The sequence below is a fragment of the Calidris pugnax genome, unplaced genomic scaffold (assembly GCF_001431845.1).
Source record: "Calidris pugnax isolate Ruff unplaced genomic scaffold, ASM143184v1 scaffold435, whole genome shotgun sequence".
Classification (NCBI taxonomy): Eukaryota; Metazoa; Chordata; class Aves; order Charadriiformes; family Scolopacidae; genus Calidris; species Calidris pugnax.
The window spans coordinates 1,412,194-1,483,866 of record NW_015091240.1 but is presented as its reverse complement, the minus strand read 5'-3'; the positions used below and the strand labels follow the sequence as shown (position 1 = coordinate 1,483,866).

The 71,673-nt window shown below is 40.2% G+C and overlaps 2 protein-coding genes across 7 annotated transcripts in view; both read right to left on the bottom strand.

The window, feature by feature from the left end:
• Positions 1–15,711: 15,711 nt before the first annotated feature.
• On the bottom strand, positions 15,712–43,953 carry NAP1L4 (nucleosome assembly protein 1-like 4). 5 transcript variants are annotated; one of them, XR_001413952.1, is made up of 17 exons: positions 43,859–43,952; positions 42,035–42,076; positions 39,854–39,885; positions 38,540–38,601; positions 37,645–37,744; positions 36,570–36,711; positions 36,378–36,464; positions 34,637–34,762; positions 33,765–33,836; positions 30,101–30,240; positions 27,930–28,075; positions 26,435–26,457; positions 25,722–25,841; positions 25,402–25,431; positions 24,108–24,185; positions 22,905–22,942; positions 15,712–16,988 (listed from the first exon to the last, which is right to left on the bottom strand). XR_001413952.1 is itself a non-coding variant. In XM_014959989.1 (17 exons), the coding sequence occupies exons 3-16, from the start codon at positions 39,865–39,867 to the stop codon at positions 22,937–22,939; spliced, it is 1,125 nt and encodes a 374-aa protein (XP_014815475.1). In that variant the 5' UTR covers positions 39,868–39,885; positions 42,035–42,076; positions 43,859–43,953; the 3' UTR covers positions 15,712–16,988; positions 22,905–22,936. The 5 variants fall into 5 exon arrangements, 3 of the variants coding, with proteins under 3 accessions (XP_014815475.1, XP_014815474.1, XP_014815476.1); XM_014959989.1 differs by having other exon boundaries at positions 24,108–24,164; positions 43,859–43,953; XM_014959988.1 differs by lacking the exon at positions 22,905–22,942 and having other exon boundaries at positions 24,108–24,164; positions 43,859–43,953.
• Positions 43,954–51,134: 7,181 nt separating this feature from the next.
• CARS (cysteinyl-tRNA synthetase) overlaps positions 51,135–71,673 on the bottom strand; it is a 33,904-nt gene continuing 13,365 nt past the window's right edge. For both annotated transcript variants that reach the window (XM_014960049.1, XM_014960048.1), the window contains 15 exons: positions 71,509–71,597; positions 70,225–70,346; positions 68,752–68,864; positions 68,066–68,194; positions 67,716–67,845; positions 67,299–67,402; positions 65,942–66,039; positions 64,262–64,451; positions 63,160–63,228; positions 60,307–60,388; positions 55,783–55,863; positions 55,354–55,421; positions 53,953–54,012; positions 52,595–52,678; positions 51,135–51,476 (listed from right to left, as the gene is read on the bottom strand). In XM_014960049.1, coding sequence (XP_014815535.1) covers positions 51,342–51,476; positions 52,595–52,678; positions 53,953–54,012; positions 55,354–55,421; positions 55,783–55,863; positions 60,307–60,388; positions 63,160–63,228; positions 64,262–64,451; positions 65,942–66,039; positions 67,299–67,402; positions 67,716–67,845; positions 68,066–68,194; positions 68,752–68,864; positions 70,225–70,346; positions 71,509–71,597 — 1,554 coding nt within the window. In that variant the 3' untranslated portion in view covers positions 51,135–51,341. The remainder of the gene's footprint in view (positions 51,477–52,594; positions 52,679–53,952; positions 54,013–55,353; positions 55,422–55,782; positions 55,864–60,306; positions 60,389–63,159; positions 63,229–64,261; positions 64,452–65,941; positions 66,040–67,298; positions 67,403–67,715; positions 67,846–68,065; positions 68,195–68,751; positions 68,865–70,224; positions 70,347–71,508; positions 71,598–71,673) is intronic.

Sequence of the window (71,673 nt, the reverse complement as noted above, 5' to 3'; positions counted from 1 at the left end):
TTTTTTATGAGTGTGGGGTGGGGTGGCCACACTCAGCCTTGATTGATGGGCTGAGGGTACCAGCTTTTGCAGGCTGGGTCACTGGCTCTGCCACGGCACATGTCCCTTAAGTGAGTACCTCCTCTGGAGAATGGATTTGATCATCATTTTGGAGTCTGAGGCATCATGTACCCTGCGGCTGGCAACATCAGGTTGCCTTAGCTACGTGAGTCACGGTAACACAGCACAGCAGCCACACAGGCACTGCCAGGAGGAGCCCACGGTCTGAGGTCACAGCTGAGGAAAAATGAAAAAAAAAAGGGGTTGGTGATTTACCTCCTCTGCAGGTCTCCCCACATGCCCGTAGGTGGGACCTACTAGCTTTCCTGCAGGATTTAGCAAGGCATTCAGCTTGCTGAGGTCTCCAGCTGGCCCCAACATCACATCTCCCTCCCAAGAGATGTGGGAGCTCACACTGCAGCTGTCAGTCATTGCAGGGCACCAGCATTCCCACTGCTATCATGTTTTTATGCCTGTTATTGCTCTGTAATACCAGAGATGTGCATCTCCTCTCCAAGGGATCTGTCCCTGGAGAAGGACCCATACTTTCCCTGGAGTTATGGCAGCGTGTCATCAGCAGAGGAAAGTGGAGGCCATATAACTTCTTTTATTATGATGGTTTAAACATGACATCTGTAGGGGAAAAAGCTGGTTTACAGGATTGACATTGTAACCCTGCCAGCTGAAGTCCATTAGTAACAGAGGAACATATGCTCTTGCATTGTAAATTGTTGCCCTCCAAGTTTATATTAGGGCGTAGCTGTATCCTCAGGCACGTCTAGCTAGAGCTCAGTGTAGTGACCATCAGGTCTCCTAGGAAACCTGTACTCAAAAAAACCCTAAATAGCAGTAATCAAAGGGTGTGGGTTGCTACTGCAGAAAGGTTGTGAGGAGCAGTGATTTTTTTCATGCTTTTCACTTTCCCCCCCCATTTCTTCACATTTTCACTCCTTAAAATGTTTTTGGGTTTTGTTGTTTGTGTTTTTTTTTTTTAATTAAACTATTCTAGAATAACTCTGGGAAGTTTTTGTTATTGTCCTTGTTATTCTCCAAATATTTTCCTTCAGTAATGTCTTGGGAGAAACTGGTGCTGTTGGATCCCCCTAAAGCCCACTGGTCAGGTGGTGGCTGCTGGTTCCTCTGCGGGCAGGACCTCCTGGATGCACATGGAGCCCATCAGGGGCAGCTGCCCAAGACAGAGACACCCTGTGAGGGGGATCAATCTCACTTTGGGGGTGTTCAGCTCTTTCCATGAGCACAGAGGGAGCTCAGGCACTCCACTCTAAGATGGCAGAGTTCAGGTGAAGAAGCTCTTCTCTTAGGGGCAGCTCACTGAGAAAGGTCTTGTCCAGAGAGATGCAGGCCACCAAGGTTGTTTGTTTAATGATTACAGCAAATTAAATGCAGCAAGGCTGGAGCTTTTTGGGTTAATTTAAACAAGGGCAGCAGCGGAAGCATCTTTGCTCAATCAGTGAGAATTTTTTTCGTACTGTACGCAAGCCATGTATTAATCAGCAATATCACGTAGCCTGCTTGCTCAATTTACTAATATTTATCTGACTAAGATTCCTTTTTTCCTAAGCAGCTTGAAATGTCTCATCCCACTGACTCAGTGTTTTACCATTACATGTTGTAAACTGCTACATACAGTCCCAAAGCAGGCGTGAGGGGCTGGAAAATAGGGATGTCATTTCCAGTAAGCCGGTCCTTGGTTGTGCTCTGAAGGAGATAACCAAATAAGGGTGGGTATGTGCCAACTCAAACTTGCTTAGGAGGACTTCAGGCATTTAGGTTACACACTGGGATTCAAAATTGGGGGTGGGGGTGCTGTTTTGCTGTGTTTCTCCCCAGCAGCCTGGGCATGACTATGTGTGTAGTGTGTTCCCCACCGTTGGCCACTGTGTAGGTATTTAGTTCAGTTATTAAAAAAAAAAAAAAAAAGGAAAAAAGAGGCTTTGTGTTATCTGGTCTCTTGAGCTGCTGGTCATGCAGTTCCCTGCTCTGGTCCCCCAACTACTACACATAACTTTGAGCCTCTCTGCCCAATTTCAAGCCCATGTGGCAGAATTTCAAAAAGTGGAAAGTTGCTGCAAGCTCCATGTGTAGCTGGGCATGGCCTGGCTCCCCACTCAGAGGCACCTGGTGCATCCTCACATGGATAAGGAGGGTGTTGACCCAACAGGGTGGGTCTGGTCCAGGACTGCTGTCTAAATGGTAGGGTACCATTTAGGTACCATACAGGCAGACCTGGGTACAGCCTGTTCTCAAGATCATCTTCACAAAGCAGCTTGGTGAGCAGCACAGGGGGATGCATGAATACCCTGAGAGTTATGTCAGCAGGGAGAGGAGAGCCCCACAGCATGGCTGCCATGGGACCCATGCTGACTCAGTGCTTCCCCTTCAATAAAGACTTCTGCCGAGAGCATGGGAAGACCAGCATCTTGCCAAGCGCTGCCCTGAACTATGTGGTTATTTACTGGCCCCTTTGAACACCATCAACATTTTTCCGTGTCTAATGAGCTCAGGAGACGGTTTAGGCTACAGCTCATGATTTTAAAATGATGGGACATTCCTCTTCCAAAGTGTTCAATTTCCCAAGCCAAGTCTGTTGGAGTAAGTATTTGGGTATCTCTGTTTTGCAGCAGCAGTAACACATGTCTGAAACCTCAGTCCTGGCTGACGCTGATGTGCTCTTTGCATATGAAGTCTCCGGTGACTACGGCTCATGCCATTCAGCCTGACTTTGCCTGCCTGTTACCAGCCAGCCCTTTATTACCCCGGTTCACTGCAGCGATAACATTTACCGGAGATTACAAAGGGCCCAGCCTTGTAGTAACCTGCTGACACCACAGGCCGAACTGAAGGTCACCGCTCGGGATAACCTGCCCTTTCAAAATCTGCAGAGATCAGTAAAGTGGCTTTTCCCTGGCTTTTCCCCATTTTTATTTATGTGTGGAGATTCCAGCATGTCCAGCGCTGACAAGCACAGGGGAGCGGGATGTCCCGTGTCACATCCAGCGTGTGGCCAGGCTGCGCTGCCTGGCGTCGGCGTGGCACCTGTCCCAGCCTCCTGTCCCAGCTGTCCCCAGGGAGGATGACTGAGCTTCCCGCCTGGCGCATCCTCCTGGCCACACTTCCTGCTTTCCGCTTTTTTTTTTTGGAACTACTAGTGTGTAAACTTTAAGAGTAAACACTGAAAGGCATGGCAGGACCGCCCGACCGCAACATCAGCAAATGAGGCAGTTGGGGTCCAGGGGGAGGTCACGGTACTGTCCAGATTTGGGATGTTTCCTGTCTCCAGGCAGCCTGGAAAGCCCTCACAAACAAAACCCTCCAGCGCATCATTCCCATAAGTGGCCAGGACTGGGCTGTGGGGAGGGGCTGGAGGGAGAAGAACATCCTTTGCCCCCTGGGCAGCCGGTGTGTGCAGCAGGACAGGTGGTAGCCTTAATGTCGTGGTTCATATCATCCTTTGGCTGCCACGTTCTCTTTCTGAAGCCTGGGCACTGCACTGTGGTAGATGTGTGTCTTCTCCTGAGGCTTTCTGCATCCTTGCCAATGTTCCTGCTGCCGTGACATTTACCTCCTACCCTTACTCTGCTGCTTCCCCTAAACTCACACCCATGGCCAGCTCTCTGCCAGCGCTGCCAGCGGGAGCTGAGGATTCCACATTGTCCTGCTAGCAGTGCCCAGGAAGACTGGAGAGAAATGGGTGTCTGATACAGTGGATTAAAAAACCAAAAATATTCTCCCTGCCTCAGCTTCTGGTGATTCAATGAAATCCAAAAAAACATGGGAGAGAAAAAAAAAAATTCTAAATATATGGGATAAAAAGAAGGGGAATCAGCAATGTGTATTTTTCCAGTTTTGATTGACTTTCCCAAATCTAACCTGTCACGGAATTATTTCCCCACTCCAGCTACCAAAGAAGAGGGTACGGGATGTGTTCAACAGCCCTGCACTGTAGAATTTGGTGTGTATAAACTCTGGGTGCCACCCAATTTGTACCTGTCCTTTGCCTTTTGGGTCACATGGCAGGGGACAGCAGCAACTCACTCTCTCTGCAGTACCCAAGTTAATATTTGCTAGTGTAAAAGCCAAACTTTCTTTTTTTCCTGCCGGTTACTCAGACTGTCTCGTGTTTGAACACCCAGCCCCACCTTGGCAAATATTTGCAGTAAGCAGCTCAGGGTATGTCCCAGCCATGGGTCCTGGGGCCAAGCCCATCTGTCCCGTTGGAACCCAGGCTGGGCTGAGGGCTGGGGCAAGCAGCGAGCATCAGGGATGCTGTTATTCTCCTCCTGATGGTCCCCGAGCTGCTTGGCTGAAGGAGGAGGTGAGAATCAGAAATCCTAAGTCATAAAAAGCTGAGGATTTGATTTTTTTCCACTCTGTTAAAGAAAGCGTGGTTTGGTGGCAGCGACAAACGGGTTTGCAGAAACATCTGTGTGTTTTGTGCAGAGAGAAAAACCTGGCAATTTTAGAGGTGGGCACAAGCCAGTGGCCCGGTGGCCCGGTGGCCCAGGGACAGCCTTTGCCAGCACTGCTGAAGGCACCAGCGACTGCAGCCTTTATGAGTGGAAAAAAAGATGAAGTGAGAAAGTTTGTGATAAAGCAGGGAGGCAGTTAAGGGGAGGAAATGAGGGTGCTTGGCACATAACCTTGGCCAGGCTCTCCTCTGCAGGGACAAGGCAAAAATAAATCTCCCTGGAGCCAGGGCAGCCAGCACCCAGGTTGAAGTTGCTGCATGATGAGCTTGGGGGGGAGCAGCCATGGCCCATCCAGGGGATCAGAGGGGGCAGAGATGTATTACCTGGCTAAAGGCCTCCCACTGCTTTCCTGAGGGTGGCTTTGTGCCCCCTTCCTGGGATTTTCCTCAGGAGCCTGGTGCCCACACTTTCCCCTTCGCAGACCCTCCATCGGCTTGGTGCGGCTCCCTGTGGTGCAGCTGTGGGGGAAAAAGTTATTTTCATTGAGCTGAAAACACAGGAACCCTCTTAATGTTACGCAATAGCTTCAAACACAGAAACCCCCTTACTGGGGTGTAATTGCTGAGCGCTCGCTGGGCCAAACGTCATAAAAGCTTAGTTATTAACCCCAAATTACCGGTGTCCTTTAGAAGAGGGGTCCCTTCTGCGAGCAAAGACAGGTAGCACTGATGGCATTTACCACCCCAACTTTTCTGAAGTTTTGTAGCCAGAGGAATCGCTACAGCAGGGATAAAAAGACTTCAATTCCTTGTTTTCTCAACTATTGGACATTTAAAGTATTGAGTCCTGCTAGCTGGCTAGCTTTTGGAACTGGAAAATAACTTCCAAACGGAGCAAAACGAGTTAAATGCCTTGGCAGGCAGCCGGGATGACTAAGTCATTCTTCCAGCCTTACTGGAGCAGGAGTCAAAGTGACGGAGCCGGACACATTTCCCATAATTGGAAATCCTTGGCCAGAACCATGGGATCCAGGGCTACAGCGAAAGCTGTGGTGGGCTGTGAGCGGCCAGTGGGGCCATGGGCAGGGCAGCTCCGGAGGGGAGATGCACATCTGTGAGTGTGAGTGCTTTGCAAAAGAGAAACCAGTGAACGGAAACAGCAAATCATGCATTTGGCCAAAATAGTGGCAAACAAGGCTGGAGTTTCCAACATGGACACTGGCAGCCTGGTTTCCTTGCCAAGCGCTTTCTGAAAGCCTCTTCAGGCTCACCCAGGCACCTCTCCATCTCAGCTGTTCTTACAAGAACCCTGAAGCATGAACCTGTGTGAGAGACAGAAAAGAAATGTTTGATTTCAGGGAGTCCATTTCCTTTCTTTCTTCTCCTCCTCCAGCCGTGGAGGAGGGATGTGGCAGCACCCGCTGTTGGCCCAGCCGTTGCCAGCATCACTCATTCCTTTCCCTTCCAGATGGGACTTATCTGTGGCCACTCCAGCAATGCGTAACAACAGCCAAGCACCCTGCGGGGAGCTCTGCAGGTGCTTCACCACTCACGGCTTATTTAACCGCCCTGTTGGCGCCACTCTACTCACAGTACCACCAAAAACCATCATCATCATCATCAGATGCTGCTGGGAAACAGGCAATGGAAGAAGAAAGCTGGGCAGCCGCCCCTAGCATCCTCTGGGCTGGTCTCCTGGGTGGAGGTCTCCCCAGATTTTTGGCTCTGGCTGCCCTCTGAGCACATTTCTTTGCAGCACACCCAGCCCTCAGCCTGGGCCTCTCCCGTGGCTGATAAGAGAAGGAGCTTGGCCTTTATCTTTGGTGACTCATGGCTGCTCCTACTCCACTTGCACATCAAGGGCTGATTGCCTCCTCCATGGGAAAGCTCCTAAGCCTTGATCAGGGGCAGGAGGAGCACAGCCACACCTGCACCCAGAAATCCCCTTTCATTCAATCACTTACCGTCCTGTGGTGCCTCACTGCTTCTGCTGCTCCTCTCAGGTCATAAAACAAGGCTGTAACGGTGGTGCCATGGGACAGTCAGCTTCACCCCTGCTCACAACCGAATGACAACCATCATTGGCATGATTATTAATTAAAAATAAAAATCCGCTCTTACTTATGCCACAGGCCATCGCCAGGTGACCATGGTCTCAGGTGGCCAAAATCATCACATCTTTCCCAATCCCCCAAAGGCATCTCTGGGTGTCCCAGTACTGTGGGGCAGCTTGTCCCCACGCTGCCCCCAGTTCTGAAATGGGGATCCCCAGACACACCACATATCTGTGTGGCACTGGGGACTTTTTTCCAGCAGAGGGAAGAAAGGTACCCAGGTGGAGGTGTGATGCTAATGAGCATTCCAGCCCCACAGGTGTGAGGTGTTGTGCTGCTACAGAGGAAAAATACCTTCCCAGGCATGACATGTGCCCAGTTAGTCACCACCCTACGCTGCCACCACGATGGGCAGTGGGGCATATTTCCCCCTGGTTTCTTACAGCCTTATCTTCTCCCAAAAGCTGTTTATTTCTGTGCACACACACATTCCATGCGTGCAGAGACCAGCACTATGCACACAGGGTACCAAGGCAGGAGCCTGAGACCCACTTACTTACCCTCAGCTACACCAGCCAGCTGATGGCTGTGCATGGATGCAGATGAGGATGAGGAGGGGGCTGCCCTGAGGGAAGGGTGGCTGTTCAGTGCTGTTGACACACAGGACCCTGCTCCCCAGCCTGAAATGCAGGAGGGTGGGTTTTTTCATTCCCCATGAGCAGTTGCTGCAAGTCATCCTGAAAGAGGCCTGAACCTCACGAGACAGTTGGGAACTGGGCTGGAGACACAGCTGTCCCCTCAGGAGCTGGATTGCATTTCTCTGCGAGATCAAGAGGTTGTGGGTCACTGCAAGAAAGTCCCCTCCACAATGCCAGGCGGTGATGATGATTGCTGCAGGCATCCCAGGCTGAGGAGCTTTTGTGGAGCATCTGCGACCCCGGGGCAAAGGGAGCGGGAAGGCAGGGAGGAGGTTCATGTTGGTGGAGGGCTTGGCGGGGAGCCCTCAGCGGGATCTCAGCCCCGACCTTCAAAGGGAGGAGGCTGCTGGCTCGGTGCTGGTTTGCTGGACCCGGCCCAGCTCTTGCATGTTGCTCCCATCCGGGAGTTTAAAAAAGCAGGTTTCACTTCTCTTTGGTTAAAGGCCACCTCGTTCTTCCATCTGGCGCAGGGCTGGGGCCGGCAGCAGCGGGTGACTCAGCCCGCCCACGCAGCAGCCTGCCGCCCAGCCCCACACATATTTGCCGACAGGTGAATCAATCATTGCACAAAAAGACCTCGGACCTTGACTCCTTTACTCCTTTCCCTTTTTTTTTTTTTTTTTTTCCTTTTTCTCTCCCCACCCCCAGCCCCAGCTTGTCTCTTCCTGCACCCAGTAGAGTATTCAGTTAATACTTTAAATTGCCAACATTTGATTTCCCAATCAATAGCGTTTTTTTTTTTCTCTTTTCTTTTAGAAGTCTAGTGAATATATGAGCACAAAGAATCAGTGTGTGTCCCTTCCCCCTTTTCCTTTTTTTTTTTTTTTTTTCCCTTTTTCCTCCCCCGCCACCTTCCTCTCCCTGAGCCCGTACTCCCACCAGCAGCACTAGCCGGGCAGCAGCCCCGGCTCCCTGCCTGCCCAAGGCCAGTGCCCTGTGGGGCAGCGATGCGTTGGCCACCCAGCTGAGTTGCCCACAGGCCAGTGGTCCTGGGGCCACCTGCCCCTGCCGGCCCCTGCCATTGAGGGCAAGGCCAGCAGCAGCAGCCGGGGCGGAGGCAATGCTGAGGGTGCGGTGCAGCCACAAAGCCGCCGAGTTTTGTCTTAATTATTTTTTTATCTCTGGCAAGAGGAAGTCGTAAAGCGATTACGTCTCATTGAAACACGGGGACGAAGGACATCCCAGTGCACGGGATGGAGTCGAGGCCAAATCTCTGGCCTCCCAGTTGCTAGAGAGAGCAATGAAAAGCAGAGGCATCGTGGGACTAAGCCAGCTGTCGGGCTCCTGCAATTATCGCTGTTTCCCAAGGGAGATTCCTACCACGTGCCTCCCTTTTCCCCTCCCTGGTCACACATTAGGACAGACAGACGAAGCGGTGCCTACAGGAAAAGCGCACACATGGGCTGGGTGGGTCAGTCCCACCTTGGTGCTTGCTCTGTAGGGTCACAGGGAAGGTGTCTCTTGGAGTACAGCTGCCTACTGCTTGGTGCAAATAAAATAAAATACAATGAAATAAAATAATTACTTTCTGAGCTCCTAATTGTGGCTCTGCTTTTGCTTTCAGACACCCATCCCATCTCACCAGCTCTTTCCCCTGCCAACAACCACCCAGTATTTTATCCAGGAGGCATTTCTGGCTGGTGCAGTGTGTGAGGAGGGCTTGGTTTGGCTTTGGAGGGGTTTTGGGTTTGGGGTTTTTTTTTTTTTAAGCCGTTCGCTGTCCCTTTGATGTGCTAGCTCCGACACCAAAAAAGCCAATTGCAGCTTGCCTGGGGGTGCCCGGGCAGGATCCGAGGGTGCCGGCAGCGTGGCCGGGGGGCAGCCAGCTTCACTCTGCTCCCACCAGTCAGAGCCCCCGCACAAAGCTCTGCCAGCCTAGAAGGAGGATGGGGGAGCCCCCCAAACCCTGCTGTACACCATGCCCAGAGATTTTCCGTGGTGCCACCGACACACTCGAAGGGGGCCAGTCTCCCCCTCCCCTGCACCACCCCCCCCTTTAATTAAAAATTGAAATCATGTAATTGCCTCTTCATTAAACCCAATTAAAGCCCAGCTGACAAGGGAGGAGGCGGCGCATTTTGCAACTTGCCGCGGAGATGAGAAAGCACACACCGCAATTACGATGTCTGTTTGCTTTGCCTTCACCCAACGTCTTCATCAGGGCTGGCTTTGAAATCGGACCCTGGGTGAAATGGCGCTGGCAGGTTCCTCGTGCCCAGCAAACCCCAAGTACTGGTTGGGCCGGGTGCTGGGAGAGACCGCCGCACGCTGCGGTGGGAAAGGGAAGCCAGGCTGCCTCCTCTTCCTCCTCCTCCTGCTGCCCTGTGCCCGCAGACAGGGCCAAGTGCAGAGGAGGGATGCACAGGGGGATGAGAGATGGAGAGCGGGTCTGGGGGATGGTGTTCCCCATGCCTGGCCAAGGACCCCCCTGCACCAGGCCCTTGCTGGCCTGGAGCTGGGGTGGCTACTGCAGCTCTGCCTTTTGGTCTCCGTCATTCAGAGATGCTTCAAAGCTGGTGGTGGCTCTTCACCGGGGCCAGGAGAGCCCATAGGAGCGGTCCCGACCCCTCCTTAGCTTTGGGAACTATGCTGACCTCACCCTGCAAGGTGGGTCTGCTCAGTTAGAGGGCTCCTCATTTGCTGTCCTTAGCCACAAGAGTAATGAGTTCACATGGGGTTCAGTCCCAAATGAAACGGTATTTGCAGCCTCCCCTCACCCACTGGGAGAAAGGGACTGAAACCCCTGATCCCTAGAAGGCCCAAGATGAAGCTGGGCGTTGTGGGAGGGAGCGCTCCTTCCCCTCTTCTTCTTGGCCAGGAGATCCTGATGCAAGCCAAGTCATCTCTGTGACCACAGGAGTTTCCAGCCAAAGAAGCTCTACCAAGCCTACAAGCACAGAGCCAAATTCACGTGCAAGGCTGCAGCGTTGCTCCTCGAGATGCCGGCTCAGTGATTTACCCTCTTGCTGCCCAGCTTTGAAACGCCTGAGCAAGCAGCCCTTGCGAATGCTTTGCTGCACACACCACACTTGCCTATGTTTTGACCTGAACCGTGCTTATTAACCTTTTTTTTTTTTTTTTGTTTTTGGTGTAATAACAGTCCAGCGTTCTTTGTAGGCAATCTGTCTTCAAAGATCTTCTTTTTGATCTTTTCATAGGCTAAGCAACAATTCATCCTATATAAATCTCAGATTGAAAGTACATAATTTGTTTTTCCCTGCTTTTTTGAAGCGGTAAGAGATGAAACGGCTTAGGGGAATGTCAGCAGCAGTTATATCTTAATTGGTTTTTCTCTGCATCAAAACGCCTTGAACTATTCGCTTGTGTGCAGGAGCTCTACGTGACCTTTACAGCAAGTGCTTTAACTCCCCTGACAAGTTATATCCCATCGCCGACTTCAGGCGTTCGCTTTGGTAGTGGCTCCGATACTCATTTTGTACCCAACCCTCCCTCTCTTGAGCTCTCTCTGTCCAGACATATCAAAGAGTTTGAAAAGTGCCTTAAGTCAGGAGCGTGAAAAGGAAGAAGAAAGATTAGATAGTTGGGTGAAATAAAAAATAATTTAAAAAAAGAGAAGTTTGTTGTTTTTTTCTCCAAAGTGTGACCTTACCACTGCTGGTCAAGTAGACATTAGTGCTAACACACAGAGATAAGTTCCCACCCTGCAAGGTGGGTCTGCTCAGTTAGAGGGCTCCTCATTTGCTGTCCTTAGCCACAAGAGTAATGAGTTCACATGGGGTTCAGTCCCAAATGAAACGGTATTTGCAGCCTCCCCTCACCCACTGGGAGAAAGGGACTGAAACCCCTGATCCCTAGAAGGCCCAAGATGAAGCTGGGCGTTGTGGGAGGGAGCGCTCCTTCCCCTCTTCTTCTTGGCCAGGAGATCCTGATGCAAGCCAAGTCATCTCTGTGACCACAGGAGTTTCCAGCCAAAGAAGCTCTACCAAGCCTACAAGCACAGAGCCAAATTCACGTGCAAGGCTGCAGCGTTGCTCCTCGAGATGCCGGCTCAGTGATTTACCCTCTTGCTGCCCAGCTTTGAAACGCCTGAGCAAGCAGCCCTTGCGAACGCTTTGCTGCACACACCACACTTGCCTATGTTTTGACCTGAACCGTGCTTATTAACCTTTTTTTTTTTTTTTTCGTTTTTGGTGTAATAACAGTCCAGCGTTCTTTGTAGGCAATCTGTCTTCAAAGATCTTCTTTTTGATCTTTTCATAGGCTAAGCAACAATTCATCCTATATAAATCTCAGATTGAAAGTACATAATTTGTTTTTCCCTGCTTTTTTGAAGCGGTAAGAGATGAAACGGCTTAGGGGAATGTCAGCAGCAGTTATATCTTAATTGGTTTTTCTCTGCATCAAAACGCCTTGAACTATTCGCTTGTGTGCAGGAGCTCTACGTGACCTTTACAGCAAGTGCTTTAACTCCCCTGACAAGTTATATCCCATCGCCGACTTCAGGCGTTCGCTTTGGTAGTGGCTCCGATACTCATTTTGTACCCAACCCTCCCTCTCTTGAGCTCTCTCTGTCCAGACATATCAAAGAGTTTGAAAAGTGCCTTAAGTCAGGAGCGTGAAAAGGAAGAAGAAAGATTAGATAGTTGGGTGAAATAAAAAATAATTTAAAAAAAGAGAAGTTTGTTGTTTTTTTCTCCAAAGTGTGACCTTACCACTGCTGGTCAAGTAGACATTAGTGCTAACACACAGAGATAAGTTCCTCCTTTACCCCTAAAATGTGGGTAAGTGTGGACTCAAGAACTGCCGGGGTGAATTTGCTTTGCGAAAAGGTCAGTTTAACAGCTCACGAGGAATATTTGCACAGTGCAAAGATTTGCATTGGTGATAGACCAAGGGTCCTTCTTTTCCAGCATCATCCTATGCTGTTTGGTTTCTGTCCCAAGCAGGGGCAAATTATTATTTTCTAGATATTTTTTTTTCAATTTTTATTTTTATTTCCCCTTCGGGTCATGTTGCATAATGAGTACATTCCTTTCCCTACCACTTCCCTTCTCTTCAGCCCTTTTCTTAAGCTAGGATGGGTCTGGCGTGGGTTACATTTAAGTGCTGGGGGCAAGCAGGGAGGCAGGGGTGAGTCAGGGAGAGGCCACTGCATCGCTGACAATGGCTCCTTTGGGAAAGGAAAATGCTCTAGGAGGGTTTTTCGATTTTTTTTCAATTTTTTTTTTCATCGTGGGACTGTTAGCAGGAAGGCTGGCAGGGGCCGGGAGGCTGCGCGGAGCTGCCCCGGCGATTGGAGCACACACTTGCCGGGTTGTGTTCACCTGGTTTGGCATCCCCACACGGTGTCCGGATTCCCACGGTAAAACCGGCGGGTAAGGCGGTTTGTGCAGAGAGGAGCGAGCTGCTGGGTGGAGCCTGCCCTGCTGCTTGTGTAATGGCAGGGGGAACAAGCAGAGAGGAAAGCCGGGCTGGAAACAAAAGCTGGCACTTGGCGAACAGCTCAGCCTTCATTCACATGATGCTTCATTAACAGCGCACAAGCTTGGACTTTTTTATTTTATTTTTTTTTTTCCAGTTTTTTGGATCCTTGTCAAACCAGAGTGACTTACGGCGTTCATTGTTTGGGCTTCCCGGCCCTGGCCGGCAAGAGGCTGGAGGTTATTTAGGGCAGCAATATGAGCATATGGAAAAAATAGCTTTGCTTGCTATTAGTGTGATGACTATAAACTGCTTGGGAAAGGCGGATGAAGGTTCTTCCACGTGCAGGTCATGGCTATGGCGACAGAGCTTTTGGCACACTGATTACAGTGAAAAACATGGGCAACAAAGACAAAAAATGCAGGGACTTCAGCTTCAGGGGAGGAGTCCTGACCAGATATTACATTGACACAAAGTCAATGCCTCCCAGACTTGACTTGGGAAATAACAGATATTTATCTGTGGGAAGAGGCAGAGGATAAAGCAGCATGAATGCAGCACTTTATATTTTTTTTATACATTGCCATTTTCAACAGCCTCCTGAGAGGTCAGTTGCAAGAATCCAAAGTAAACGTTTCCAAAAGCCACACATTGGTGTGCATAAAAAGCCACAGGACCAGGCTTTGGGGCACATAAAACGTGCTCCAGGGGTGGGAGAACCAAGTCTCCCACCCAGCTGCACGATCCCCTACTTGTGCTTATGGGCTCAACTAGAAAGGATGTTTCTTTGGTTTTCTGGCTGAGCTGTCTCCAAAAGGGCTCAAGCTAAGATGTTTCAGAAGGTGCAAATTTCAAGCACAAGTTCACAAGGTGATGTGCTACCTCAGTGTAATGTCAAGCAGCCAGAGCATGTCTCACATCTGAAACTCGCCTCCTCAACCGCCTGGCTCGCAAGGAGCGATGCATTTCCTCGTGCCACAACTAGTCTGACCTCTTCTTACGCCCTCCTCCTCCTCCTCCTCCTCTCCTCTGGACTGTGCCATGCTGAGCTGGCTTCCTTGGCGAGACCTCATTTGCTTGAGGAACTGCCGTCAAGGCAGCATTTAACCAAGGATGACTTTATTACGAGTCTCCTTTATTTTAGAACAGGAAAAGCCTGTTTAATAAGGAGAGTGGAAACGCACAGAGACCATTTTAATTTTTCCAGCTACCACAAATCCTAACCAGACAGCAAATCCCAGATAACTGAACTTACTGAAACTGGCCTGAAAGCCTGCAGCTCTTGGTTATCCCAAACACCAAGCTCCCGTGAAGCTACCGTAACGCTGTATAAAAGGTTCTTGAGAAACCACAAACCATCCCTGATTTTCAGCTGGAAGCAGAACATTTGCCATTCGCTTCTGTATCAGATCGGGCAGTGGGGTAGTACCTCCAAGGCTTTCTTCCTAGACAACCGAGGTGCTGAGAAGCTATTAATCACGCCGCAGCCCAAGTAGGTGACACGCCAAATTCATCTCCCTTGAAGCGCTTCAACTTTCAGACCCAGAAATGGAGCTTTTTTTTTTTTTCCTTCTCCAAATGAGAAGCTCCCGCCACGAAGATTGCATCAAACGAGCGTGTTCCCACAGACTGAACTTCACAGTGTCTTTTATCAGGCTGCCGTGATGGTAATCAGGCGTGTACGCGCGCAGACTCACTTTTTTGATATCACCTCACCATTTTTAGAGCTTCCCACCTTAATTTTGCATAGGGCCCCCAATTTAGGCACAGTCTTAAGAAAGCACAAATACTGGGTATTTTTTAAATTTTCTTTTCCAACAGTTAATCGCTCTTATCTCTGTTTTGCACACCCACACTCCCTGTATCCACCAACATCCACGACGATTTGTCTGACAACCAACACATCAGTTCTTCAACTCTTTTCTGCTAAAGGAGCAAGCTGAAAAAGTACCTGCTAGTTACCTTCCCTGTGGACAGAGTCTATAAATAACCACCTGAAAGCAGAGAAAAATCTACTAACTGCTCATCTTTGCCATTATCAGCTAGATCTGCAATGGCAAGAGCACGGCTGGGTTTTGACAAGATCTGTTTCCCATTAGGCTGATGCCGACTGGCCTTAATTCTGCTTTAACGAACCCCAGCTCAGCTTTCCCATTGCTTTGCCGAGGGTGAACATCTCGTTAGGCAGCTTCGTTATCCACCCACCTCATTTGCGCTCCTTGAGTGCTGGCACATATGCTCTTGCATGTTCTGGAATTTCCCGTTTTCTCAAAATTAAAAATTAAAGTTAGCCTTTTGGGATTCATGCACATAAATTACCTCCGTATGCTAATTTGCAGATGTTTATCTCCAGGTAGCAGTGCTCCTCTTTAACCATGTAGTGGAAAGTACTTCTTTAGAACATGAGAACTACCATTTAATTTCGATAGAAAAAGAGTTAAAAAAAAAGCGCTGGTCAAATACCTCTATTTGATGTGTCTAACACCAGTGGCACTGTTATTAGCCTGTCTGCATGTGTGCAAACCCCATCCCTATTCCTCCACTTGTCAGACATGCTCTTACACTGTCCTCCGTGCCTGCCATAGTAGACTACTGGCTACAAACTTTTTTTTTTTAAAACGTGCAAGTCCAGAACCTATCCCTGTTCTTGCTGCCTCCACATTGTCACCTGATCATTTTCTGACTGCAAGGTACTGATACGGGGATATCTTGACATAATGCCCCTCTGAGTGTATGAACCGGTTTACATCCCCTAGTACCTCATTTTGTTCATGACCAAATTGCATAGATCATGTGGCATCTTCAATAATGACACTGCCTCCCAAAAACCCCCAATTCCTAAAAAACATTTCAGACAATGAGAAGGAGAAACTTTTCAGTTGCAAATTGAGGAAGTTTGTTCTAATTTACATCAAAGAACTCTGTAACGCAGTATTTACAAGGGCTCTTTTTCCTTGACTTTTGACCACAAATTAAAGCAGGAGGATGTTCAGACAAGAGCTGCACAGCTGGCATAGCCCCTGTGAAACACCTCACTCTTCACTACCAAGAGTCAAAGGGATATCCATTTAAACCTAGGTAACATTATGGAGCAGACAGGCACCAACGATCATGTTTCACAACTTTAATAGAATATTCTATCTATTCTGTACAAATTGAAAACACCGTATTAAGTTACAAATGTGTCAGGTAAGGCTGGAGCACTCTACATGCCTGGTCACAGTGTTGATACAGCTGCTATTCAACTGCTGCCAGAGGCTGGCAATGGATGTTAGAAGTAGAAACGTGTACCTGAAGTGCCACACAACAACAAAAGGTAGTTTTGAAGACTTCAGAGCTTTAAACAAAACAAATTGTGGAATGGAATAATTTCAGTGTTGCAAGTAAGACATCAAAACTTCAGATTTATTGAATTTTGATAAATTTCCGTGTTCAGAGTGAAAGGTCCTTCCATGCTGGACACTAAGCAGTAAGACTACTGGAAATTTTCTGGTTCTTTGGCTGCAACCCACTCCCATCAACAGCAACAGTTTGGCCTTTGCATTTTGATCTTCATCCAGAAGAGTTGTCATTTTGATGCAAGTTTGTTTCTTCTGTCTAGACTACTACATTGAGACCAATTCCAATTATTTGTGTTACAAGTACCCATATTGTATGCAAAAGAGGAAGATTTTCAAGTATATTAAAAACTATTAAAAAGCACTAATTCTGTCAAAGTACTTACAAACATGAATAAATAAATAGTAAGATGAACAACTAAGTCTCAAATATGACACCCCCTTCAATGAAGTAAAATTACTTCAATTCAATTGGTTTTACTGAGATAATAAATATGACATTTAAAGCTGCTCAAGCACTAGTTCAATTTGTAGGTTGCAAGAAACATTAAAAAAGGGAGGGGAGAACTAGCAAAAAAGTCATATTGCTCTATCTGTTTCAGCTACCATACATGTAATCCATTTACTTTAGCTTCTCAGCACATTGCTATTCCACAATTTTCAATGTTTAACAAGAAAATGGATAATCCTCACTTGGTAGTCTTGACTATTCCCCTATGCATAGGGCAAAAAGGCTCTAAAGGCCTATCAACATACTTAGCTACAGTGTACCAACGGCTGTAGAGTGTGCTTTATTTAAACCTCATATTTCCCAAATGCATTGAAGTTGCCACTGTACATGTTAAGCAATAAAGAAAAGTTAGTGAAAATCATGCATTTTAAAACAAATTAATTTTAAGCATTGTTAATAAGATTGTGCTGCAGCGATGGAATATCCTGAACTGCAGGCCAGGTATCCAAATATTTGTTACAAGTTGTTCAAATATCACTTCCAAGTGGTATTTCCTTATTACTGTTGTTTGCATTCAGCAGGTTGGCTGAAATCTTTCTGTATAAAGGGAAAAAGAAAAAAAAAACACAGTTAAAAATCAAAATGGCATACAAGAAAATACTTAAAGACAGACATTGGCTATGCAGTTTGAATCACCTAGGGATATCGTTAGCATGTACAAAAAAGCTACATGTAAATTCAAGCTAGACCATAAAGTTCTGAACAGCAGTCACCATATTTATTGGGTTCCCTCCCCTCTCCACTCCCACCGCCCCAACTGCTTGGTACCCCATAATATTTTTGATCTATATTTGCATTCTTTACACTCCATCCAGTAGGCCAAGACTCAAACAAACACAAAAGCAAACCACCTTCTCCTTGCCGCAACCAGAGGCTCAATTTGACTTTCAGTGTTCGTATTAAAACAGTTTAACAATAAACTGCCACCTCCTCACCAAGTCTGAGGAGGGGGGAAGGCAGGCTGCTTATTCTGCTGCACGTTTGAGTTTTTCCTTAGAAGCAATGCCCTTTCTGCTAAGGTGATAAAAATGCAATTAATGTGTTGATTTCTTCTAGGTTCTGCATCACCAGCAGGTAACTATTCAACAATTTAGCACTGGGCAAGAAATGCACATGTTAATCTGAATATGTAAAAGTAGAAACACCTTCATTAGGTAGTAAAACAACTTCCCCTTTGGCAAAAGGAAGCATATTTGGGAAGGAGAACAAGTATTCAAACAACTAAGAACTTCAGGTTTTACACTGCACTTCTTGCTTTTTTGTTGTAAAATAGGATTGTTAGAAAGCAGGATAATTTATTATCCTGTTTGCTTCTCCTTCACTGTTTAATACAGTTTATTATAAAAAAAATAGCAGCCAGAGAAACCTGCTGAATTCTAGTAAAGAAACAATACAGGTAATAAAACGTAGCACCTTGAATGGCACTGATGGCAAAATAAAACGTTTCCTTTTAACTATCCTAAAGAAGATGTTGTAAAAGAAGCAAACATGCAAGAGTTCATTATACATCAAGTGACCACAAGCTAAGACAACTTAAGAATTTTGCCCGTGGTGAGGAAGAACAGGTGCAACAAAGATTCCTTATCATAAGTTTTACACTCGATAATCTGCTCTAAACCCAGAATGTTTTCCTCTTCCTCTCCTAAAACACTTTAGGGCTATAGTGGTCACTGTCATTCCCACTGGAAGTCTGGATTGAAGTCTGTTCTGCACAGATTTGCCAAAGACCTGACTACTTCTTGTGGGTTTCCTCCCCCAGCACATCTGGCTAACTTCATCTTTGTACTCCCATCCGCCTGGGGTTTCAAATAACACTGATGTAAATTCATTTTCACTGATCTGGGACAAAATACAGCATGAATCCTCTCTTTAAGAGAGGGATACGTTTACACAGAACACAAAATCTGCATTCTCTCTCTCAAAAAAAGACCAAAACCAACTCTGACTGCCACTAGTAATATATTGCATATTATTCCTTTTCATTTAGAGGCAGGAAAAAACATCAACATTTTTATCAAAAACCTTTCCAAAAGTATCTATTTTTCTTATAACTGCTTTGTATTTGAACATGGCCACAGAGGAATGCACAGCATCACCTTCCCTAGCCCATGCATTATGGGGTAAGAGCCACAATCAAGTAAAAAAAAAAAAAGAGTATTTAGAAAGTACTTAAAAGTCTTTCCATCTCCATCCTTCCTTCCTATTCATATATATTTATATTATATTTATATCAGACACACTTAGGCTGACCACTGCAACCATTTCAGCCATTTTTTTTTTATGATCAATCAAAACCCTTGTTATATTTCCTAGTAAACTTTATTATCTTTTCTTTATCCTTTAGCATTTCTGTGAACACTTGAACCATTATTACATATAAGTCTTTATCCTGTAAACAAGGAAATGAAGTCACAGAGATTGCAACGTTCCTTCTTAAGGACCCTTTAGTCTTTAGAACTGCTCTCAGACAAAAAAAAATACACCTTAAGGGGTTCTCAGATATGAGTCAGTTGTTGGAGAATTCTGAGAAAAATAATGCTAGTTTATGCTACTTTTAGCTTACAATTGAGGGCATATCTTTCTTGAACACATAAAAAAATGTTTAAGCAGGGCCTAAGTAACAAGGCAGTATCTCAGATCCAGATTCCAACATAATCCACTTTTTTTCCACCATTTCAATAGCCCAGCACTGCTCTTGCCGAGCAGGCCAGCTCCATATTTCCTTCAGCTACCTGTCAGCCTCACATAAAGCATCTCAGAGTCTAACCCTGGGATAACAACAGCACAGGCAGATGATCACAATTTTCTTCAAGTTACAGCTACCCCATCAGGCACACGCATGTTGAAATTTATCTTTGGCCTCTAATGGATCCTTTAAGACCAGAGACCAAACCCCCAGCGGCAAGCGTGACTGAGACACTACATCCACACTGCTCTTCCATGATGCCCAGACTGATGGTGACATTTGATAAGCCCACCGCTACCAGTCCTTTTACTGGCCTCAGACAGACCCTGCACTATCTATCTCCCCATTCTAGCAAGATTTCCAGTTATGTTGTATTTCGCTAAATTAAGTTCCCAAGATATCTTAGAAACGGTGGTGAAGTGCACTGGCCAGGCAATAAAGACCAGGGAGACTTCAAATGGCAAAGATAAGGAGGAACTGCACCTTATTTTAAAATAAATTTAGCAGCAAACACAAAAGTTCACTACCAGCGCTGCACAGACAAGAATTCCTCTTGACATAACGAGATTATCTATAGAGTCATGAGGAATGCCTTATGCTCACATGAAAAGTTGTAGGACTTTTATGTCTTTTAAGTATTTAATATTCAGGTATTTTGTGCAAGGAGTTTAACTACTCAGGGCCTTTGATTCCAGTTTAAAACACTGTTCCAATGGAGATATACAAGCTAAATAAGTGAGATTCCCACCTATTTTTCTCCTTTGCTAACAACCATCAAACATAATGCTTTTCTGCCACTGCCTCTTATTTATTGCTTTACTTGCTTAGAATTAAAAAAAAACAAAACAAAACCAAAACCACAACCCTCTTGCTACAATGGACATGAACATTTTTCTTCTGGCATTTGATTACCCAGGGGAGTGATGCAAGAAATCTGAGGTAGTTAGCTTCCGTACAGACTGCTTGCTCAGACATCAGCATTACATCAGCTAAACTGCATCAGCTGCTTATGGACATAGAAGATATATAAATTTTAAGACAGAATTTCACCTAAAATTTTCAGGACCATAGGGCAAAAATGGAGAAGAAAGGCAAGTCTGTAGTAATATTTCTCTTATTACTTTCATATACAGAGCCCATTGCTTCTACCCATCCAATTAATCTGGTGTCGTTACGTCCAAAGTATCCACGCCATCTATCTTAGCAATTTAGTTGGGAGGGGGTCGGTCTCCTCTCCCAAGTCACAGGAGATAGGACATGGGGAAATGGCCTCAAGTTGCACCAGGGGAGGTTTAGATTGGATATTAGGAAACATTTCTTCACCGAAAGGGTTATCCAGCATTGGAACAGGCTGCCCAGGGAAGTGGTTGAGGCACCATCCCTGGTGGTGTTCGAAAGACGGGCAGACATGGTCCTCAGGAATATGATTCAGTAGTTTTTATTTCCTATTTCTTATTTATTTTTTTGTCAGAGTTAGGTTGATGGTTGGACTAGATGATCTTTAAGGTCCCTTCCAACCTAGACAATTCTATGATTCTAATTTAATCCTTTCAAACCAGATCTCTTTCACACAGAGTTACTGCTGAAAGAGACATTGAATTCCTAGTCATCTTTAATGTTTAAACAGATTAGGTAGGACACATTCCTACATGATCCAAGGAGCAATCAAGCCTTTACCTCCTTACTTTTACAAATCACTTTTTGGGAAGCTAGCCATCCGCTAAAGCAGCTGTGCAAGCAGCCCATCAAGATCTCATCTGACTTCCAAAGAGACTTTGCTGCCAACAGCGGGATCAATGAAGGCAGAAGGCACTAAAAGCTTATGTCCTTTCCAGCACAGGAGGAGGAAAGCCTTTCGATATTTCAGATGTCCTACCATAGAACAGTTCAATTAGGGGTCCTAAAGCTAAACCTTATCTTTGTTCATTTCCTAATCTATGTTACTGAATGAGAAAAAGCAAGGATATCAAATATATACATGAGAAGTAAACTCAGAGCTAATTGGAGCTAAGCAAGCAAGCGGTCTGAACTGCCTCCTCCATGTTCCTGACACACTTCAACAGTTCTGAAAATTAATTTGCTGCTAACAGGACCTTCTGCCACTGGTACTTTAAGTATTGACTAAGCACCTTGAAGCACATGCAGTCTCTTCCCACAGCAGCTTTAGCTCATAATTCAAAACAGCATTCTATGTTACCTTGTTAGTTACTTCTCTATTAAAGCTTAGTGTCAGTAAGGTGAAATAAAGGCAGCTGAAGAAACAAGGCATGCAAGCACATAGAAAAACATACTAAAGGAAACAAGCTATGGTAGCTGTTTTCTTCGCAACTTCTGAAGCTACTTCCAATCAGTCTTCCAAACTCAAAACTTATAAATAGTGTAAGTGCTTTGTGCAAGAAATAATGACCTGGTTCTAACTGCAACCCAAACGTACTTAAAACTGACAGAAGTGAGAGGAAGGAAGGAGGAAAAGTTAAAGCAGGAAGTATTGACATTTATATAGAAAGTGTAGTATGACAATAAAGGAGGTAATATGGAAGTGACTGAAAAGGAGAAATTGGATTTGAAAGGAAAACAGACTAAAGAACAATTACTTTCTGTGTATTTGAAAAGGAAAACTATTCTAGATACAAGAAAAGAAGGGGAGAAAACTGAAAGGCAAAGAACAATGGACAGGGAGAAACCGGACCAGGAAGTGGGATGGACAGGAGGAAGAGTGGGAAACAGGATCGTGGTATGCATCTGAAAAGACAAAAACCAGATGCTCAAGGTGGCTTGAAGAACTGAAGCCAGTGGCTGACAATTTTCAATTCCAAGTGAAGACAGCTGTGTAACAGATTGCAGCAGGACAACATACAAGCTGTTGTGAGAAATGGATGGACTACTACTGCAGGTGAATGACTAGTGCAAGTATGCTGAGGCAGGGTGGTTGGCTTCTTACAAGCACATCGGATTGGAAATAAAATAGAAAACACACCAACACGTAGCTTTTTTTTTTTTTGAGTTTAACAGAGGCAAAAAAGAGCATTCTAAGCAGAAAGGGAATGAGTTGGAAAGACTACACCTTCTCCTAAGTAACCAAAGAAAAAAAAGATACAAGCCTAAAATACAGCAGAGAAAAAGTACAGAGCCTGCTACAGACATTGTTCTTTATGAGGTGTGGGATGAAAGATGGAAGATGACTACACAATAGAAAGAAATTTTTTCTTTTAAATCTGTTCAGAATAATGAGAGCTCAAGAAAAAGCCTCTAAAGGTGACTGACTGCCTTTGTCAGGCAAAGTAAGAATAATGTTGGAAAAGTAAGAATAATGTTGGAAAAGACATACTAAATAAGATGATGACTTAAGAGTTCTCAAGAAAAGCAGGAGATATTTAAGAAATACATTGCAAGTACACTAGAAACAGTAAAGAGACACAACATCAAATCAGAAACAAGGAAAAAAAAAAAGTCTGACAAGTCTCAGTATCTTTTATCATGGGTATATAAAATACAGTTTGCTACAAAGGCAAAGCAGAAATTATGCCATGAATGCAGAGAGGTCATTCCGAAACATCTAATTTAATTACATGATTTAAAGGCATTCATCTCTATACACATTTCTTTCTATTTTTTAGTAATAAAACCTATACTCTGACATCACCATTCCCCAATTTCTTTTCCCCAAACAAGGAAAAAACAAAACAGAAAACCCTAGAAAAAACACCACATTGCATGGCTACAAATGGGACTCTCGGAAGTTAGGTATGAATGGAATTCCACCTTACCTAGAAATGTATGAATGATAAACAGACTTAAATTATACCTAAATGGGAAAAAATTGAAAGGAACTGTCAGCATGAATGAAAAGTGAGATGTACAAAATAATACAGGAGGCAACAACTATCCCCTTCCAAGATACCTTAAGCTTTTTCTTTTTCCTACAGAACACCAAGTCCTCTAAAAGGATATTTGATACTTAGGCACAAATATACTTCAACTCAGAACTAACATTTTTTCAACTGTCCCACTTTTTCACATTACAGATACACCACTGCATTTTGATCCTGCAGAACAGAGTCAGAACTGCAAACCTGTTTGATCAATCTTTCTACAAGACAGACTTTCTTTAGTATAGAGTACTTCTCATTAAAGAAAGACAAGCTCCATTTTTGACAGGGTGACAAAAAAGCATTTACTAGTGATATGATGATGTAAATAAAACTCTACCTCACAAGAGTGACATGTTAAACTGCTGTTAAGGCTTTCATCCGAAGATCAAGCAGTTTTACATGCCTTTCACTTCTTCATCTGTGCCTTTATAAAAAATTAAAAGCTGACATTTAAAGAACTAAATGAACACAAGTCTGTCATCGCTGTACCAGCTTCACTAAATGTAAGCATTAACTTTACCATGACTGAAGGACTGAAAAGTACCTATCAGAAGGAGCCCTAACCCTAAAGGCTGCATTTTAAACCAAGTCCCAAAGTTTAAAATTAAAAGTTGAGGACTAACTTTTTTTTTGATTTCTAGCTGAGTACAGATACATAGAGCCTAACCTGCAGCCATCAGGGCAACCAAAAAAGAATAATTCTAAGAAAAAGAAAATAAACAAACAAGCCAGTCGAGACTTGTCAGACTAATTTTAAGTTGAAGTCCAGCCACAAGAATATTTGAAATAAGACCTTTCTAAAGAAAAAAAGTATCATTATTACATAGAGATAACATGAAGGAGCGAAGGCACACAGTTCAGAATTTATTTTTTTCTTGGTGCAGATTGGAAGACAAAACCTGTATTTTTTTCAATTCATGGAAACAGTAATTTTTAAGAGCAATTTGAGTGCTGATGAAGATTAAAACATTGCAGTCAGAAGTTAAGGTGGGTTTTGCTTCTTAACGATTTATTAATCTTTTCACAAACTACTATAGCCTTAGTTACATTGCCCATGACTGTAGTCTGCATTATGACTAAGCACACAAAAATCCTTACCTTAGGATCACTCTCTGCATCTTCCTCTTCTTCTCCCTCCTCTTCCCCCTCCAACTCCTATGACAAAATAGAGATAAACTAACAGAAATTAAAACAGGTTAAAAGTGCAACTTTTTGTAATGGAGAAAAAACAAAAAAGCAAATGATATTACCACTGTATTCGCGAGTGTTTCAGATGTCAACATTAAAACTATTTGGGCTGACTTAAAAGAATGGAGCATCTTCAAGATCTTAAAGCAAAATCTTTAAAAGAAGATCTAAAACATATATTTAAAAGATTTAGCATGGCTTAAGGCCACCTTCATACATAAACTTCTATCTGACGTATTATTTGGAATTTTATTGTTCTGGTAGTAAGTATGTAATTTTGTTCTTTATTTTGACCTCCTTCCAAGAAGTCTCTGCTTATCTGGATTATTGTGGACAGCTTATGCACTCCTGCACAGGATTTTGCAGTACTTTCACACTGTTGTACACATACCTACAGCCAAGTAGTAACATCTGCCACTGAAAACAAATTAAAATACACATATACTTATATCAAAACCCAGCTAAAAAATTAAAATAAGAAAATGTCCGTATTGCAACTTGCAAAGAGAGAAAAGAGAGCGCATGCTGAAGGCTACCAGCTCACTAATGTACTCTGCTACGGTGAACTTGATGACAGTCAGGTATGCACCTTTAAATAATTAGCAAGAACACCACAGTAAAAGCAGTAAAATAAGAATATAATTATTTGTAAGGGATATTAGTTCATTTAAGTGTGGTATTATTTAATGGTTTTGTGCTAATCCTTTCACAGTATGTTTGCATTCATACAAAACTACTGTAAACGGAGCAGAGCTCTTGATATACTAGAAATTCCAGCCTGAATTAAGCTTTTATCCTGAGCAGTTTGCACTCTCCCTTTTTTACTTTACATTTAGCAAGGCCCAGTTTTCAAGCTTACAACAACTAAAAGCTGACATATGAATTCCACTACCGTCAAAGTAACAGATATTTTAAAGTAAGACTGGTATCATGTAGAACTCAAGAAATAAAAGCTCATCTTTAGTTTCTGATTCATGTTAGAAAGCAGCTTTCAAAATACTAGAAAAAAATGGGTAAGTGTTCTTGCAGAAAGAACCTTTGTTAAGAGGAAAAACAGCCTTAAATTTTGTAAGTCTGGAATGCTAAACTTTTGGGAAGTAGTATCATACAAGAGCATCCATGAACAACTATTTTCTGCTCCATATGGGACTATTTTTGGAACGTGGTAGGTAATTATCTATAAAAGATACAGTATGCATCTCACCTCCTCTTCACCTTCTTCTCCTTCTTCAAACTGAAAAACAAACCCAAGGTTTTATTAGCTCTGCTAATATTCACATAAAATCTTCTGAAGTAATAGAAGTAGCATATTCAAACACAGTTACTGAAACTAAGCCCCTTCCAGAAGCAGAGATTTAACAATTCACAGCAAGTTAAATAATTATTTGCTGTTCCTAAGTAACAGGAATCTATTCAAGTTTTTTGTTAGTCTCATGTAACTAATATGACATAGCAGTCTGATCAGAGAAGAATGTTTCTCTCTACACGGTGACTAATAAACAAAATGGCTGATAGCATACATACATTATCATCATCCTCTATAGCTTCCCCGGTGAAATAAAGCACAGCACGAGGCACTATCCTTTCACGGAAGAAGTGTCCGATTTCAAAATCTGCTGCTAAAGTAAATTCTGAATCTTCATCCTGTAAAGGAAGTCAGTTTGATTTTTCTCCTAAAAATGTGATGTGCTACAGAGGAGCGAACAAAGTATTTCAAGTTTACAGGTTTGAGAAACATCACATTGTTATCAACAGTCAAGTCAAGTATACTAAAAGTACATGTAACTTTGCAACAATACAAGTCTAAATCCAGATTTGCAAAACAGATTTATTTTTAAAGTTTCCTACTTCCTACATACAGGCTACTGGCCTACTGAAACACATTATATTAGAAAGGCTCATATAGAATTTGTTAGTTTGACACCTGACATTACAGAATTGTTCAGAATGCTTCAGATTATTTTCTCTACTATAGCATGGCTGGTATCTATTGTCTTTTTGTTTTTTAAAATCAGTGATGTCTTCCCGACAGTGATTGTTATAGATGCAAAATGTCAGTGGATTACTTGAAGTCAACAGTATGTTTTATTTTATCAAGATGAACCTCAGCTTTGGCAAAAGCAAAAATAACAATACAAATACAAAGTACTCAAAGAACCCAAATAGCCACCATAGACACGTTTAGCAAAAAAGATATGGCAAAGAGCAATCAAGCAATTTCAGAAGTGTAAACTTACCAATGACTCTCCATCACCAGATACTGCAAAAAGAAAACATAGTAAATTTAAGAAAAGTTTGCAAAGTCTAGTCCACCTCAATATTGAAGATGACAAAACACAGTATAAAGACCTGCTCATACCATAGAACACTACGGTTATGAAATTTTCAGAAGCAAACTATTAAACCTTTAAAGACAATTCAGATTCACCCTAAATTAAACCCACAGAAATTGCACGTGCAAGAATTTTGTGCTGTAGTAAAAGCATCAAAGCTGCCATTTTGATGTCAAAGATTTTTGCACAGGAAATACTTTTTCTATAAAGATGGGTTCAGAAGGCATGTAGATTGCATTTCTCCCCTCAAAGATCAACACATTTTGTTTCTATATTAATGCTGTAGTTACAGTAACTTTATTTTGCTAGAGTACTATGAACCCATTCCTCTCCCCACACACAGATGCTACCAACTAGATAAACATTTTGTCATGAATTTGCAATTCCCAGTACCATAATCAGTAAGGAACAGGGTGGGGTTTATTTCAGTTTGTTAAAAAGCAAAGCAAAAAAAACAGAACAGCCCCAACACCAAAAAAAACCCCAACCAAAACCAGATTTTCCTCCTCTACTCAGGTGCCATGGTACTGTGATCCTACTTTGAAATTGATAATTTGTCCCAGTCTGTTCAAGATGAAAACGCAAGTATCAACAGCCAGCAGATGTCACGGTCTTATCTTTCTTACACAGCTACCTCCAGAGTATGTCCTTTAAGTGTTTTTAAAAAATGATACAAAACCAACATGAAGCAGACAAATCTCCATCCCTTTCTGAAACTAGCTACTTTAACAACAACAAAATAATAAGAGTTGTGTAACTTGAAGGGTATTTCTGTACCAAACTCCAACTTCAGAAATACTTATCACTTGTTTGCTGTCCCCATGCACATGTGATTTGCAGTGGTGTTTAGAAGGGACAGGTAGTACATACAAGAACTGATGTGCATTTTGTTTAATATGTCTCTGAGACCTGCAAAGTAAACTGCTTCTTCCATTCATGTTTAAAAAAAAAAAGTACAATGGGAGATCTAGCAAGAAGAAATAATGGTTTTGAAGAAACCACAAGAAGCTCCATCACTTAACACGGAGGTTTAAATGAAACCAATACGCTGTAACTTAACCAGCACTGGAAGAGATTTCTTTTGACTGTTAAAAATCTGAAATTGATGCATGGAGCCATCCTGTGGTAAGAAGAGTCAACTTCTTTAGGAGGTTCCTCTACACAAGGCCCTTCCCATACTGTGTGTCCTGTTTACACAGCACACCTAATGGCCAAATTCTACAGAATAATGTCAGGATGAAATGATTCATTGGATGGGCTACAGTTTGCTATCTTCCTCTACTAAGAAGAAAGAACACAATGCAGCAGCATAAACAATGTATAGGTTTAAGCTGTACAAATACATATACATATAAATAAAACACAACATATTTTAAGAATTCTCGATTTCCAAGCTTACCCTTTATTGGGCTGAAGAAGTTGAAAAAAGAATCATTAGGTACTTGTTTAGTAATTGTCCGAACTGTGCCTCGACCCTTGTGTTTCTGTTTTTTCTTGATTGTTTTAACTGTAACATTTTTTCCTTTCTTCCAGTCAATAGTACACCTAGAGGCAACAAGTGGGAAACAGCATTTTAACACAAGACAACAGTGAAAATAAGGAACTGAGCATTACAGCAACAAATATCAAGGCAAAGATGGCTTATTCTCTAAAGCTAGTTTTACTCACCCTGGCAACTTAATCTACTTGACATCTTGTCAAGTAGCCTTACCCTTTTACTAGAGACTATGCAAATGTTGGACATATCAAATATTACCCTAAATGAAAAAGCTAAATAGTTTGTCTTCTCAGAGTAATCGCTGCCCCCCCGCCATATTTTAATACCTCTTTGCCCCAACTATTAAAGTTTTGTAACTGAGGACATAATTAAGCAATTCCAAAAAAAAAAAAATCACAACAGTTGAGAATTTTTCTTCCAACAATCAGACCAGTAGAAAACAATACGTTATGTCCTCTCACTACAGGTCAAGGCAGTATCCAGTTACCCTAAAAATAAATGCACGAAGAGTAGCCAGGGAGAGGCACATTTCAGCTCTCCAAAGAACAGGGCTGAAACTGACTTGGCAGCCAAGTACAGCAAGCTAGAAAGAGATTACTTTTCAGTTCTGTTCTGCTACTGTGCAAACTAACACTTACCTCAATTAAGAGGTCTCTCTCCATCCACCTATAGTTCTACCCAGAACTGCACATGGCAAAGAATGAGTGGTTAACACAGCTAGCTCTCTAATGGAAATCAGTGTCACAGTGACCCTCAAGTGCCTCAAAATACCTTCTCCTATAGATAAATGGTCAAAGTCAACAATTTTATAGTTGTATGAAGTCACAGAAGAATGTTTTCCTGCTCTACTTTAGTACCTATAACCTTCATTAGGAAACATGAACTGAAATCAAAGTTTTGACATACCAGCAATTTTAGAAAGAGATTCCTCCTCTGTAAGACTTAAATAGAAAACATTTTGCTGGAATTAACTAAAGTTTTCTTCAAAATGGACTAGCCTTTTACTTTTGCTCAACATGCAAATAGCCATTTTGCCTCACTGTGGGTGAATATTCAAAGACTAACATGTAGCACTAAAGACTGAAGGTTTTGAGGTTGTCGGGGTACCTTCAGGGTACCTTCAAGAAAGCAAGTATGTGACATTCCCCAAGTGGCAATTAAAAAAACAAAACAAACCAAGCAACAAAAAATCAAAACCAAACTAAAAAAAACCAAAACAACACCCCTCCTACCAAAACACAAAACACCATTCTTGAAGGAGAAGGGAAAAATAAACAAACCCAAACCAAAAAAACCACACACCACACCAAGGAAGCTAAGAAAAATAAGGTACAATAGGGTGCTCTGGTGTGGCACTGAAGATTGGCTACAGAGCAGAGAGTGGGTAAGGATAGATAGAATGATCTTTTACCCAAAGAAGTCTAACATGGTGTCCAAATCACTAGACTTCCAGAACAGGGATGAGAATTCACTGTTCCACAGTCTGTTTCTGAAACATTTTGCCAAAAAAATGTCTGCATTCCAAGTTCACTTGGAAGCACATAGCCACAAATGCCAGAACTAAATAACATGGCCAGTGTGTTCCAGCCTCAAAACAAGATGAAAGAACAGATCATACATACGACCAGTTCCTGCCAAACTCAAAAGTACTGCTGGAATAAAAATTGCTGAGGAGGTGAGCAAGAGTCCAAGAGAGTTTAAGGCTACTTATTAGACTGAGAATGGGAGAGTGGTGTGTGTCTATGAAATGTAACAATTAAAATGCATTTACCTAATTATCTGGAAGTAAAAGGCTTGTTATATCATTAACAATCTATTACATTTGAAAGGTGTAAGATTAAAAATGCATACTACATTAAAACATATCTGTATCTATGTATCTGTTACTTCTGCATGCTGAACCTAAGGTCGTCATCATCATAACCCCTACATTCCTAGTTTTTAAGTCAGCAAAAGCTTTAGTTTATCTTCATTAATCATTGTCACAGTAAGAGAAAACAGCATTTGGATAAAACAGCATTTGGATAATACAGACTACTACTTTAGAACGTTGAGTTTCAAGTTTTCCTTACCCCTCACAATCAACTATTTCAGGTCCTTCAAATGAAAAGGGATCTGTCTTGTCTGGCTCTGACTTCATCTTGTATGTTTTCGTCAGGACTGAATTAGAAAAGTAGTCGTTGGGCCCAAAGTGGAACTCTAATGAGAAAGACTGGAAAAGAGTTTCATTATAGTTCTACGTTACCACTGCTTTTATCTCTGAAATAGTGCATCATTAGAATTACCTTAAATCAAACTCTGAATACAGGAAAATAAGTAAGAATTTGAAGGCAAACATATCTTTCAAAGTACACCAGAAGCAGGAAATGAAGATTTTTCAATTCTGAATGCACAAGAAGCTAGAACAAACTTGGGTAATTTTAACATTCAAATTATAATCAGGTAATCTACTACATTTCATTCACCTTTACATATAGAATTGCTGTCTTAAAAGCAACTATAGAAATAAGTACATTGAAAAAAGTGTTGGTTTAGTTTTCTATGGAAGCCTAGTCATCATCCCTGTTTTAACAGGACACAGCCCAAAGCAGGTGTTTCTGCTTACATTTGGGCTTGCCCTTCCACTGGCAGATGAAAATCGTTTGTAGAAATTCAGTTTCTTACATGGAGACCAGAAGGCTGCAGTTATAGAAAACCATAGCATACACAATATACTGATTTTCAAATCTGAAAAGCTTTCAAAAACCGATTGCACAATGCTATATATGTCCACTGCACACTCACTATCAACTACGAACCATTTAGAAGTAAAACAAAAGTCAAACTGCCTTGGAACAGGGGAAACAGGTTTTCAGCAGCATTGCTTTAGTTATTTGAAGGATGAAAGTCTCCCTAGGCAGATCAGTTCAACAATACAGAATGGCTGAAAGTCAAAATCCCCAACATCACCATATCTACTACACAGCCATAGCATGCATAACAGTTACCTTAAATATTTTATTTACTACCCCAGCAATATGTTGTCAGAACCAGACATAGTACACATGTAAAACAGACTGGTAATTGCCAAAAACACTAGCCTTTCAGACCACAAGTTGCATAGCTCATGGATATACCTCCCCAGGCACTCTTCAGCCTCTGACCAGAAAGTGATCTGTTATTACTCAAGTCTGTTGTGGCCTCCCCTCTTTTTAAACATCCACCATGTGCAGACAGGATAAGTAACTCTGGGGACAGCAGGCTCTTCATCAAAGACATTTATCTCTTATCTCCCAAAAGCCCCGTATTCTTTCCACGCAATCTCTTCTCTATGACCACATGAATCTCCTCATGTGATAGAAATCTGGAAAGATAGCTGTCAAGGAGTGCTGGGGACTGGTGGCAACAGCAGCTTTCCCAATTCACAAGCTCACAGTTTCAGGAAAGGAAGCCACTGGGAACCAGATGTGTATGGAATATCTGTATTGGCTTCACATAACCTATTTCAGCTTTACTTCCTTCCGTTTTAAAGCAATTCAGGGTAGCCAGTACGGTTTAGAGGTTGTCTTAAGTTACAAACTTAGCTTATCCACTACCAGCAACTAATATTCATACCCAAACTGTCACTGGGGTTATAAACAGGTAGCCAGAGGCATCACTTAACATGCAGGATCCCAAGGACTAGGCAGACAAAAGTATCTGCAGAGACTGCATTTCAGTATTTCATTCCATACCTGCTAATTAGGAGACAATAATAAGAGGCTTCAAGTTTCACATGCTACTTGAAGAGTTGCAATAAGCTTTCCAGTAGTCTTTATTTGGATATCTCTGCTTTTGATATCAGCTTACATGTATTTCTAGGTTTCCCCTATAGTATGAGATGTTCTCATGAAGTCCAAAAAAATGCAACTTCCTTATTTTAAGCTACCTACTTAAGTCAGACCCAGATATGTCATCCAGGTCTGAATATTCTAGGTAAGGATACCGGTGTCCAAATAGATGTTATACAAGTACAAATTATATTTATACAAACATATGCAAGTTTATTCACATGATTATAAAGAAACAAAAGCAAATAGCAAGGCAATCTCTTATACTTCATGAAGTTTGTATATACAGGCTATAGCAAACAAAACTTTGTAAGCACCATTTCTGTAGCCAGGTAAATCTACTTTTGGAGGACAGTAACTACATTTAATCACTTTGGGTCAATGGTATATCAGAAAATTATCATCACCTACTTCTTTTAGTGGCAACACCTAATCCCCAGCAGAATTAGTGTATTTACTACACACTGGTTATGTGAGCTTTCACAGTACAAAGCTACCACTGCTGCAACAATTTTCAATAGCCAGAGAATTTCAGACAAGCCAGCCATTGACAACTGGACAACAGGTTCCACTAAAGCAGTTAGGAATGCATCCTTTTGTCTCCAAATACAGAAGGGACATGGCATTTGTCAGCCTTCCATTATTGGATTTCATGTAGCACTGGAATGGAACCTATTCACAGAAATATGCTGTCAAGAGGTTACGAACAGTGCAAGACAATATAAATTCATTAGTGTTTTAAGAGCAGTTATACAACTTAAGGTACTGTAAAACAAAGCTGAATGAGAACACAAACATGCTGTAGGCAAAAACAACTATTCCCAAATCATCCAACTGCCACTGAATAGATAAGCTTCAAAATAAAAAAACAAAACAAACAAAACACCAGCTTCTTAGATGACTTTACTTTGTGTTTAAACAATTCATTTTCTTCACAAAATTCATATCCCACTCCTTCAGCCATAGCAATGTTTAGGAACTTAATTCCCAATCTTTCCTCTGTCCATACTACTTCCCTTGCCTAACATCAGCTCAAGTTTTTTGGTACCAATAGGAGAAAGATGAGGACTGAAAAGTAACAGACTTCGCTTCAGCTGTTTTAACTTTTAAAAAGTATTTTCAGAGAGTCCTTCCATCTTTCTTATGCAAATCTTCAATGAAACATTTCTTGCGTTTTAGACTTTGTCAGAAGACTGCAGCTCAGTAAGACAAAACAAAAAATACCAAATGGAGGGCAAAAGGCACAAGGACAACGCTTAAAAAAAAGGATCCTTCTCCCTGTCTCGCCCTCAAAAGGAGTTCAAGGAGTAAGTATAGCCTGCGTGAATTAAGAAACAGAGCAACTTTTTAATCGATAAAGACAGCATCTGTTTCCGTACACTGAATTTAAACAAGAAAACAATTTCTGAAAGAAGGCAAAGTTGTACTTTAAAAATTGCTCATTAGGCACACTTTTAAAAATATCTGTTCATTTTTCTGTCCTTTTCAATAGGCACAGTATCTATCATCTCAGTTTTTGATTACTATTACGAAGTCACAGCTCTTCTTTTGATGAAATATTTTGATATAGTAAGTAGCACCCGTATTTTTTTTCCACAATTTATTTTCAAGTGAACCAAGAGCAGCCGTGCAATTTTCTTATTAAGAGTAGCTAATTTGGAATCTGAGAGAGAAAAAGAAAGTGAAAACTACAGAGAATTGAAACAGAACAGGAATCTAGAAAGTACAATGATGTCAGACATTCAGGCTAAGGACGAAAGATCACAGGGTCAGGGAAGCTGAAGATAAATCTTTAACAGGCAAAGCATGAAGATATTAGCCTAGAAAGAAAATCTTCACATACATTCCAGCTGAAGAGAATGGAATTAAAGTTTCAAAACGCTGTTCACTTCATTACTACAATCTTTATGAGAAACAAAAAACTCACCATAGGCTGTCCAGGTTCAGAAAACTTAACTTTAATATCCTGCAGATGTTTCAAGATTGGTTCATCATATTCCTAAAAATTAAAAAAAAAAAAAAAAAAAAGAAAAAGAAATTCCTATTCAGCAGACAATATTTAAAGACACAATTTTAATCTAGCTTGCTTGTTTAATCTGTTCTTGAGAGAACCAAAGCTTGGAATTATTCAACAATTTCACCTAAAGTTCAGATTTGGATCCAAAGTAATTGATCGCAGTTCCAAATACCACATGCAAAATTCTCAATTGTTAGGCCTTGCCTTCAATAAATAAAGCTGCTACAATACTAGGCTACACGATCACTAATGAAAATAAAATAACTTCATTCATGTTATTTATCACTGGTGAGATTCATAGAAAGATAGGCTGCAGGAAGGTTGTCTTTAATAGCATTAAAAGCAATTATAAATGAGAGCAAAACTACATAAGCCATTTAACACAAATTCAACCAATCCATGAGTATGCTTGTAATATCCTGTATTACAAGCATGTAATATTAAAAAATCCTTTATGGACTAACAAAACTATAGGGAAACAGCTGTTGTAAGCAGTACATAAGCTTGCTTTTTAGTATCTACAAAGGTTGTTACAAGATCATTTCTTCAACAATCAAACATTTAAGTTTTCTTCAAAACTCAAGCAGTGTTTAGCAGTTTGAGTCAGCTGTTCTATTTGTCTATCACAAGCCTTTCAAGAATCTTCAGGAATAGTATTAAGAATTCTGAAGACTCAAAGATTTGGTCCCACACAAATTCCATAAACTCGCACTATTAATTGGAAAAAGTAGCAATTCCTTTAACACATGTCAAAAGCTAATCTTTTCAGGCAAGAAACTTACTTGTACTAATTCACTTAGCATATCTACATTCCTAAAGATAGTAAACCAGAAGTCTGGAATTCCTTTGACATTTGTCTCTTCACCTTCTGCTTTTTCCTCTATTACCACTACATTTTTCAGGTCTCCCTGTGAAACAAATACAGAAACATTTAAGAAATGAAATCATAACTTTGAAATATATTTCATTAACAGAGGTAGATGTACAAAACATTTGCCATCTGACTGTGGGGAGGCTGGACTAGATGACCTTTGGAGGTCCCCTCCGGCCTGGACAATTCTATGATTCTATGATCTCTGAAGCTGTGTTTAAGGAACATTTAAAATTTACACTTTTTCTCACTAAATGAGATTAAGAGACACAGGATTTATTTATACAACTAAACATATACACATTTAATTCAGATTTACATTCAACTTATTTGGAATTCTTCTGTACAAAACTGACTGGACAGAGAAGTTCCACTGACTTGACAAACAGAAATAATAAAAAACTTATTTCTATCTTTCTACAAACAGAAAAAACATTCCTGGGTTTCAAGTTATCTCCCTGCTGTAGCTTCATGTGCCATTTAAAGTGTTTCATTTTAAAACATCAAATTTAACTTTGCCTTCCGAAATACTGTTTTAGCATCCCAATTTTGCAGAATACTTGGTAGAGTTGGTTTTCGTGGTTATTTTTCATTATTACATTTTCTTCAATTATCAATCTTTTGTGATACAAGATTCCGTATGCAAAACTGATGTCAAATGTTATAAAACCAGAATCACTCCTCCACCCAAAAATACCAGGAAATTTGCAGTCTGAATTAGTTGTATTGCACCTTTCCTTTTACACCACTAGGTAGCAGCAAATACATAGGATCTTCCAACAGCAGCTACTTGGATGATGAATAGCCAAGTATGAAGCTGCAGTTTACTTGCCATCTAGACATGTTTCTGATCTAAAATTGCATGGAGTATGGCCCTGTCAATGCTCTATTTACACTAACCTACACTAACTAGCCTAACAAACCTTTCTTGCCTATCCAAAGAGGATTGCATCACGCTAAATCTCACAAAATTAGTAAAACCGGAACAGTTCACTTTGTATACAGAAGAACAGCATCCAAAGGAAACTGAAGGAAGGTGGGCCATGGAAAAAAATGCAAAGAAAACCTGACAGAATAGGAAATACAGCCTTATAAGTAGGATGCTTCTCCAAGAAAAAGAAGCAAGCCATGAGTATACACCTCCAAAAATGACAACAGGAGAAAAAAAGGCAGCCTACAGATCTTATTATCCCTCCCTAAATCTAGATAGCTCCTACACAATAGGCAAGTAGTAATCCACTACCCAGCACACATTTTATTAGGTAAATTTAATTTTATGACTAGGTATCTAATTTGTATTTATGAAAATGAAAGCTAGTTATGTCCCCCAAAGTAAAGAGGGCAGGCAGACAAACAGCCAGCCTTTTATTATCTTGGGGTATCATGTAGCACTGGAATGGAACCCATTATCAGAAAGATACTGTTAAGAGGTTACGAACAGTGCAAAGGCAAGATACAAACGTGAAAAAAGGCTAAGCTAACTTTAAAAGCTTTCACTGGATGTAACTCACGATAACACAATTCATCACAATAAGACATTAGCGATAAAATATTTATTTCCAGAAGATAACCCTTTCAATGGAAAACACTGTACAGGAATCAGTTCTGAAAGATCCAATTTATCTCTACTTCATTTCCCAGCTTGTACTCACAGCTAGTTTTTCTTCTTCCTCATTTTCACTGTGCCATTCTGACTCTGCATCTGTGGGTTCAGCTTCCCCATTAATAAACTCTCTTCTCTGTGTTCGAAAAAATCAAGAATGTAATTGAAGATGTAAAATTACATACAAGCAAACAGAACTGACTCATCTAGAAGACAAAGATTATATACATAGTCTTCCCACCTTATCAAAAAGGGGCTGATAGAGTGCTGCGTATTTTCTCTCTAAATCATGTACTTCTTCATAGAATTTAGCTTCTATATGGGCACATTTCACCTGGAGCTGTTTCAAGGCATCGATTCTTCTTTTCACTGCTTTTGGTAAGCTAAAAACCAAACAATTCTTTTAAGGTTAAAAGTTAGTTGCCTCAGCATTATTTAACATATCACCATGAAATTAACTTTTTCTTTAAAAACTGCTTTTAGTTATAAGCAGCCTATGTCACACACACACACACTTCATCAAAACCTATTTCAAGAAGTTCAAGGACTCCTCTCTCATCCAAGTTGAGAACAATGGTGTTATCTTCTGTTCTGTTCCATGAGGCCAACACCCCAGGGATCTGAAAGTAATACCTTTGTTTACACCTAAACTTTGAGACTAGAGTTGCATGGATCCATCTATGAAAAATAAAAACTGTGCATTCTATGGGGGGTGGGAGGGGTTTGATTCACTGGTGATACTTGGGAAAATACACACTGCTGATCTGGACTTTAAATCATTAAGCAGATATACACAGTCAGGTAAAAAACTTTTTATAGCATTTATAATTATTTTTAAAAGAAGTCTACCAGATATTCCTACTAAAAAAACAAAAGCACAAATATCTGCTAAAGGCAAATTTTCAAAGTTTACATCTATGCTACAATTAACATAAAACTGAGCTTCAAACTAAGGATTTACAAGTTGTGAACTTTCCACTACGTCCTGGACAGGAATCTTATGGAAATGGTCAGTCAATGCAGCACGCACTTTGACAAAATAAGTGTCACAGAAAGAAACTAAAGGGACAAGGGGACTTGCTTCTAACCAAAGTAATAACAGCCAAGGAAAATACTGAACTGCACAAAATTTTGTTTGCAATTCAGTGTAAACTAAAACTTGGCTCTTCCTTCCAGAAGCAGGCCACTATGAATCAGTTTAAGTCAACCATTTTTCTTACTGAATCACTTGTTCCAGTCTCCTACCTTAATTACACAGGAATAGCATCCTATTATGCTTTCAGTCTTTCAAGAATTTTATTATGCCCTGTACTTACGTTTCAATGTAACTTGAAGGAGTAAGAGCCGTGTTGTCAAGACGTTCCTGTAGAGCTGCCAGGACCTGTGGATTTTGCATTACTTGGTCTGCTAGCTTTTCTATGAAGAGAGAAACCCACTTTTAGAATAAATTTGAATATATTTATAGTGCTTTTGTCATACCGTATGTCTTACAGAAGTCAAAGTAAAAATACTCACTATTTTCCAGACCTCAAATAGCACTGCTATAGTTAACTAATAACTCAAGCAAAATTACTTCAGGATCAGGTTTCAAAAAGACAAAGTGGATAATGACAGAAAACACACCTTTGTCTTTGCAAATACATCAAATCTTTGCTTTTAGAAGCCAGTGTTACAGTGATGGCCTAAGCAAATTTCCTGCCTTCTCTTTTACGTAAGGAAGAGCAAACCATGAGTTTCTCTATCCTCCCTCTAGACTAGCTGCAGGTCATAAGCCACATATAAATTTGGAAGAGAAGAAACACTGAATTAAACTTCCAAGACATAAATTGCATAGTGCACATACAGGACTGGTCATTTTAAGAATTATGCTGATAAAGATTACATGTTGTTAAAAGCTAGTCTATACAGGCCTTACTGCAAGTGTCTAGTGTATTTATTTCATGCAATAGCCAAGCACCATACCCATAACACACACAAAAATATTTTCGCTATTACAGAAATATAGCCTTTATTTTGCTCTTGGCTGAAATAAGCAGGGAAAACAAAAAAATGAACAGTTAGCACAGAAATCATTGCTTTGCTTTCAATAGTGAACAGATCTGTAGTTTTGACTGTAAAGGTTTTGGAACTGTAGATAAAGAAGCTTCAATACACAAGACAATAGACTTATTCCACCTCTGTAACATTACCTACTACTATTTTATTTCTTACCTTTTTTGTCACTTGCATTTTTAGCAGCCTCCACAGAATCTGAAGCAGTATCTTCTGTTTTACTAGAATAATTGGAAATGCAACATATTAAAAAAGGCATCACTTCATAAAATGTTAACATTTAAGAACAAAAGTATTCTGAATTTTCACTGTTTACTACAGAACAACTATGACACTAAAAGACATATATCTTCAAGCCTCTCAAAACTTAGAAATCTGGATATGAAACTAGTTCTCCTAAGATGAACAGGATGCAAAGGAAAGGCAAAAAATCAAAAAAACCCCAAAGCCCCCAAAATCAAAACAAAGCAGAAAAATCCCATGCCAAAAGAAACCAACAGATAAATTAATCTCATTAAGTGAATAGCTGGCCTTTCATCTGTACTAGGTCACACTGGACAGGAAAATGTTACTACTCACAAATGAAATTATAATAAACCCTTTTAGCCTAAGTGATGAAGACAAACATGAGAAAGGATACAGGTAAGAAGAAAGATAAACAAGATTAAAGCTCTTTGTTTCCAATTTCTCTATCAAGTTGCTTTGAGTAATAACAGAAACACTTGTTTCTACTCTAAAAAGAGATGTCCCTGTCCTCTCCATCTCCCTGCCGCAATGCATTCTTCCAGCACACCTCCTATGCTGGAAAAAGAGAGGACCCAGAATGAGTCACAGCCAGCAAGTGTTCCCTCTATTCCCTGCCAGTTTATAGGTTGCAAAATACAGATAGGGTTAATTTCAGCAATACCCAATCTCATATACAAAAGGAAAAAAGATATCACACATGCAAATGGGTATTATTAGTTACAGGACAGACTAGCTTATCCAGCTTACCCTGGTGTACTGCAAGCCTTGAAAGACCGGCATCACGTACATATTTGTAACAGTTTAACACTTATTTGTTCCAAAATTGCTATAAAAACTTGAATAAAACAGTGCCTTTTGCATGCTTTAATCATATAGATCAGAGAAACACCAAAGATCACTGTTCTCTTCAAGTCTTCAAAACATTTAAATATGAACATTGAAAACTGAATCTAGAGAACACAAATCATGTTTACCCAAGAACAAAGTAGAAGTTATTCTGTATCCAATATACTACAATCTCAGCTTCTCCTGTACCAAATAAACATTTTGTCCTTGCTTGTAAGGAAACACAGTCTAGTTAGACAAAATATTACCATTTTATTCTTATCCAAGTTGGGTAATCTATTTTTCATAGGTAAAAAAACATAAACACTTCTCCACAGAAGACCAGACACACAGTCAACTCTAACAACCTTGATTTAATTTCAAGCAAACAGTCCAACATACCTGTTATCTGCCATCTGCGTGCCGGTATCCACCTGCAAGTTGAAATACAGTGTTTAAAAATAATTTAATGGTGATTTGTTTACCTCAGTAGAAGATGAGGATAGAACGGCTCATTGTTTAAAACCTCAATATAAATTAACAGCTGCTGGTTTTGCTAAGAAATTCATCATGCATCATCTTTTGCAGTAAACTGAATAACTCCTGAAATACCCAAACTAGAACTTGCTCATAGTTTCTAAACAGTCTGTTCAGTGCTTTCATTTAACCCTTTTAATATTTTTTTTTTTTGTTAAATATTCCAGATGTTAATCCATTTCTACCAGATAGTAAGTCTTTGGTCTGAAGCAAAGCATCACAGTTTCTTAGACTAGCTCTGCATTCTATTAAAAAGAAAAAAAAAAAAGAGAACTGAGCCAAAGAGGAAGATAAAAATATATTACTTCCTAATTCCTCGACAGTATCACAGTAAATAATGAAGTTTTAATCCCTTCATATACCATATTACTATGTCCAATCTGAAAATAATGAAAATTCCACAACTTCTTGATGGCTTTTTTTCTTGTCACTTGAGCAGAAAAATATGCCTCCTTTATCTGTCTAATCAAGGCTATTTTTGCGAATTGCTGCTTCTGCTGCACTACACTGAATGACAACCTAGAACTGCTGCTAGATAAAGAGAAGCAAAACACTGAAGGCAAGAAAATTATTTACCAAGAGAAAGGTTTTTACAGCAGCTACAAAGGCAGAAATCTCTATATAAAGAATTGCCTTGAATTTACTTATTGCGAGCAAGAAAACAAAGAGAGAAGAAGTCTTGACACTAGCAATGATCAGAATCAAGTTTAGCACAGCTACTGTAGCCCCCAAGATCTAAATTAGCTCTCCTGAGAAACCAGAGGGAGCCAGACTGCCTAACTTATTTTACTGTCACTTTCTTACTGGAGTGAAATATGCAACCCTGTACATCTACTTTAGTAATAGAGGTCAGGTGTTTTTTTCCCCAATTCTAAACAGTTCATCACAAATCCAAGTAATTGCTACATACCATACAGAAACATAGGTGATATTTTCCACTACCAAGCTTTCAAGAATGTTAGACTGCAAATAAAATTTAGAATAAAAAATACTTTCCATCATTCATGAGTGTCAACAGGTCTGATTTCTTAGATTCTATAAAGGCAAAGCAGGCTGGCTTTAGCGCAGCTTCCAGTACACAGCTACCAGAGAACCATGTTAAGTGCTAATGACATCTTGAGCAACAGCCAGAACAGAGGGCCCAGAGATTGCATCCACTCTCCCATTTGAAAAATGCTGATTCCTGCTCTAAGCTAGAAAAGCAGCACTTTAACAGCCATGAAAATAGAGTTGAAAAGCTTTGTTCATTTACAAAACTACTAAGAGTATATTTCAGATTATTCCACAGGAAGTAAAGCTGATTAACCAAAAAAGCACACGAACCCACCCTATAGATTGAGTCCAGGAAAAACAAAGGGGGCTTGTTGTAGACCTGGTCTATTTCAGCAGCCCAGGCATATTTATTTGCAAACACTTATTCTTTCCTTAAACATAACATGAGAAAGCAGCAATGCCAGCAAGGATCCACTACAGCAAAACAGAATTTTACTATCTTACAGCTGAAGAGATAAAGGACCATACACAAATCTGTCCTTCCACAGAGACAGAAGGCAGTAAAAAAAAGATACAATTAAAAAGGTAAGACGTAGCAAAGTGACCCAATATCAGAGTTCAGCCAACAAGTTATATGATCCTAGTCACTATCTGAGGAAGCAATAGTAAGCAACTAAAAATGCAGACTCGCATTACTTAAAAATTAGCCTTGAAGACCCATCTCTTCCAACCTAGGCCCAGTGACAGATTTTTTTCCCCAATGGAAAAAATCCACCCCACACAGAAATTCTTCTGCTCAGTTGTTGTGCTGTACTTCCTGCAGGGAACTACTTCTCAACCCTGCTGAGGGAAGACAAGATTCTCATTCCATCCTCATTTGTGTCTGGAAAACATGGAATAAAGTTCCCATAACTCAAATGATTTTTAAGTAACAGTTGAATTAATCTCCACTGGAACAGACATGAATCGGGCATGTTCTGACAAAAAACATTCACCTAAGTAACAAGAAACAACAACAACAAAAAGGCACCATTCCCTGGTGCAAATACATACTTTTAAGTCTTGTTTCGCTCCTCAAAGTTCTTCCTTTGGTAACTAAAAAGTAAAAATAAGTATATAAATAAATAAGAAGCTTTCTTACAAAACAGCTTGTGATTCCCAGTTGCATTACAGCTATCTTCTAATGACTTAGCTACTGTGGAGACACTAACAGAACAGCTTGGTAAAAGCTACTAAGGACAGGGGAGGGGAGATCAAAGTGATTTTAGAGAGACAGTTACATGTGCACCTAGTTGAAAAACTACAATAGCAAAGCACTGAGCCTTCATATTTATTGCCCTCGTTATTTTCCAAGCAAGTGAGCTCAGTTTACAGACAATCAAGACATGCAAATGCTATTAGAACTCCAAGAAAAGAATAGTGTAAAGTACTGTTATTATCACTACCACAAATAAGAAGCCAAATTAATATCTTATTTCTTCTGGACAGTTGTGTGTTTTCAAATAACTAATGCAGACATGAAGCTTTGGGAAAAGAGGGGATTATATCAACTACTTGTCCTACAAAGTAGGCTGCTACCATTTGTCCAGCACAACTGTCACACATTAGTCACTCAAAACAGCACGAAATCTTGAAGCATGCTAAGACAGTAAAAGTTCATTATAAGGACAAGCAATATCCTGAAGGATGCAACTTTAAAGGAAAAATCTGTATATTTAATGGCAAGACATATTCATAACCACAAATGTACAGAGAATAAACATTCTCTGCTAAAAAAGCCTGTCTTGTTGTACTAGCCTTCTAAGCATAATAGGAATACAAAGGAGGAAACTTCTACCCACAACTGTTAGTGTTTTTCGTAACTACAACAAATCAGAAGAGAAAGTTAAGACCTCCATTTTAGAGTTGCTAGGATGCAACCCTGTGGGAAGATAAAGCACAGTAGTCTGATACTTTTTGTGAGGAAAATTAGAAGCAATAATGAAAAAAAATAGTTAAGAGAAAGAAACTCATCAACCTGTTCCACAAGCCCTGAACATTAGCAGTTCTTCATCTCACCTTGGAAGTTTTCTTGAGGGAACATTAGTTTGCTTAGAGATGGCTTTATAAAAAAATTGCCTAGCGGTTCTAGTTTCACCTTTAATTTACATATTTGCTTCTCCACGTTTTTATTTTAAAACCTCGTAGACAGATTACAGGTTAGAGAAACAGAGTCAGAAAAATCCTACAAACGCTGGTATTATATGCAATAAACAGCTATACCAGCAGCGAAAATTTCAAACAGGCCCTTATTTAGGAGGCAGGGACCTCGAACTGAAAAACTGAACCCCCGAAATCCCACACTGCGCTAAGGGAACCCAAGATCGTGGATGAGGTCAAACGAAAGAATCCCGCCTGACCTAAGCGGCTAAGGGTTTGACTCAACGCAAGCACCGCGGGGCGAGAGAGACGGAGAAACCGCTCACCACGAACAACAGCCCTCCCACCCTCTTCCTCCCCTACTTCCCCCGGGAGGGTGGGGGAAGGGAGGGCTCGCTGCCAGGCTCCCCAGGGCGGGCGAGAGCGGCCATGCCTGTGGCCGGAACCGCTCCGTCCCCGCTCCGCCGGACTAAGAACATCGCAAACTCCCCTCTTTCCCCCGGTCCAAACTTCTCAAACCAGCCTTAAAATGGTGCCTGACCGGGCCGGGCCCGCCCCTCTCCGCCAGGCGGCCCCCGCCACCCAGCTCCACCCCGGAGCGGGCCCTAACGGCCGCCGCCGCACGCACGCCCCAGCCGTGCGCCGCGGTGGATGTTTCGGCCCCTCCGCTAAGCCCCCGCCGTCCACCCGCCGCCCCAAGGCCGGCGGCACCCCGCCGCAGCACCGCCGCGCCCTCACCTGCCCGCGTCCCCTCACGCCTGCAGAGGCAGCAGCGCCAGCCGCCAGGCTCCCGCAGGCTCACTCGGGCTGCGCCGCCGCCAAGAAAACCCCCGTCGATTGGCCGAAGCGCGGGCACCTCCCTCAGCAAAGGCGCCCCCGATTGGCTCTGGCAGCGCCATCGCCGCCGCGCCGCACGCGGGCCATGTTGACTATCCGACGGCGCGGCGCTCGGCCAATCAGAGAGCGAGCGGCCGATCCCGGGGAGGGGGAGGAGGGGGCGCGCGGGGGGATGTGCGCGCGGGGCTGGCGGCGAGCAGGGAGAGCGCGTGATGCGGGGTGTGCGGGCGGGGGGGGGGCTCGTGCCTGCGCCCTTAAAGCGACAGAGGCCGCGAGGCGACGGGGAGGGGGGGGCAATATGGCGGTGGGCGGCGGGCAGGCGGTGTAGGCCGCGATCGCGAAAGGCGCCGGGAAAGGCTCTCAGGAGGCAGGCCCCGACGGAAGGGGCGACCTCCCGGTGTTCACGCTGAGGAGGGCGGGTGTCCTTTTAACCACCCGGCGGCGTCAGCGATTCGCTGGTGGCCGGGGCTCGGGCGGGAGGGCCGGGGGTGCGCTGCCGTTTGGAGGAGGAGGAAGAGGAGGAGGAGACGGCGGGCCGAAGGTGCATCTGGGATGGCGAGGAGCGCCGCATCGGTCCCCCGCGTCTGCCTCGCCTTCGGGGAGTCGTTAAAATAATCCGTGTTGGGAAATGTGAGGCGTCCGGCTGTTAAAACGCGGAGCTGGTGTCCGGTTCCCTCAGCAGCAACGGCAGAGGTGGCAGGGCCCGTCTCCTGCTCGGTCACCTGCCTGCACAGCGAGGCTGACTGTCCCAGCAGATACACAGGTGTTTGGAGGGTTGCATTTTAAATAGCTTAATAATGTGTTCATGCTATTAAGAACCTCTCTGTTCTTGGCCATCTGCATGGGTAAGACCAAATGTTCAAAGTTGAACGGTAAATCAAAGAGCTGAGTGCTTCCTATTTAAAAAAAAAAAAACAAAACCAACCCTTTTTGATGTTTCAGATCGAGCACCTTTTTACAAAGCAGATGTTAGCCTTTCCAGCATTCTATGTATATAATTTCCCTTTCTGTAAAAAAGAGTAACAAATAAACAACAACCGTAACAGCGCTGCTCCTGTTTGTGTGGTGATTTGTAAGCAGCAGATGCTGTGTAGCACGGTGTTAGATAAGAGTTTTAGTGATCTTTCACTCAGTAGGAAAAACCTGTAACCCTTTATTGCATCAGTGGATTCCCTGTTTTCTCCAGGTCTGCAACTTAATCTTCAATTTCAGTAATTAATGACTACGGTTTATCATCACAATAGTTTCACAGGCAAAATTAAAATTTGGAAATGATGAGACCACTATTTTATTCATTAAAACTAATCAATACATCGATGTTGGGTTAATTCAGTTATTGTAGGAATTTAAGTGACAGGAATAACTAAGGAATTGTTACTTAAGTAGGTACCAATACTGTAATTAAAAAATAAGATGAGTTGCATTCCATTCAAACAGCTAGAGAATTGCAGGAATAGAAAATTGCAGTTGCACAAATGAGCAGATTTGATGGGCCAGAGGACATGCTCAGTAGATGGTTGTTCTGTTTCTTTTCTTTGCTTCCAGCTCCCTTTCCCTGCATCTCCAAACCAGTCCTTTTTCTAACGTGAGCTGGTTAACGACATCTTCATACTTCCATGAATTCTTATTTTGGGACAACTTTATTAGCTTAATTCTCATTGTTCCGAAGAAGAGTAATGAACTCTGAAAGGAGGATTTATCTGAAGGTATTCCTACTTCATGCTTTTGTTCTTGCTGCTGGTTCACACCCGTCAAGTATTTTAAGTTTTTTCTGTCAATCTCCATTTTGTTAAAAGCCATTTCTCCTTTTCACCCAGAAGATGTTTGGAGTACAAACTCCAAACTGTGATTCCTACAAAGATGGATGTAGGAGGTTTTGCTAGATTACGTGATGTAGCTGCACCTTCCTGCTGTTGCAGGAATACACTGCAGCCCTGTTCAGGCTACTTGTTGCGTTACTGCATCTCCTGTGGCATGTGTAGAGTTTGTCCCTCGGCACTAGTCATTATCTTGTTAACGCAGTTCTCATAAATGCTGCAATCCCTGAATTAAATTTAAATTAGGATGGTCTTGCAAAAATAGATTTTGTGTCTTCTGGACCAATTATTAAAGCCTTGAAACAGGCCAGAGTGCTAGAAGTATCTGGCTCTCTTTATCCACTGATATGTATCAAAAGTAAACATATATTTAAAATACTTTACATCCTTGGATTATTACTGCCCCTCTCCAAAGGCATTAATCTCCCATGACAAATGAGGGATTTTTGCTGATTGTTTTCTAACCTTTTGTAGTTCAGCGGCAGACTGTGGGACTGTGGATAAAGCACAATCTGTGGAGTCATCTTGCTGTCAGGTGCTCCTGCCCTGCGGAGAGCTGCAAAAAGATATTTGCTGAATCACCCTAGCTTGATTTAAACACCCAGCCCAGCATACAAGAGAGCTTGGAGAACCAAAACTGAGAGATGGGATTATGGCAGAGCTGCTGCACAGATGCACCAGACACTGGAGAGAAAGGGTAGGCTGAGACCCGTAACTGGCATTAAAATGTCTGTGTCTTCTGCCCTTGGGTGGGTATTAATGGAAACTGCTCTCACTTAGTGAGATGCCAGACATTCACAGCCTAATTTGAGAGATAAGACTTAGCTGTCAATGACTTTTTCTGGAGGGAGAGGAAGTACTTTGATCATTGCTAAGTGGAATCTTGGTACTAAATAGCTAATGTGCTTCTTAATTAATTTGTTCTGTCTCTGGAGACATGTTAAGTACTATGCATGTGGTACAGTGTCCTGCATAGAAATTGCCCTGTGAAATCACAGACAGGAGTAAAAATTACCTTCCGTATCTGTGTGGTAGAAATTGTGTAATTAAAGAGGGAGCTAAAGTTGGTCCAACAACTACCACCACTTGAAAATATTAGCTTAAAATGTAGAAAAAGAAGCTGATGGAATGTACCTCTATGTGGCAGAGATTTGCTTATTTGCACATTTAAAATGCATGAGTGGTTTCCTGGAACAGTGGACAGCAAACACAAACATTAGAATAACGAGGTCAAAGAGAGTATCATAAATGTAATTAGGCACTCATTAGTTTAAAGTCTTTGAAAAGATTGGTGGTAACAAGACCAGGTACATTTCAAAGATTTTTTTCTACCAGTATCTGAACACACGGAGTGGTGGAGGAGCTTGTTCTCTTCAGTTGGAGCAGTATTCACGTTTGACATTAATGTGAATATTCACATTAGAAAGGCTGAAATCACACTGTGCAAAAGATAGAAACAAAATTTGCTGCTGCCAAGTTTGGCCTTCAGCCAAGGGTGCAATTAAAAACAGAAACACCACACTTTTACCTTGCCTCTCCATCTCTGAATAAATTCTTTGATAGGTGGGAAATAAAAAGCTTCATGTTGTACAAACCAACATGAGCACTGTGTTTCAGAAAATTAAAATATTAAAAAATTCCAAGATTTTGCCACGAGGGTTTTCATTTTCATAGTGCTTAGAAAATCACATTCCGGATTGGCTTCCCTGAGCATGTGTATGCACACACGCACATTTTAAAATAATAAAAAGTACTGTGGAGTCTGTCCTCTCCCTTTTCCTTGTTGAGACAGACAGGTGACTAAGACACTGAGCACTGACCATTGCTGTTGCATTCTCTTCTTCTGGTTGTGAGGTCACGCTCACTAAGCAAGTGCAGTGGGATTCGCTTAAGTGCCGCCTCGATCGATTGCCAGAGAGGAATTGTGCCCGTGCGTTCCAGTGATTGCACAGATCAATTGGCACACCTTCACCAAAACTCATCCTAAACAGTGTGTAGGCATCCAAGCCTGGCTGCAGCAGGCTTTGTTCCCTAGCAAGTTTTTCTTCACCAGGACTTTATGAATACTGTTATTTTTTTGCTAAATTGTGGCTGCAGAAACAATAATAGTAACTGATCTGTAGTAGCTCTGGAGCTGGTTTTTTTTGGTTTTGTTGTTGTTACAAACTCGAGGAGACTAAGTATTTTTCTGACTCTTTGCCAAGGTCGTTGTTTTCCTTATCTTGCTGCTTTTGGAAAAAAAGGAACTCAAAATATGGGCAAACCTCTGATTTTATTTGGAGAAAATGAATTAACTTCCTGTTTGTGTATGTATCAGGGTAAATTATTTTAGCAGCTTCTTTACAGGAGGAGCTGCCAATTTGTGCAATTTTTTCTTTTTAATAGAAAGTACTTGGGCCTTTCAACAAGCTCACAGATACTTCACGAAGCAGGTATTTTCCTTGCTGACAATGCTGACTTCCAAGGACAGCTGAAACAGATAGGAAGAGAAAATTGTAACTGAAAGACCAGTTCAAGTATGGGGAGAAAAGTTCAAGTATGGGAAGGTTTTGAGTCAAGTGACAAGTTTGCTTGAAGAAGGCAACTTCAAAAATGCATGAACTAGAGAGCAAAGCACTATAAAAAGCAGGGGAGAATAAGTAGCTGTGTGGAAGAACAATGATCACCCAAGACACAAGGTGAGCCTAAAGACGAGAGAATTTCCTTATGATGTCTGTGAACAGAATCCCATTGATTTTAGGAGACACTTGATTGTCTTCAAAGAGAAGTCAAAGACAGGAAAGCTGTTATGCTGCAGCAGAAGAGAAAGATGACTTCAGCAGCATTGAAGATTCAGATAAGGATTCTTTCACAGATTCGTAGGAGTTGAAAGGGACCTCTAGAGATCATCTAGTCCAAACCCCTGCTAAAGCAGGTTCACCTAGAGCAGGTTGCACAGGATCATCTCCAGGTGGGTTTTTAGTATCTCAAGAGGAGACTTTCTAATCATCTTAGTTTAAAACCGATAAACTGACAATCAGACAAAACACAGAAATGGCAAGCATGAGCTAAATAATTTTTGCGGGTAGAATAAGACCTTAGTGGGGCAGTAAATACAGCAGAGATCCTTATCTGAAATGATCGACTATAAATTTAAAAAAAATACTGAAGGAGGAAGCAGTGTGTGTGTGTGTGAAACATACAAACATACAGAAAAAGAAACTAAGATAACCTTTAGAGAATGTGAGTCTGAAATGCTCCTAAGACCTGTGCAAGTAGAGTTCTTCCAGAAACACAATGAAAATTTGGGAAGGGAAAAGGGCATTTTGTTTAAAATTCTTCTACATTGGTCCAGTAGATAAAGCATGGAATTGAATGAGGTTCTACTAAAAATATAGGAGGAGGAGAAAAAACTGTAGGGGGGGAAGCCAGGATATTTTCATGAGGATGTCAAAGAAACTACAATCCAGAACAGCAATGGATTAACAGCACCTTCTCCATGTTACATACTAACCAGCTCTAAGCACTGCTAAGGCAGATCACCAAAAAGTAATTTCTGCAGTAAGCAAATTACTGTCACTATTTGACATTAAGTAGCAACTTCAGAAGCAGTTCAGGTTCAGGAAAGTGAAGTATATGCTGTGGTTCGATATTCCAGTTTAGGATTAGTGGTAAAGTTTGCAGAACTATTCCTGGAATCTCTCTAGGACTGCAGGGAGTTTGGAATTGGAGGACCTTATCTGGCTGAGAGCAGCATCTTATGACTGCAGCCTAAGGCACATCCCATCCCTTCGTGGATATCCTGAGTGCACGTGTGTCTTGGATGAGCATGCTGGGAAGAAAATAATGAGCTAATAATATTGAAGAGAGTTAGAATCTAGAATGGTGTAAAAATACAGCTGATCCTCTTTTGTTCACAGACCAAAGGATGGAGAGCTTGCCATTGTGGCTGTGGCTGGCTGTTTGAAGTACCACTGTGCAGTTTAGACATGCATTTATACAATTAATTAGAAATTACCAGAATAATCAAATACTGAATGCAAAATTAATTAAATTAGTTAATTCAAGCTAAAGGAAAAGCTCTGTAAACCACATTTCAAAAGGATGGTTGTGGAATAAAGATAAGCTATATATTCTTCCTGTTATACAAAGGTCACATACAACTTGTACTTCACAACAGATTTTATTTTCTGCATACAAGATGCATGTGCTTTACTGACCTTAACATTATGCATGTTTTCAAAGGCAAATACAGACAAAGCTAGAAAAAAAAAATACTAGACCTTTCTGTTAGTCCAAATATGTTGATTCTTCAGAAGGAGGAATGCAAATATAAAAATATAAAGATAAAACAAGGATGTTTTAACTCTTAAATAAGGAAAGGAACATAGCCTAATCACTGTAGCATGAAACGAAGAGTTGAGAGAATAGAGGTGTCACAGTATGACCTCCTGCAAGTCACCTTGAGTCTTAGTAATGCTGGATGAATACAGTTCTCCGTATCGGACACTTAGCTGTTATATGCAGTTGTGAAGTAGGTGAGATATTTTTTAGGATTTCATAAACTTCAGTTCATTTAGTAGCTACTGCCAGTGAAATGCATTATTAGGCAACAGAGAACTGTCCTTGCAGACATAAAGTAACCACACTAATCTGAAAAATTATTAACTCAGGGTTAAATAGTCATGTTAAAAACACCAGTCTTGAATAGCGAGCAATGTATAGCTGTATTGTCTAATTGCAAACCAATCCACAAACCGTATCTCAGTTAGAAACCCTCTGTTAATTCCCCTTGGCTCTGAACAGTTAATTAGGTACTGAGTACTTTGGGTAATCAGGTACTTTGGCAGTTTCCTTGGAGCAGCAGCTCCAAGAATGCACCACCCTCCACCATTAGCTCTTCATGTCTTTCCCGCCTGTTTGTTCAATGCAGACACATTTGCCTTTTACTTACCCACTTGATTGCAACTGCAGGTTGAGCAAAGATGATGACCTGTTCCCTTTTGCAACAAAGGGAGTGTTAGCTTCTACTATGCAAAGTGTTCTGGGTATACTTATGAGACTTTTTAATAATAGCAGCTAGAGTAAGTATCATAGTGGAACTACCCAGTTTTTCCTGCTTATGTAAAGATACTAAAGTCATCTGGAAAATACTGTTCTTACTGTGGGACAAATTACTCAGCTCCCATTTAGCAGTAAATTTTGCTGACTGTGACATATTGCAGAATGCAAGCTACAGTGGGTCTCTGATAGAGATCAGTATGCAGGACAAATTAACCAAAGCCTGGACAGCTGTAATAAACAACAATCCTTATGTGGATTTGCTGACAGAGCAGCACCTTCCCAAATAGAACTGGCAACCATTCAACCTGCTACTGTTGTTGCGAAGAAACTTCTTACAGGTTGGCTTTTTTTTTTTTTAAGAATGGATTTTTATTGACTTTCCAGATGACATTATTAATCCACGTAAACAGGATTTTTTACTTTGCACATAATAGAAAGTGTAAACAGAAATTTGAGCATTAGTGTATGCTCACTTCTTCAATGCTGACCCAGCACTCGCCTTCTAAAAAAAAGTCCTGTTGTTTTCAATTTGCACTTCCATTCTGAACCATTTGTAGATACTCCTTGTATAGCTTTTCTTGGGTTTCATAAAGTTTCTTTAGCTTCTTAATTTGACCTTTGCTGAGTTCTTTGCCTTCTGTATCATGGGTGGGAAATCCCTGAAATATTAAAAAAAGAGAGAATATTTAAGATAAATTCTTGGACTGCTTTTGCTCCTTACAGAACAGTGTTTTAATAAGATAGGGGGATAATGTCATAATGACAACCTGTCAGGATGGCTAATTTTAGTTACCTAGAAGTTTGACAACTAACTGACTATTTGTGTATGTTCCCTTCCTAGTAAATGAAGAGGCAAAGGGTGTATTTATTTTCTGTCCTGTTCTAAGTCAGGGAAGCTTAGACAACTAACTTGTAGCTGGTTATAGTTAAGAGAATAATGACTAATCCCTAAACAGATGGTTTAGAGAGCACTTTTAATCATACTGGCATATTGAATCCACGGCTTAAAGCAAAAGCAGAAAAAGATTTGTATTATTGATCTAGAAAGTATGATCAGAGTTTTTATGGACATTCTCCTTGACTTGTAAGGGTATTTTCCAGTATTTACACTTTCCATTCTTTCTTGCCTTGAGGGCCTGAATTTGTGGGTGAAGAGGACAGGCAGAAGCAGGATCAATGTCTCAGATCAAGCGCTGAAGAAACAGTGTTTTATGCTTTCAAAAACCTTTTATCCTCAAAGGGAGCAATCAAGAGCTAATTTAGCCATACAGCCCCTTCAGAGATTCTTTGCCAGAAGAGAGCATAACAGTGCTCTGGTTCTGCAGAACCAAAAAGGAAGCAGAGGACCTCTCTGAAATACATGGCTCTGTCTATCAGTTCTGGCAGAGTTTGGGAGTTTGGTCTTTCAAGTGAATTCCTTGCCTTGCAACAGAGTACTAAATCTGTGAACACACATCATACATGTTCCCATCTACAGGGAATTTTGCTCTGCAGTGAGAGGGGCCAAAGGAGACCAATGTACGATGAAAATACCCTTAAAACACAGTTAAAAGTTAAAATACCCTGGCTAACAGTTAGACAGCCTCGCTCCCCAATGCAAGGTATGTGCAATAAAATTAATATATTGCCTTTTCTTTGTCTCCTTCCCTCCTCCTACAACATTAATGGCACTGCTGCCCTGGAGGTTTTGGAACAAAATCAGCTATGTACACATACAGTTGAGTACATACAACTGGGGAAGGAAAACCAAGAAACTATCTAAAGAAAAGTCTCTTACGTTTTCATCAAACATGGAATATTTGTCATGTTCTGATTTAAACATTTCGTGTGGTGGAATCTTCATTTTTGCCAGTTTTGCTGCCTGTAAAATAAAAAGTGCATTAACTGCATTAGCATCACAGTTAATTACTGACAACCTGTCACATATGCAAAAGGAAAAGTAGGCTATAATTTGCAAATCAAAGAGCATTTAATTCACAATTGTTTATCATGTGAAAAGAAACTTTCAGTGAGGAACAAGTCAGTTAGTCTGTACGTGCCTGGGGGAAAAAATGTTTTAAATCTGTAGAAACCCACTTAATAAAATAGATGTATTGTAGGAACTCAACTCGCTTATATACTCCAAAAACTACATCTGATTTTTGCTAGTTTGGTTCTTTATAGTGTTTTAGGTGAAAGACAAAGTGAATAGTTGCTATGAGTAAAGAATATTCAGCAATTAACTCACTGCAAAGGGAACCATCTTTATCAACAGTTCCCTGCTGACAAGCCCAGGTTTCTATGCAGGTCACAGCAGGACCAGGATGCAAGTAATTGCTTTGAAAACAAACTGAACTTTCACTTATCTGTAAACAAGCACATCTTAGAATCCTTCCCAAGTAATTTATGCCCAACACAAAGGAATCACCTCTTTGAAAGAATGCAAAAAGCTACTTGGAATTTACAGATGGTAAATGCTATTTATCTGGTTTTATGTCTGTACATGGTGATCTCTAAGAGTTTACTTCCTCTTTTAACCCAGGGGTGCATTTCCTGTACTGTTATAGTCATCAGCACAGCAAACAATCTTTTCTTCTTATGAGTTCATCTCTGGCCGCCTACTCCTCATCCAAAGCCTAAAACTTCTGAGCTATCTCAATTCCACTGGTACAGATAATTTTTTAATTTTTTTTTTTCACAAAACGCTACATTTCAGAGTTCAATCATAGGGAACAGGTGGATTCTTAATGAGAAAGAAACCTATTTTTACACATACCTGTGACACTGGAAATGGAAGAAAATAATAAATGACATAAGCAAAATCTTCTCTAACAGACATGTAAGACACTACTTTGGTAATTAAAGAAGTAACACTGTCTACAGACTGAAATAAGTGCTACAAGTTCTCCTCAGAAGCTTTTACAGCCTTTAGCTGTGTTTTCAAAGATGGCTTCTCTGTAATAGGAGCTGAATATTCAAACCTGAACTGCAAGCCAAAGTCATTCTGAGCAGGAAACTGTAGACAAAAAAATAAATAAATGGAGGCCCAGTGAAGGCTGGGCAGAATGCCTGTGATCTAATGTAATCTTTCCTGCACGTGACTATTGCTGTTAACACTTTTCTTCAAAAACAGATTAAAAGGATCTGAACACTTACTTCCTGCTCTTGTTTTTTCCTGGCTGCTTCTTCTTTCTTCCTTCTTTTCTCTTCTTCAATCTATGAAAGGCAATGTTAATGAGTAAAAGGTAACTAACTACTTCATTTGGTTGTTTTCTACACATCTGAGCCAGCTAGCTCCCCTGGATATCTAATTACAGACAGAACTGGCAGCATAACCTGCAGCAAAAACACCATGCCTTATAATTAGGATTATCTGATACTTCCCGCTGCATGACTTAGATTTTATTTGCTTTTATTCACAGTTAAACCAGTTTTAACTGTTCAGAATGCATTTTGCATGCAAAGTGTATACATATAAAAGAATACCTACAAAGCCTGAAAAAGTGATGGTCCTGGCATTTCACAGGGAAAAATGTTTTGCAAATGACTTTAAAAAAAGACCATATTTTGCTGATATTTTAAGCTCTTGCTTCAAACTGTGAAGATATTACAGTTTCTCAAGAAGCAGTTGTATCCCTTGATGTTCCTAGGGAAACAACTAGCCAAATTTAGCCAACTTATAAAACTTTAATAAAAATAAAAATCTCATCTTCCACTTGCTTAGGAGAGACCCATCAGTTCTCCAGGGGTTCCGACAGCACTGCCCTGTTTCCAGGGAAAATGTACTTTACCTACAGATTCTACCCACCAGCTACATACAAACTGCCTTCAAATGTCTTTTTGTTGAAAACATCTGGAATTGGCTGAAATTACATATTATTTCTCCCATTTCTAAAAAACATCCATATGGAAGAAGAAATGATGTAAAGTCTTCCAAACATTTCTAGTCATGATGGAATTTTATTATTTATTAAAACTGAAGGCAGACATATGAAGTGTTACTTTAAAATGTTACAAAGCCAAATATCAATGCTAGGAAGTGCCACAAGGAGGGTTTCTGTACAGACCTTGTGCTTGTGAATTAGAATTCACAATCTTTATATAGTAACATGTGAATTCTTGCCCCCACACCCTGAATATCTCACTCATCCATACTGCATTAATTAAAATTTAGCCAGTGCATTTTGTTCTCACTTATCAGATAAATACAGTCTAGTTCTAGGGAAAATGTCAACTTCATTCATACAGACAAAAGAAGTCCAATTTAGCTTCTCATTGGAATTGTTCTTCCAGAGAGCTAAGACAGTATACGTGCAATACTCAACATTCCAACCTTAGAGGTATTCATTAGGTCCCACAAAAAAATTTCAAGAAGCTCCCATTTCAAAAATTCTTTTCCTGAACACACTTAGATTTTAGTATCAATTCTCTTATGTTATTTGCCTTCTTGATAGCCTGTTAGGATTTCTCTTATAAGTTATCAAAGAAAGGTAAAAGTATCCATAGCTTACACATTACTTTAGAGTTAAAAAAATATAGAATGCTTAAAATAATAACCTTTTTCTTTTCTTCTCTTTCTTTCAATAATGTGTCCTTATCCACTAATTTAACCACAGTTGGAAGTCCTAAAGAAGCAAAAACAGATGAATGAGTTTCCGATGCTTGAATAAATGTATTTATGATAACTTTTTTTCTTTTTGCAAGCTGAATGCAAATACAACTGAGTAACTATTGAAACATGACTAAGAAACTAGGTGCTATAAAAAAAGATTGCAATGTATGTTTTTATATTTTATACATTTATTCCAGTAAAACAGTTCTATAATATATATTCATACCTCACAAATATGATATACTATAGCTATGCAGTCCTTGAGTTTGTTGGATTATTCCAGATTAGTCTTGGCAGGTTGTTTCACTTCTTATGAAAATAGTAAGATTATAAAAACAGCTACCTAAAAAGCTGCAAGACATATAATTGGGTACCTTCATGATCTTCAAATCGAACTCCAAGTTCAGGAAGGATGTCATCTCGAAGAGCATCACTCAACTGCAGCACTTCAGTTACTATAAAGCATGGAAAGTACTTTTAGCGAAGCAAGATTTGGTGAAAGTATACTTCTAACGTGCTACACAGTTATTTAAATTCAATTAAGAAATTGCCACTCTCTCACATAGGCCAGAGAAAGGTCTTTTAAGTGATAAACCTTTCAAGTGAGTTTTGCCTTCTTTCAAGTACACAGAGAAGCAGCCTGTTTCTTTGTAGGGACTTGAGATTCATAAATTTCTTCCAAGATACCCTCATTGTTCCTTAAGGGGAACAGAAAGGAAATCCAAGGCAAATCGGAAATGATGCAACAATTCTACCAGGGTTTAGTGGAAGGGGATATGACTCAGAAAGATCCTAATGGCTGCTGTATGATTTCCAGTAAGAAGGGTTAAGAACCCTATTTTAAAAAAATCACAAAGTAACATATCATGTGCTACATCTAACAGTGCTTTTGAAGGACTATGATTTTGTGGGTTTGATAACTACGCATATATTACTCAGAGTAACTGTAATCCAAACATCCTCTTTTTCTACAGATAGTTATCTTTTCCACCTACTCTGACCAGGATGTTTTTTTCAAGCAAGCTAGTTGAAACAGAACACAGAATTTTGATTTGGCTTTCTGGATGGTGATCAGGATATCATAACTAACATTCTTTTTTTTATTATTTTTTTCTTGCAAGCTTATCAAGTAGTCTTTGATGACAGTGCAAATGGCCAAGAACTCAAGATTTAGCTGAAATAGATGCTTTCAGGTCTTAAGATGAAAATAAATCTTCATACAAGATATTTACTTGGATAAGAAATTGTATCAGCTGAGAAGCAGCAGAACAGTTAAGAGAACTAAATGCATCAAGAAGAACCGGTATGTCGTTGTCGTGAACTTAATTCAGTGACATTTTTTATAGACAGTCTTGTATTTAGGAGGAAATGCTTACCAAGTCTGACAAGACAGAGATGATACCATGTACTTAAAATAAACAAGTGTTCCCTCTTTCAGCAATTCTCACCTGGTTAAACCTAAGAAGTAATAGGGGTCTCAAAGGTAGTAATTCTGGCAGTAGTAGCTACCACCCAGACTCTGAATTAAACCCTGCACATATCAGTAGATACAAGTACCATCCCTGAGCCTTTATCTCTTCCATAATTATCAAATCTGAAGAGCTGAAGAGTGACCAGAGCACTGACTATCCTAATACCGTAGAAAGCAACAGCCACCCTATGTCATTGCATAACAGTGTTCTGCAACTCTATTTGCACAGGAAAGCACTGCAGTTCATAGAAGCTCTTTTGTCTGCCGTGAAATAAGTCGTTATTTTTCTTGATCCAGAGCAGTTATACACAGTGAACCACATTCATGTTTGATGCAACTCTACAGAAGCCATTAAGATAAACAAGAGATAAGATTATCTCACTGGCTGTTAGAAGGTGTTGACTCTAGCCTAGGCAAAGGAACTTCACCTATCATGTCAAGAATGTATCAGATACACCTACTGCTTATTCAATAAAACAGCATCTGCTCAGTTATAAATATTTACTTATCAGAAATCATGAATAATTGAAAGTTTAAGAAGAAGAAATCCATCAAGGTAAGAATAAGGAGAAACCTATAACAAACATGTATTATTTATGAAAGGACACATCCTCTGATCAATCCTTCATCATCCAGAGGAGACAGCACCGTGCTTCTAAGGGCTGAAACGTGCCTGTTCTTTGCAAGTGGTAACTCCAGAGAAAAGGTGTTTAAGGGTTAGGCAGGGGGTTATTTATGGGCTGCCCGAAGACAACATCCTCACTGAGGACAGTGACCAGGAAACCAGCAGGATAGCACTTTATCACCAGTGCCCATAAACACCCTGGCACCTTGGCACTCCTTGAGCCTGTGACTATTTCCCAGACTTCTTTTCACATTTTCTGTGAATTTCAAGCCAAAGAGTCTTGGATGTGAAGCAGATGTTGTGCTGTTGTGAGTGGGAACACTGTGATGGGAATGCCGAGCGTTAAGACTGGCAGCAAAAGACCAGAGCAGCATGGTAACAATGATCAAGTCTGTCCTGATTCTGATCAACTTATGATATATTAGGAAGCGGGCAGAGGGTTTCCAACTGTGTCCTAGAAGCAGCTTAGAGTAAGATACCAGATGGCACCAGCACCTGTGGCAGAAAACGAAGATGCAGGTAGAGTCACAGTCATCTTTACCACAGGGTAGTCAATTGAAGCATGTCCTGAGGTAAGTAACAAACAGCTGAAGAGACTTGCTCCTGAGCATCTCAGTAACAATTCGTTGCTAATGAGAATCCTTCCTAAGCATCAGGGGCTGCACTGGAGCACAGACCCTTGCAGAGACAACTACAGGGGGTCTTGCAGCCGGTCAAATACTCAAGTAAAACATCAGGATGTGCAATACAGAGATGCTCTGACAAACCAATCATTCCTGTCTTTTGCCTCTTTTCTGCATTTCTTTCCCTTGCACGGCTAGCACAGTGTCTTCCTTTTTCTGTTTACCACCATTGTTAGGTAAGTTCACAATTAAGTCAAGACTCAACTGCAAATGATCAGTAAAAGGTCTCCACTTTAAATACTAATATACAAAATAGAGAATTTATTCCATTAATATGTTTGAATGTTAGCCATTCTGGATGATGGTAAAATTTTTATAGGGTTTTTATTCTTACCAAAACCCATAGTTTTACAAATGGATATTCTGTGAAATGTTTTGTAAATATAGATACATTTTTAAAAGTTATTTGTATATGTATGGGGACATTTGTATTTCTCTGCAGGTTCTACAGAAGCAGCATATTTTTTATTTAACCTCTAAGAATACTTAAAGCAATACAGATCATGTTAATTAGTACTTAACACCATCCTGCCAGCATTGGGCTATAATGGAGAAACTCCCTTCACAACCATGTGGAGGCAATATACCCAGCCATTAATCAGAATGACTTTTACAGTAATTCAACACTTCCCGCAAGCAAGAATTTAATGGGTACAGGGAAACAAATCAGTAGCATGTCAGTGCTGGTCCTGCCAACCACAGCTCAGCTCCATATATCAAATAGTTTAATTAAAGGTGCCTCCCTGGTCAAACTGCAGAGTGCTCTAACCACTCCATACTCCAACCACACAGCAACTAGATCCAGCTTTATTCTTACTGCCCAATTTATTTCAGGCAAAAAAATCAATACTTTCCAAGTAAGTAACTCAAGTGCCAGTAAGTAATCCAGCACTAAGTACATTCTAAAAATGATCTACAAGAAGCCCCATGATATTTCAAATCTTACCACTGTTAAGAGTGAGGAACAGTTTAGCTCAACCATCAGAAAGCAAGGGGGAAAAAAAAGCCTAATATAAAATTACTATCTATGTTAAATACTAAAAGACCAAAGGTCACATTTTTGGCTGAGGATATACACACAAAATTCTTGAATTAATTCCAATTACAGAAAATATTTGCTTTTGGAACTAATAGGCCTATTTCTCAGCATCAATTAGGCCTATAGGAGTTTGACAGTAATAGCTGAGTAGTCACCTTACCAAATACAGTTTTGTGCTTTTAAGGTAAACTTATTAGCCCTTAGAAGAACTCAAAACAGCAGCAGAATTAGGGTTCAGATTCTTTGGCAGCTGAATAGGTTATCAAACAGACACTACAAGTAATTTTATGCTTCTGTATAATATACAGGTTATATATATGTGTTTTATACATATAGAAATGCCCTATTTTGCCTTCCAGTACAAATCTGAGTGCAAAAAGGTTTTAAGAAAACAAGATTCATATACATTATGAAGACACGTAAAATTCCACAGGGAACAGCAGAAAATAGTAAGAGCTCCATTAGGAACTAATCAACCAGTAAAATCAAAGAGGGCTTAATGGAACAACCTTTTTAACACTATATAGTTCTGCTGCCAACACACACAGCATGATCAAAGCTTTTCAAAGGGGAAACAAAAGAGCGCCCTAAACAACTTCTAGCAAACTCCCAGAGTAATTCTCCAAAGAGAGTACTCAATTACCATCAAGGGAACTACAATTCCAACTATGCTAACAAATAAGAATGAACATCTCAGGCTATTTAAACACAGACAGTATCATTGTGTAGCAATCTACGCTTTTAAGAGAACGCAAGCTCCCTGGGGGAAGAGATCATGGGTACTTCCATACCTAGAAAGCAGGGAGTGCCCTAATCTAGAGAAACAACAGCTAGACCAGTCATTCCAGAACTTTTAGATTCTTTAGGAAGAAAAAAGAAAATGAATTTAGCAGCCTGTAAAAGATTCCCAAATTCAAGAGACAGGTAGCAGAGATACAAATATTCAAATCGACTCTGATTTAAAGATACTTTTATTCTCTAAGCAAAGAGAGACTGCATCAACTGGCTAACCCCCCCCAGTTTGATTCCTTTGACCTCTCAGTCTTATAAGCAACAACAGAAGAAAAAGTGAATTCTCACCTTTCTTCTCTCTGGCAATTTGTCGCACTCCTTCTCTGAACTCAGAAAGAACTTGTAAGTATGGCATCACCGTAGATTCAATCTGCAGGGTAATTATTTCTACAGTTAGCTAATCGTCAGATATAAAACATGTCCTTACCCACTTCATATTTATTTGTTGTTGGATGGAACTTGATCATCAGGGCATATCTGTATCAATAAAAATTGTCACTCTCTATTGATGTCAAAGGAGAGATGATAATTTACATTAGCTGTCAATTTTCCTTTTGCACAGTTAAAATCATCTTGTGAAGTTCTGCCTCTCCCCATTCCTTTTTTGTCTCCTTTCAGTTACATCTGTTCCACAGGGTTATGCTACAGTCCAGCTAACTATAAGGCAGTATAGGGAAAAAACAGCATCCAGATGAATTTGCCGCTTCGTGTTCTGTGTTGTCTTACTTATGGTCAAATTGCTTGTCAGAAATAATACCTGATACTAGGACTTACTTTTATTAGAACACATGTTCCTCAGATGTTAGCTTACACTAATTGTATTTATTTCCAATACAGTGCAGTTGTCTGTATTCCTCACACAACTCTCTCTCCCCACAAAAAATGGGGAGAGATTGCTGTTGAATGATTTCAGATGTAAGTAAATGCTGGTCATAAAGCTCAAAGAAAAAGTCTCGAGAATCCTGCTCTCAGTGGTAGTGAATAGCGACAGCAAACAGTCAACAGCAGTGAACAATTACAAAAACAACTACAGATCAGCACTGTCTGCCAACACTTCTCTAGAATCCCAAGAGGAGAAGCTGGGCACCCAGGGAACTGCTTAAATTAAGTTTCATTACTTTGGAGGGTGAGAGAAAAAAACAACCACACTTTTGTTTCCCCTAGTTTCCACCTGTCTTTTACATCTGTTAAATCACTATGACAAATTTCTGTGCAATTAACAGACAAGATAGTCTGTTATGCTCAAGAAGTGCCCATATGAGAGGAGCTGAAGGGCTCCATTAAAACTTTTCATAACTGTGAATACTCTGCAATCAATTTCACAACTGGAACCTGTGCTGACATGTTTGGCAGAAAGAATGGAATACAGTAAGTGAGCAACAGCCACATTTCACTACCCCCTCTGCACTGAAATTAGCTCAACATGCAAACAAATTGGCATCAGGAAAGCATGCACTAGCACTACTTTATCAGACATTTTTATTTCCAAAATAACTAGCCTGACAGCGATGCTTAATTCATTTGGAAAATGAGACTTTGGAACCTGACGTCTTCTGATTTCAAATCTCTTCTAACCCCTTTCAAGTGAATTACTGGACCACAGTAAGTAAGCTAGTTATTCTTTCAGAGCTTCTGGAGAGGATTATGCCTTTTTTGGAGATAATGACTTATTTAGACAAAAAAAACAATAGGCCTGATCCACAGCCTTCTGTAATTAATGAGAAGTTTTCCAATCTTGAATGTTGATCAGCTAATTTTTGCTAGGGAAGAAAGGTATCTGCATGGAAGATTGAAAGAGGGTATAATATTTAATGGAACAGCCAAAATATCTGTGATATCATGCATCTTTATATTATAATGCTTAAAACCAGTAACGTCTTAGGTGATAAAACCAGAAGTTTCTTCCTGTGAAGAAACCTGTGTGCAACATGCGTTGGTACAGGATTCTTTCTGCACAAGTTTCTTCTGACTCTACTACCCTTGGCAACACTAAAGGACTGAAAGGACTTAGCTTCTTGTTCCAAGCTATTGGCAATCCTTCCATAAAGTATATCTGTTGTAAGCATTGCCTGAATGAAGTGCTAAATGCAAATTTAATTTTAATTTTCCCTAAAAAGGTAAGTGTTAAGGTGCTGCCTTTCCTCTGAAATTCAAAAATAATTCTGACCTAAGTTAAAATTCATTATTGATGGGTTTTGGTATGGAGTACTGAACATCTTCCTTATTATCCTTCTTATATCATCAGTGGGGTTTTCCACAGCACAGTAATACAAGTATTCGCATGGGCAATTATCAGATGAGTGTTCATTAACATTCTTCAACCACAAGCAACCTTTCCTCTATCTTTGATGAATAAAAAGTTTAGGTTTTCTGTCATACATGAATGTTTTAATTATTCCTTCTAAGGAGAAACAGAAAACCACACGGTCACACCTTTGAATCAGAAAAATACTTGAAAAACAGCACTGATTTGTCCATGTCAATTTTTTTGCATGAACAAAGAGAACAAAATTGACAGCTTTCATATTTCTCCTGTCTGCACCATGAAACAGGACTGTTATTATAGGGCACATCAGCACTTTCATCAGGTATTTCCCAAGTATTTCCAGAAAAATTCTGTATCACAGTGGAACTGCTGGGTGACCAAAGGAAAACAGCCTTCAAAAGCCAGCTAAAACCTGTGGCTACAAATGAGATCAGCAAAAGAGATTGAAATGCGGATAAAACTCCAGTTGCCTCCAGGCTGGTTTTTGGTGTACCACAAAGAAGTTTAATCAGTATAATTATATTTTTGAAACTACTTAATATACAAATACTTATAATGAGTCTTTATACTGTAGCATGTGCTGTCTGTAGTTAATATGTGGTTTCTTAAGCAGACTCATCATTCAGAAGACAAGATAATTCTTTTTCTGGTTGCTATACAATTTGTCTGTCATTAAGTCAAACAAACCTATAAAAAAACCAACTCTCATAAATGAAAAATCTTGCTTCCTAGGTCAATTAATTACTTCAGGTTCAAATGTTAAAAGCAGAAAGAATGCAAGTTAGCTACACATCAATAATGTAATCACTTTATCTAACCTAAGCTTTCAAAGGACACAGCGTAATTTTGTATAATGTACTTTGTCCTTCACTTACATTTATGTTTTGACTATTCCCTCCAACGGGAAAACCAATTGCGTCATCACTTTCTATGGCACCAAAAATCTGGTCAAGGGAAAAAAAAAAGAAAAAGAAGAGAAAAGATTGTATACGTCAAGTCACAGATATCTGAAAACTAAGCAAAATCACACGTAGTAGGGTTTTGAAGCCACCTAGTTCTCATTTAACCCACAATTCACTGCTCTAATAATGTTTTGGCTTTTAATTGATAAAGCATACTAAACATTGGCTTTCTTATTTAGCTTTAAAGCTATCTGTCCTGGTTTCAGCTGGGAAAGAGTTGATACTTTTTCTCCTAGTAGCTGCTGTGTTCTGGATTTAGCAAGAGAATAATTTGATAACAAATACTGTTTTAGTTGTTGCTAAGTAGTGTTTATAGTAAGTCAAGGACTTTTTCAGCTTCCTAAAGAAACTAAGAGGGAGCATGGACAGGACAAGCTGGCCAAAGGAATGTTCCATACCATAGATGTCATGCTCTGTATAAATGGGGGTTGGCGAGGGAAAGGGACCCGTGATCACTGCTCAGGATGGGCTGGGCAATCAATCATCAGGTGGTGAGAGTGACTTGTGTTGTATCACTTTATTTTATATATTCTTTTACCATTATTATTATTGTTGTTATTTTCCTCTTCCGTTACTGTTCTATTAAATTATCTTTATTTCAACCCACTATTTTTTTTTCCCTTCCCCCTCCTTTTCTCCCTCTTCTCCCTACCCTACTAGGGGAGAAATGGGTGTGCAGCTGCATGGTCCTAGTTGTTGGTTGGGGTTAAACCATGACACTGTCAGATTTGTCATTCTGACGTCGTATTTTTCCTACTGTCTACTTTTCCTTGCACATATTAGGGGCCCTCCACTATTCAACAAAACAATAGCTGAAATTATAATGTAACATAAAGAACCCCAAATTGTTCCTGCTGCAGCACAGTGCAATTTGGGGTTGTTTTGGTTGGGGTGTGTAGGGAAGATCTCTAGTTTCCTACGTACACAAAGACTGTACAGGTCCCTACACACCTGAAAAATACAACAGTTATAATTACACAGTGCAATAGCAACATTACTACTTGCTATTACATACCTTTAGCATTTGAGTGAGATAGGAACTGATGTTTTCTAAAAGAAGTCTGTTTGGCATTTGTCTGGAAGATTTCTTTGCAGCAATATAGGAGTTACTCTGACTGACTAACGAACGCATTTCTTCTAAGACAGAGCGAGTGTCAATATTGTCACACAGTGCTTCATGAATTGCTGCCTTCCTGTCGTAAAAACTAAGAAGAAAAAAATTTTTTTTTTTACTATTGACATCAAAAGTATCTGCAACCTACTCTGAAGAACTTCTGGTACAAGACTGAGGTAGAAATTATCTCTAAAAGTAAGATAATTTTCTTGTTGGTCATAGATTATATCTGAAGGAAAAACAGATGAGCAAGAAAAAGGCATTATCATGATGCTGCTGTTTTGCAGCTATGGACAAAGGCAGGCAGGAACGCAATTGACAACAACTGTCCAAACAAATGACATCTAACACTTTTTCACCACATGACCTTTTCATACCAGGTTTTAAATGCAGTATAAATTGCTTATTTAGTACCTTCTTGTGCTTACTTTTTTTTTTTTTTTTTTTAATACAGGTTTCCTCTCCTATCCTTATCTACTAGCCAAGTACTCTGTTTGGCATCTTTCCAGCGAGGAGCACCAGTTTGGAAGTTAACTTACCACAAAGTGAAGTGTTATGAAACTGTTACAAGCAAATACAAGGAATAAATTTATATAAACCTTTGTAACATTCATGAATAGGCATAATAAGTAATAAAGTATAGTATATTAAGTAACATTTCATTATGCAAGGGTTACTACTGTTTCAAACATATTTTTTCCAGAGAAAAGAGATTGAGAAGTGGTAGAGAAAGGAGACAAAACCAAATACCCATGAAGCTTATCTTCTGTTCCTCCCACTCCTTTGTCTCCTCCCTTTGACCTCTCTATTACTTACAATCTTCCCCCTTTTTAAAAAAAAAGGGTTATTTCTACCAACCTCAAGTTGAAAATGAAAGTTTCAGAGGACAGCACTGAACAGAACCATCTGCACTTAGTCCTTCAATAGTCAACATCTCTGTCCACAACAGTGAACTGAACTAGGAATAATTTTAGTATTGTAACATAAGATGCTTCAATTTTAAATTTCAGTCACAATAGAATTCAAATAGGAAGCTGTTCGTATTAAAAACAATAATGTACTTTTGCTATAAAAGTGAAAGACTGCAATATTGATATCACTGCCTCTCTCAATAACACATTTTCAAGCACTATCACTTTGATCTTTCGTGCTTTTGGTCAGGTCACTCAACTTTTGTCTCAGTTTGCGCACTGCACTTTGAAATGTGTAAAATACTATTTTTCCAGTTGTAACCACTGTGAATTATCGGGCACTTCTCAGATAGAAGGACAGCATTTCAAGTAGTGAAGGAAATGACAGCTGTCTAACAAAAAAGTTCTCTTTCCCTTCACAAACAGGGTGATGAGGCATGCCAGTGTACTTTACATAAACGAAAGGGAAATTATCGATTTCATCTATACTACATAAAGCCATTGCAAGATTAAACTCACTAGCTTGTATACAGTTAAGGGATTCAGTGGGAATGCTACAAACTTATAAATATCACTACATACATAGTAAGTCATTTTGCAAGGAAAAAAAAATATTAAACATGTAGCTACACAATGGCTATTCACACAGAAGTAGGAATGCTCCACTCACCTTTTGTTCAGCTCTGCTTCCTGATTTTCCCATTTCTGAAACTGGCCTGTCACATCAGCAGGAGCTCGAAGAATATCCTTCACATTTAAAAAGAACTCCTATAAAAGAAGAATATAGCTAAAAATCAGTTAAAATTAGACACAACCAATATTTACTACAAAAAGTCATTATTTCTTTATTAGCCTCTTAAAGTTTATGGTTTCAACACTGTTTCAGCCAGGATCTACCGAATGTCTGTCAAAACAAGGAAACCCATACATCAGGGGAGGCTTAGATTGGATATTAGGAAACATTTCTTCACCGAAAGGGTTATCAAGCATTGGAACAGGCTGCCCAGGGAAGTGGTTGAGGCACCATCCCTGGAGGTGTTCAAAAGATGGGCAGACATGGTCCTCAGGAATATGGTTTAGTAGTTTTTATTTCCTATTTCTTATTTATTTTTTTGTTAGAGTTAGGTTGATGGTTGGACTAGATGATCTTTAAGGTCCCTTCCAACTTAGATGATTCTATGATTTTGCATAACTCTGTAAATCACAGTTGGACTGTAATTCAGTTCTTTCTCTTGGCTCTGCCACCGCATGATACACTATTAAACTCTTAACAACAAGCTGCTCAAATACAATACTATTTTTAAAAAGTTTAGGCAAGAGTTCTGAGGGGAGATTTTTAAGTGTGTTGCTAGCAATGGAAGCTGAAGAATAAAAATGGCTTTATAGTGAGTGCCTATTTTATGTGGACATCCAGTTTAGTGAAAAGTCATTTTCACTTATTCTGTGGCCCAAACCAAACATTTTACATAAAAAATAGAGTAACTTCAGCCAGAGAGTCCAAGATCAACAATCTCAAAATGCTGTACAGCCTCCTTGTGGGAAACATGTGTTTAAATCACAGCTCAAAACTAAGCAGGGAAAGGAACTGTGCCTTATCCCTCACATATGCCTGCAAGGCTTGATGTATGTGGTGAGGAGACAAGGTAGGAATGATACTCCCTCTTCCCCTTTAGCTACATTTTTGTAAAGTCTGAGCCGGTAGACAATGATACGCAAGTGTCTGTTGGACTGAGTCCTGTGAGCAAGCTGAACTGAGAAACCAGTGTTGCACGTAAGAGCCAAGCTGCTCAGAGATGTCAAAACTTGGAGAGAGCACCCAGCTGCAGAGAAACATAGCTGTCTGTGGAATTTACATGACTTGAATGTTCAATGGTAGCTAAACAAATACTGTGACATCCCCCCTGATGAATTCAGAAAGCCAACTCAGTCTATGGATATGGCCTATATATCCTTGGGTTTTATTCCTTGAAACACAGATGACAACACAAAGCTTAGAGAGCTGGAGGAGGAACGGAAAGCTTACTTACATTCATAAACTTCTCATACTGAATAGCTGACTCCATGGTATTATTTGAATAATCCAGTGTATCCTTCCAAGAGTGCATGAGGAAAGCCAACCGTAACTGTCGTGCTATTGGGAGTTTCAAAATAAACAAGGAAAATAATCATAATCTAAAGCATTTTTATGACCTCCAATATGGTGGCTAAGAACATAGTTTTTAATATTCTTAATATCATTATCTCTATCAAAAAAGCAAGAACACTATTATCCATGCAGATAATACCAACAAGGAACAGAAAAGCAAGGAAGCTGTTCTAAATTAGTGAAGAAAGACAGCTAAGTTAGCCGTTTTTGGAAACTCCATTATGTGCCTGAATAAAGAATTACCACAGTCACCACTCAAAGTACGTTAAAAGCAATCAAATTCCAAAGTAATTTTTACCTGTATGTTTCTTCAGTGCATCTTTTATGGTAATGAAATTCTTCAAAGATTTGGACATTTTACAGCCAGCAATCGTTAAGTGGCCAGTGTGCAGAAAATACCGAACCCAGTGATCATTTTCAAAGTATGCCTGCAGCAAAAACAAAATGCCCCAAAGACCCAACACTGTTGAATTCAGTTTTACGTACGTACCATGAAGATAATTTAAGAATAAAATCCTGAGAACAGAAAGTTATGCTTATCCAAAACACGCATAAAATTTTAAAAATTAATTGATGGATTGCAAAAGTTGCAGTCAAAGCAAAGCATGCTGCTTCGTCACTGCAGAAACTGCAGGCTGCTTTATTCACCTCAGACTGTGCCAGTTCATTGTCGTGGTGGGGAAATCGGAGATCAAACCCTCCTCCATGAATATCCATCGACTCTCCTAGAAGGGACCCGGCCATCGCAGAACATTCAATGTGCCAACCTGGACGACCCTGGTAAGAAAAAGAGACCACTTGGCTACTAGTTAATTGTCTTCCTCTCCTGCCTATGTACCATTCCTCCATGGGTCTGCCCATAAGCAGGTACACACCTCAGGAAATGAGATACAGTGTTAGCAAAAAGAAAAAGATTCTCAGTCTCAGCTTCATAAAAGTATACTGTTGGATTTAAAGATCAAACATGGCATATACATCCGTGATGCTTTGATTATCCTGCTTATTATTCTTTTTAAAATCACATTAATATTTTTGATCACAAGGGGAAAAAAAGGGATATAGTAATTGCTGCAGATAGAGCCTGTAGATTAATAAAGGACATATGACCAGTAACAGCCATTGCAAGTCTGCGTGCGGACTCCTGTTTAAAAAGTATCAAACGGACAGATTGATACACAATCCAAATTATTAAATTAACATAGCAGCAGAATCTACAATTGAATACAGGATCCCCATAATCTATACATTATTAATATGAGGTGAGGCAAAGTATTTGAGTAACATGCTATTTAATGGGGTATAGAAGATCTAAATCATGATTATAATGTCCTTGCCTTTCCCCATGGAGAATCCCACGAGGGCTCTCCTGGCTTGGAGGATTTCCACAAAGCAAAATCATTTGGAGAATGCTTCTCACGTAAGCGATCAGCTGAGATGCTCAGGTCACCTTTCAAAAGAGAAAATGTAAATACATACATTTTATTTAAACACCAGCATTATTGATTTTTGGCATCACTGTACCTCACATCAAGTGAATTATAAAAGCAAATAAATTAAAAAAAAAAAAAAAGAATAACACTCAGCCCTCAAAATTCCTCATAATTAACCTTGATGATCCTCTGGGATTCCGATTTATGTTTGGTTGATAGAAAATCTGAAAACGAGTATCAGCTGCACCACTTTCTAAGTTTTGACATGAGATTCATCTACATTCTCTCTGCAGGCACAATTCCAATATCACAGTTACAGAAAAAGAAATAGAGAAGTTAAAAAACCCTGTACTCATAGACAAGTAAGACTGCAGAATCAACTAACTCCAAAGTTAGAAGTATCCAAATTAAGACTAGAATTGTCTTAATCTGCACACACAACAGGATCAGAGGATATTTCTTCTACCCCTACTCTCAGTTGCAGCATAGAATGGCTGGAAGCTGTTCAATAGCTATGTTTACTGGCTTTTTACCATCACAGCTGTGTTATGTATTATTTGCTGTTAGCTCCTTATGATCATTTAGGTGGTACTCTCATTATAATATCTTTAAAACACAGGGAATTTACCATTTCTACAGTATTGTCCAAGACTAAAAGTGGTTAACAATACCACATACCACTTAAGAATCCAAGATAGATTAAAGACAAAATTGTCAAGGTTAAACTTGTCAATTAATTTTTATGTACAGGTTGAGATACCTGCAATCTCACTTGCTTAGAATACAAATACTAAAACTGTGTAACCTTAGGAACAGATAACTAATGAATCTGGTTTTTTGCGCATTTGAAGCTACTCTTCTGCTATGGCTTGACTCAAAAAAATCTGTATTTGGATTTAGTTCACCACAAGAAGCTTTAGAAAGTAAAAAGAGTTCTCAGTATGAAAGAGGAACCCAAATATTTGTCATGAAATAATCATAGCCTGATGTGGAGAGCTTTTACCTGGCAAGTGGAAGACCCAGCCTCAAGTCTTTGCTCCTCATACTTGAACCAGATGAACAGCCAGATAACTGGGCTATAGTCAAATGACTGAGCTATTCACATTTCTGACCAAAAAAACCCGTAAGCAAACAAACCAATCAATCCAAGAATATCCTAGAATGAATAATGTCTCTTGGTATTTTCCAATTAAAAACTTTCAGGAAAGTGCTGGCTCAAGTTACAAAACTTTGGAAATCTACTGGTAATGGAAGTGTATCAGGTAAACCATTCAAGTCTGACAGTAACTGATGCAGGTGTCAGTGACATCAATTGAAGTGATCAATACATAATGAGTTTCTTCAGCAACTTAAGCAAATGTTATTTCCCCTTCTTACCTTCACCTTCTTGAAGAGCTTTTTGATCACCTACAGCTTCAGGAACCAACTTAGCATAGGAGTGTTTTTCACTGGAATCAAACTTCATAGTATCAAAGTATACAGATCCATTGGACACATACCTGAAAAGTTAAAGATCGTTATTTAGCTAACTTTCTACCAAGACTTCATTGAATTTTATCCCAAAAATCACTGTCTTAAGTTCTCTAGTGAAACCATGAAACCACATACAGTGTGGTACTGCTCAGTATTCTAAAGATGACTTAGGTGAGCCCAAGTTTTAAGGCTTTTCCATAAAGACTTCAGACAAATCCTTGAGAGTCATCATAAAATTGATCAAAGGGAAAACAACTAACATTTTTTGTTAAACTCTTAAGAAGTGAGATGTCAGATAGCAGTCCCAAGAGATGAAATATCTATAATATTTCTGGTCCCTTTTAATATTTTGCAATAATATAATGTGAATCATGTTCATTTCACAGTCCATTTTGTCCTCCTTCACTTTGTTAATTTTGTCCCGCTACAGCCATAATAAAAACTCTGACACAAAGGGAAGTTTCAGGCCCATCAGGAATGCTGGTGGTTCAGTGCAAACAATTTTGTACTGTCTCCCCACCCCCCCTTTTTTTTTTTTTTCAGAAAAATGTAAAATGTAGGTTTAAAGGAAGAACATGCAAGAGAAATTTTGGCAGTGTGAACCACAGGTTTGCTTTTTTCCACAAGAAAAATACATCCACATTGAAAAACTGAGGCTGTTAACAGAAAGGGAACTCAAAAATGTCAGACGGGAACCTAACATGATACTTCGTAACTTCTAAAGCTTTAGCTTGATTTTCACAAATATTAGACAAGGGCAGAAAAACAGTTTATAATTCTTTTTTTTTTTAAGTTACATTATTTACAACTGACTTCTAGCCATCTAGCCAGGCATCCATTTTTGAAACCCCTTGCTGAAGGCCAGGAGTTGAACACAGTTCAAGTCAATGGGACTTTGACTATTTCTTTTAATGAATGAGGATTTCACCCTATAATTTTAATAATCTAACTTCCCTCTTTGTAAGACATCATAAGAAGTATAGAACAGCACATTTTCATCAGGTGAGAAACAACAGGTCTTTTGCAAAGAAACCTGAAGTTTCTTTATTTGATGAAACACTACTTCTAGAAAAGATGTCTACTGCATATGAAAACAGAGAAAACAGTTCACTGTTAAGTGTTAAAAGCAATCATTCAAGCTCTGATACATTATAAGCGTGCAACAAAAGCATCTAGTAGCAAACTTACCCGTAACCATTATCCACAATCTTTTTCACAAAATCCACAATTTCTGGCACATATTCACTAACCCGTGTTAAAACATCTGGAGGTAAAACCTATAGATAAAATGTAGGACTTTATATATTTTTTAAAAATATATATAAAATTAAAAATATTTATACATATGCAATT

Bases quoted from the DNA above. Each gene is read 5' to 3' on its own strand.
- NAP1L4 (XM_014959988.1), bottom strand. The intron at 36,465-36,569 runs GTGGGAAGACTA...TTTCGAACACAG, and splicing joins ATCAGCCCCTTTTTGATAAG to AGAAGAGAGTTTATTAATGG. The intron at 34,763-36,377 runs GTGAGTACAAGC...TTTGTTTCACAG, and splicing joins AGGAAGAAGAAAAACTAGCT to GGAGACCTGAAAAATGTAGT.